The sequence below is a fragment of the Chrysoperla carnea genome, chromosome 1 (assembly GCF_905475395.1).
Source record: "Chrysoperla carnea chromosome 1, inChrCarn1.1, whole genome shotgun sequence".
NCBI classification, from domain to species: Eukaryota; Metazoa; Arthropoda; class Insecta; order Neuroptera; family Chrysopidae; genus Chrysoperla; species Chrysoperla carnea.
In genome coordinates, this window is record NC_058337.1 from 14,519,424 (window position 1) to 14,591,512 (window position 72,089).

At 29.9% G+C, this 72,089-nt stretch overlaps 6 protein-coding genes across 6 annotated transcripts in view; 3 read left to right on the forward strand and 3 right to left on the reverse strand.

Annotated features, from left to right (window-relative positions):
- Positions 1-3,980: 3,980 nt before the first annotated feature.
- LOC123305314 (folliculin-interacting protein 1-like) lies at positions 3,981-9,899 on the reverse strand. The gene is made up of 4 exons (XM_044887001.1): positions 8,883-9,899; positions 7,920-8,156; positions 6,840-7,008; positions 3,981-4,227 (listed from the first exon to the last, which is right to left on the reverse strand). Exons 1-4 carry the CDS (start codon positions 9,449-9,451, stop codon positions 4,021-4,023), a joined length of 1,182 nt encoding a protein of 393 aa, XP_044742936.1. The 5' UTR covers positions 9,452-9,899; the 3' UTR covers positions 3,981-4,020.
- A 15-nt stretch (positions 9,900-9,914) lies between these two features.
- Positions 9,915-26,437, reverse strand: LOC123290807 (folliculin-interacting protein 2-like). Its single transcript, XM_044871137.1, has 10 exons — positions 26,273-26,437; positions 22,974-23,343; positions 16,877-16,988; positions 16,389-16,556; positions 15,852-15,986; positions 14,360-14,660; positions 12,201-12,659; positions 11,320-11,556; positions 9,983-10,307; positions 9,915-9,920 (listed from the first exon to the last, which is right to left on the reverse strand). Exons 1-10 carry the CDS (start codon positions 26,335-26,337, stop codon positions 9,915-9,917), a joined length of 2,178 nt encoding a protein of 725 aa, XP_044727072.1. The 5' UTR covers positions 26,338-26,437.
- Positions 26,438-28,713: 2,276 nt separating this feature from the next.
- Positions 28,714-31,212, forward strand: LOC123290810 (zinc finger protein 98-like). Its single transcript, XM_044871140.1, has 3 exons — positions 28,714-28,933; positions 29,378-30,007; positions 31,205-31,212. The coding sequence occupies exons 1-3, from the start codon at positions 28,714-28,716 to the stop codon at positions 31,210-31,212; spliced, it is 858 nt and encodes a 285-aa protein (XP_044727075.1).
- A 3,135-nt stretch (positions 31,213-34,347) lies between these two features.
- Positions 34,348-38,237, forward strand: LOC123304916 (reticulon-4-interacting protein 1, mitochondrial). The gene is made up of 6 exons (XM_044886468.1): positions 34,348-34,798; positions 34,869-35,086; positions 35,332-35,529; positions 36,411-36,523; positions 37,504-37,771; positions 37,954-38,237. The coding sequence occupies exons 1-6, from the start codon at positions 34,543-34,545 to the stop codon at positions 38,125-38,127; spliced, it is 1,227 nt and encodes a 408-aa protein (XP_044742403.1). The 5' UTR covers positions 34,348-34,542; the 3' UTR covers positions 38,128-38,237.
- Positions 38,238-39,404: 1,167 nt separating this feature from the next.
- Positions 39,405-57,883, reverse strand: LOC123291073 (lysosomal alpha-glucosidase-like). The gene is made up of 17 exons (XM_044871517.1): positions 57,833-57,883; positions 57,283-57,774; positions 55,857-56,008; positions 55,607-55,787; positions 54,691-54,790; positions 52,572-52,740; positions 50,584-50,653; positions 48,716-48,958; positions 47,609-47,756; positions 45,613-45,784; positions 43,387-43,520; positions 43,163-43,314; positions 42,342-42,490; positions 42,190-42,274; positions 41,141-41,405; positions 40,147-40,343; positions 39,405-39,559 (listed from the first exon to the last, which is right to left on the reverse strand). The coding sequence occupies exons 2-17, from the start codon at positions 57,619-57,621 to the stop codon at positions 39,500-39,502; spliced, it is 2,616 nt and encodes an 871-aa protein (XP_044727452.1). The 5' UTR covers positions 57,622-57,774; positions 57,833-57,883; the 3' UTR covers positions 39,405-39,499.
- A 4,850-nt stretch (positions 57,884-62,733) lies between these two features.
- Positions 62,734-72,089, forward strand: part of LOC123290814 (nose resistant to fluoxetine protein 6-like) — a 14,694-nt gene continuing 5,338 nt past the window's right edge. The window contains exons 1-7 of the mRNA XM_044871146.1: positions 62,734-62,857; positions 64,389-64,579; positions 65,549-65,733; positions 67,551-67,627; positions 68,485-68,678; positions 69,720-69,880; positions 71,084-71,249. Coding sequence (XP_044727081.1) covers positions 62,734-62,857; positions 64,389-64,579; positions 65,549-65,733; positions 67,551-67,627; positions 68,485-68,678; positions 69,720-69,880; positions 71,084-71,249 — 1,098 coding nt within the window. The remainder of the gene's footprint in view (positions 62,858-64,388; positions 64,580-65,548; positions 65,734-67,550; positions 67,628-68,484; positions 68,679-69,719; positions 69,881-71,083; positions 71,250-72,089) is intronic.

The following is a 72,089-nucleotide window of genomic DNA, read 5'->3' on the forward strand; positions in this document are numbered from 1 at the left end:
ATGTTTTGAGTTAAAAATGTAAATTGGTTTTTTATGATTATCAACTTTCTAATTTAAAGTGTTATTCGACTTTTTAGGATCTAAATTGGCTATTAATGCAACTCGCTGCAACCCCATCAAACTCTGCAACTTAGTTTTAGTTATTTTTTGATTGTTTAACTATAAAACGAGCTATTAGCCATGATAGATTAAAATGGTCTACCATGTATAGGAAGCCCTGAGGCTGCTTTTTCACATAAATCTGCAAAATTTTCCTAAGCAAATTTTCAAATTGATAGATGCTGGATGTGAAACAAATTTTTACATTTGCGAATTAATAAATTGAAATTAGGCTAACATGATGTGAAAATTGTTTAAATATTTCCTAAAAACAATATTTTTATCAACAAAATGTACATGGATAAAGTTAACTTTTAACTAAATTCTAGGTTGTAAATATTTTTAAATTTGTTCCCCAAGTTTGTGTTCAAAAAGGTCTTCTAATATTTGAAATTATTCAAATTATTAAATTTTTTATTAAAATTTAAATGTTAGTGAAAAAAAGGAGAAGTAATTTTTAAAATAAAATGTCAGTGATAATAAACTTAACAAAATGTACTGTTCGTAGAAAATTGGAATGGGAAATGATTTGACGTGATGATAAAATAATTATGGTAATTATACAAAATATAGATTTTAACATGCTTTTTCTATATATATGATAAATATACGTTTGTTCCAAGATTTAAAAAAGAAGAAAAGTGATACTTTTTTGTTTTGAATATTTTTAGAACAAAATTGTCCTGGGTGAAGTTTTCTCACTAAACTAGGTATTATTTTTAATCACTGATATGTGATATATTTGTATACTGTATTTAATTCATATCTAATCAGTTAATATAATTGAATAAAAAATTCAAATTTTATTTTGTCGGACACTCGATAAAATGTGGCGTACACTCCAACATTTTAAAAACTATGATTTTCCATTTTATCGAGTGTCAGATAAAGTGATTTATTTACTTATTGAAATTAAAAAAACAAACGAGTATCCGTCTATATTAAGCTTTTCCCGTGAAAAAAATGCTCCATTTAAGACAATTTTCGTATAGGAAAAAGTTGTCAGATTAAACCACACATGTAATTACAATGGTTAATTATTTGGTATTCGATTTTATTTGATGGGCACTGAGACAAGTCGTGATTAGATTTATGGCTTCGTAAATTGAGGCAGAAATAGGACCAAGAACTAAATTCAATACCTCAAACATGCCCGGGAAAATCTCTTAAAATTGAAGCAAGAGTTTTCCTTTTTCGTGGATTATAATTGATTTTTGCTATTATGGCTAAAACTTCTTTTTTCGAAAAAAAAAAACTAAAATTAATATAAACATAAACGAATAAATTGCCATTTTTCTCATCAAAATAAAATCTCATTCCAAAGAGGCAGAGAAATTCAATAGTAGTGAATTCATGTATTTGTTGTATTTCGTTCTGCTCGAATATTGTATAACCTGTTAATATATTTTTTTAAATTACTATTTTAAATTATTTATTTTGCATAAAAATCCAAATAAAAAATATTCGTTCCACATTGTGTGATTTATAAAATTAAAAATTTATATACTATTTTAAAATTGTAAATTTTACTGTATATAATAAAAGTTACGCTGTAAATAATATAAGTATATATTTTAATATTGTTTAGAGCATCAACAAGAAACGTTAATATATATTATTGTAACAATACTATTATGAATTCAATTGTATGGTAATTAGAACTTGTAAAGTACCATGTTAATCCAATTAATGGTTTTTTCTTTTTCGATTTTACACTTGATATTTAGTGAAGCTATGAGTAATAAGTTTACAAAACTTTATGTTTGTTTTTTAGCAAAACATTTTGAAAATTTTTTCGAAAAAGGACACCTTTTGTAAAAATTTTCCTCTTGGTCGAGGGACTATGGTAGATCGGTTTTTCGGGGTTTAATCTCTTCGTCTAGACTTATTCAAGCATGATATTTTAACAGCAAGTGAAATTTTTTAATTTTTGATGCCGAAAGCGGGCCTTGAAAAAACTGCATTTTTTGAGATGCAGAAACACTCGATTTTAACGGGATCATAGTCGTCGTTACACGAGAGATAAAAATTACAAATATTTTTTTAAATGTCAGTCAAATCGAAAATCAAAATCAAAAATCAAAAATCAGAAAATGCGATATTTCGACAAATTTTCAAAATTTTTTGCTAAAAAAAACTGAAGATTTGTGAACCTATTACTCATAACTTAAATATCAACATTAAAATTGAACAAAAAAAAAGTTATTAATGTAAAAATGACTATTTTCGCTCACTTTTCAAGTTTTCTCGGGACTTATGCATCCAAATCGGACTTACCAGACCTCAATCGATAGATTTTTTTGAGATCTAGAACTTTCCCATTTAATTTTTGTGCATTAAACGTTAACTTTTTTTTTAATCGCAAGAAAACCGTTTTTTGATTTTTTCCAATTTTTTCGGTTAAGTTACCATTGAACCATTACCATTGAGTGATACTTAGCCGTAAACAAAAAACTTAGCCTTGAGAGGTACTTAGCCGGTTAACTTACCATTGAGTGGTACTTAGCCGTAAACAAAAAACGCTATGTTTCTTGGCTTGTTTTCTTCTATTATAACGTATATTTTGTTTTCTGATAACTATTTTGTCATCCGTTTCGTAGATTAATTGGATTATGTATAGACTACAATACCATGCTGAAATTTTTCGAGTGAAATGACCCATCATCAATCATGTAGAAAAAGATGCTCCTGTATGTAAAATTAAGTGTAAGCACCATGGCGACAGTTTTACGCGGTACAGGAGAGAATATGAACACCCATTGATATCTCACCCCTGCATCATTAAATATGTACGGCGTTGGAGGATACTAACACTGCATAAGTATTTGAAGCGAATTACTTAAATGCTACACAGAAATACTACTTCGGTACCGAAAGTTTAAAATATTTTTGAACTCCCGTCAATTTTCGAAGCCTTACGTGATTTATTTCTGTACGGCATTTATGTAATTCATATCAGAGCAGGCAACCTCACGAACAAATTTATTAAGACGGCTGAATTTGTGATATTTCTTTTATTATTGAAATTAGGTAGGGGTGAAGTTCGCTTGATCCCTGGAAGCGGGGATAAGACAATTGTTTTAAAATCATGTTCTTTTTACCCGATTGTGTGACGCAAAGAAGCGGTAATGTGTTTATTAGTCTATATGTGTGTTCCTTTCAGGCACACTAGAGACCAAAAACGTAGGCTGATTTTAATGATTCTAACGTCAATCGATTTGTTTAATCTTGCGAGTGTCGCTGAAGATATGGCAGTATTGAAAATTCAATATGGCGACCGCCAGACGCCATTGTGAAAAAGAAAAAAAGGAAATTCGACGAACCATGTTAAGTAAGTTTTGGCCTTTATCCGTCTTCACTTTTAGATTAACAACTATCAAACTACCATTTTCGTGTTTTCTTCTTTCCCTTATTTTGAAAGTCATTTTGCATAAGTTAAGAAAGAATATTTGAAAATAAATAATTATTTTCAAAAATTGTGTTTGCCCTTTTTAGAAATTTTAGTTAAATGGCTATTAAAATTTTTTTCTTATAATTCATATTATGTACCTTTCAGGTTGCCCCTCTGGCTAATATAGCTCAGTTGGTAGAGCTCTGAACCTGTAAACCAGAGGTTGTATATTCGATCCCCGTTATATATACCATGGATGCCAAAAAATGTTTTTGTTTAATTTCCCTGTTTTCATGGCTAATCGTGAAGTAAAAATAAAAACACAAAAATGCATATAAAAATAAGAAACTTGTATTCAAATATTTCTTGTTTCCACAAATAAAATACAAGGTCGTTATAAATTGTATATATTACTTTAACGTAACAAATATTATACATATTATATTATATTTACAAATATATTATTTATAAAAAAAAAAAGTTACTGCGTCATAATCACAAAATAAAAAACATAATTTAGTGAACACAATTTATTGAAATGTAACACCGTATTTTTGAGCAACTTGCGGTGTATGTGTAGATGCAACTGCTAATAATAATGGCACATCATTTGGATGTAAGTCTAAAGCACTTGTCAAAAATGCCATATCACAAAAATCAGTAGCCATTAATAATTCACTAAATGCAAATGATCTCAAATATATTTCACGTAATTTTTCTTCTATATGTTGTAAACACTAAAAAAAATAAATTCAATATTAGGAGGTTGCTGATTTTTTACTACAGTGTCTTCAAGAAATACATTATGAACTCCTGGGCACAAAACTTCATCTAGATATAATTATCAATTAAATTGACGTAATTACAGATACCTGTATCTCCGAGAAGAATGATCCAATGTTGACAATTTACAGCTGATTCTATAGCATATACTTTCAATTTTTTTATTTTGCTCAAAAATTATTATCTACCCGTATCGCTTGGCACCGAAAGTTGAAAAATGAGCAAAATTATTATGATATTAAAAAATGAATGCCAAGTGTAAACATTAATTTGCATAAAAACTGATTTACCATTGGTGAGCTAGTTTTTTTTGTTGGGCGAGTTCTTTAACTGCCAAAGTAAATGTAATTTCTGTGAAGCTCGTACAGAATTTGGACCCAAACATAAATAATTTGATAATTTGCCGACAATAAGTAACACTGTATCATAAGTAACAGTGTCAGATTAATCCAGCGCTGGACCTGTAGCAAATTCTATTAACGGGTGTGTTTTATCTTTTCTAGTCTTCGTAAATCAACCTCAAATAATAGCTCACAATAATCAACCAACATTTGGTTTTTCATATTTTTCTATAAGACAAACTTTCGAGAAATTGCAAAAATGACCTAATATGAGTTAACTAGTTCAATTAAACAATAGAAATTTAATTAAATTAATAAAAAGTAATGCTTTCGCAAATAACAGTTCGAAACTTTCCTAAAAGCTTTCATAAGCAAAATAAATGTTTTCATTTAAAATTTTTTTTATATTTAACATAACTTTAAATTCTTTAAATTGTCAATTGGGTCTTGGGTCCGTAGGACCCATCTTGTAAACCGTTAGAGATAGAACAAAAGTTTAAGCGTAAAAAATGTTCCTTATAAAAAAATAAACAACTTTTGTTTGAAACATTTTTTCGTAAACATCATCGCTTACCCGTGAGAACGCAAATTATGCGCAAATTGTTTAGTATGTATTATATGGAAATGTCATAATATATAGGTATATGTGTGACATGAATGTATGTGTAATGTGACAGAGAAATCAACACTGTCTATACATGGTATTTCAACAGTTAACTCAGTCAATTGTTTGTTTTCACTTGTTTGTTAATTTGAGTTCTGGTTCAGAACTTTGAATCAAGAAGGAATATCCCACTCAATTCAAAGTGGTTTTCAGTGCCCCCCCCCCGGTCAAGATACACCCCCCTCGTCTAAGATCACACTTTGCACCCCGTCCCTATACTCCTTTGTCCGTTGGTTTTATCCAAACACTGCTGATCTAAATTTATTTGGACTTAAGTTAATCTCTTGGTCAAAATCACTAATAACCAATTGTTGAATCAAAATTGATTTTGATTAAAACTGAATTTTGCAGTCAGAATCGATATTGGCTGTTTTTTCCAGTCAGAATCAATTCTGACTAGTTATGGGTAACATCTATATTGTTGGAATTTTCGTATGAAGATCATTAATTTGAAAAAAAAGTTTAGTCCAAAACTTTATGATCTACTACCCGCACCATATTGTTCTAAAATAACTTATTTTAAGTATCCCTAAAATACCTTCAATTTGATACTAAACAGATATATTATATTCAATTTTTTTTAAATTCCATAACTTTATGACAGGCATCATTTATTTTTTAAAATATAAAATGTTTTTTAAAATATAAAAATTTATCATTAGAATATACCCTTCAATAACTTTTATTTGATACCAAACACGATATATTTTGCTTAATTTTTGGTGAGTCCGCAGATTTATAAGCTTGGCAAGAACGCCATTTTTTTTTTTCTTAAAAAAAAAATTACATAGCTTTTAATATCTGTGAACGCTATTTTTTTTCTTAAAAAAAAAAAAAAAATACATAGCTTTTAATATCTGTGCTTTCGAAACTTATCCAACGGTACAATTTACATTGAAATCTTTTAACTTGTTTAGACACAGCAAGAGAACACACCCATAAACATAGATAGACTGCTAAACACAAAAAGTTTCTTTTTTTTTTTTTGGGTATAGTCGAGAAAAAAAAGGAAGAATCGGTTTTAAGATGTTCCATCACCCCAGAAAGTGACGATGTATTTCTTGAAGGAACTACTATGGCAAATATATATATAATATCTGGATGACCGAGCTTTGCTCGGTATTCTTAAAAAGACACAAATTTTATCACTAATAGAAGACCGTTTTAAATGTCTCCACACAAATACCAATTTGAATGTCCCGGTAATGTATTTTATTAACTACGATATACACCAATAGATGTCAGGAAGAGTTATAATTTGCATTGTATTTCATTAACTACGATATACACCAATAGATGTCAGCAAGAGTCCTATTTTGCACTTTGTTTCAGTTTTTCCTGAAAACATAGGTAAAACGAAATTTTCTAAAAATGAAACCTAGCTAGATCGATTTTTCGCCCCAAAAAACCCATGTAAACTCAATTTCATGAAAATCGTTGGAGCCATTTCCAAGATCGTAAATATATATATATATATATATATACAAGAATTGCTCGTTTAAATATATAAGATATATATATATATTTTTAAAAACTATATCAAGTTAATTGATATACTTACAAATTGAGGAGAAACTCGCAATTTCCAAAGTTCTTGAAAAGATTCTAGCATATCACCAACCAATTGTGAAGAAGATACCGGAGTGCCAACTAATGATGAATTTTGAACCTGAGGTAAACCAGTTAAACCACTTACGGTTGTTGACGAACTTGAAATTAATTGTACTTTCCTAAGAAAAATAATACTAACTAAGCGTCTTTATTTGCACAAAAATTGAAATTTAGGCTCTTTATAACAGTAAAATTTAAGTTCAGGTATATATACAGATTTATATTCTTATAAAGAGTAAGTTTTTTTTATTTAATTTCTGATAATGTAAAGGAGTAAAAGAAAACTTTAAATTGCAAAGTTTAAATTCTATATTACAAAGTTTATTATTACTCCAAGAAAATTGGAGGTTTATTTCGAGAAATTGGGGTTCTGAAAAAAGTATTTGTATAGATTAAAAAACAAAGCAAATCCTTTTTATGTGTAGATTAATAAAACAAGAAACTCACACTCTCTAAAAGTGGTGGAATCCTTCTGAAAAATGAAATCTTTTTTAAAAGTAAGTACCGTCCTTACTTTCTATACATGCTTTAAAGATGAGGTTTTTGTAATCAACGTCCTTTAAATTCGACATTCAGGAAGAAATCGATATAATATAATTTTCTAGTCGCTAGCCCCCATCCTCCATTTTATTGGGACGGGGGTATTTAAAATAATATTTTTCGATTAATGTTAAACTTAAAAAGCATTAAATTCAAAAACGATATCATTATAGCCTGCATAAAAGGGATATTTTTGGAGAGTTTTTTCCATTTTCAGAGGCTATTATTTTAAAAATCCCCGTCCCCCTAAAACGAAGGAGAGAGGCTAGATAGAAATTAGATTCTTTCGATTTCTCCCTGAATGTCGAAATTAAATGACGTTGATTACAAAAACCTCATCTTTAAAGCAAGCATAGAAAGTAAGAACGATACTTTCAAAAAAGGTTTCCATTTTTCAGAAGGGTTCCGCCATTTTTTGATAGCGTGAGTTTATTTTTTTAATCTACATATAAAAAGGGTTTGCTTTGTTTTTTACAAGCATAAAACTCACCAGTTATCCATATCAGCTAATATGCAAATAGCTTCCGAAATAGGTTGATCAATTGGACTATGACGCACAGTTAATGCTAAATCACGCTTTAAAGCACAACTCCATACCGAAATTGGTTCAGTGATACCTTGTAAAATTACTCCTGGCATGTATTGTTCATTTATCTTTTCAATTCGTAATAATGATGATTTGTAGCCAGCTGGTGGAAAGTTTTGAGATAATGGAATATCTAAAGATCTAAAAAAAAAAACATTTTTATCAGTATTTATGTTAAAATTGTTAGGGAAAAAATCATTGAATAATTTAAATCAAAAGTCAATAAGAAGTTTTTCGGACGAGGAATTTCAGGGCAATTTTTTTAAATTTTTGTCCCCACTACCGTATTCAAACATCCTTAATTAGTCGGGCACAACGCGTGTTTTTTGTTGTCAATAATTTATTAAGGTTTTAACTTTTAATATTTTCTTCTTTTTTTTTTTCAATTTCCACAGACTTGTTTTGGAGAAATCTATGAAAACATATCATCCATCTAACGTTTTACTATAAAACCAATGTTAAATATGCCTACTTTTGAAGTCATTTATTTATTTAAATAATCGAGGAACCCCCTAAAATTTTCAGAATTGATTTAAGCTTAGTCCAACTTCATATAAAAAAATCAAGCCTTTTACCCAAAATGGCCCCGGCGCTCGTACACCCATAAACATTTTTAATAACTTAAAATTTATTTTAAATACCAAACGATTTTAATTTTAAGTAAATTAATGAATCGATATTATATTTTGATTCATAACTTAAAGCCCCACTTCATGGTTCCACGTCAAATATTTAATATTTAATTAAATATTCTCAATATTTAATTAAAAAATAGTTAAAAACTAAAATAATTTTTTTAAGTGCTTGGTTTTTGTAGAACAGTTTAGTTATAATAAATGTATTACATTTAATAAATAAGAAACTTACCTAGATAAAGGTAATGACACCATTTTTAATTTCATCGTTTTAATTTGATTATAAATTTTAACTTCTTCATTATCTGAATCATTTTCTTCCAAAGGATGTGTTTTTACTTGGGTTATAGTTTTCTTTCCATTATCATTGTTGATCTTTGCACCATTTTCTGTTTCAGGCGCATGTAGTCTATATTTAAAATTTTTATTCCTTTTGTAATTATTTTTGGTAACAGGTAGAGAATCGACACCATTTTCATTAACAACAAACGTATTATTTAACGTTTTTCTTTGAAATGTATGCTGTGTTAAATTTGAATGAACTTTTTCTTCGGCATAAAAATATTTGGTACTAGCTTGAGGTAATAAATCACTTGTAGATTCTAATTCAGAAGCATTTGATGGTGTTTGTAAAACAATTTCTTCAGATTCACCTATACAATCTTTAAAACCACATTGACATTCGGAAGTTTCAGGGAAATTAATTTTTGAAATTTCAACATTGGTTGGTGATAATTCGTCATCACTAAATTTTTTATCCAAGAAAGAAATATTCCCAATTTCTAAATTTTTACTTTTCATGTAATTGGTTGCAATTTGTGGATATTGTTCGAAATTAAATTTTACCCCTGAATGTTTTTTAAACCTTTGATGGCATGGACTGTTTGGTGGACACTTTGATTGGAACGATTCAGAAGATGATGATGATGGAAAAGATGGAGGTGGAGCACTTTGGGATCGTTTAAGTGCATGCGATGTTTCACTTGATTTTTCTTCGATTATTTTTGGTTTGATATCAACTAATTTTTCGTTTTCACCCAAAACAAATACGACATTTTCATCGTCAGTCTTATTATTAAAATCATTTTTTGAAGTTTTTTCAACATTTTCATGAATTGATTCAAAATTATTGATAATTCTTTTTGATAAATTATGATAATTAAAAGAAGTTTCATCCGCACTACTAAAAGATGAATGAGTTTTCGTCCTTTTTAAATTACTACGCGATTTATTTGTTAAAGTTTCACAACTATCACAATTATTTTCAACACTTTTATTAAATAATTTATTTTTACAGTAATTACAAATAATTTCTAAATCAGTTTTTGTCACTTCACTAATTGATAATATTTTCATACACTCATCACAATAATAATTCTTGGTGGTAAATAATTGGTCTTTTTTAGAATATGAAGAACATAAATCTTTAGTACTTAAATTTTTCATTTCATATAAATTGTCTTCAGCGTTATCAACAACATTTGTTTTATTAATCACCTGTTTAGTCTTTAAATCGTCTACATTATTATTAACTATTTTAATATTTTTATTACTATTTCTATTAATATTGTTCAGTCTTTGTAATGTTTCATTAAAAATTTCTTCTTCCTTATCATTTTCTACACGTACTTCATTTTTTCTTAATATAGAACTAAACCTGTATCAAACAAATAAATAATATATGTAGTTGAAGAATAATAATAGAGCAGGCACTTGATACAGTTGAGTGTGCAAAATTCCAGGATCGCATTTTGTCAACTGATTCTTGTTCATAAACGCTTATAGATTAATATTCCGGAAGTTGCCAGAAATCCTATTCGTCCATTTTTTATATATTATACTTCCCCCTCTTCAGAAACAGATAAATGTCAATTTTTTAATCAAATAAAACTACCCGAGATTTTTTGGGTAATTTTACGTCAAAAAAGCTCCTTGTGATTTTTTCCTAAAGTTCACCGTTTTTGAGGGAAAGATGATTTTAAGATTTTAAAAAGCTCAAAAATTTAATTTATTTGCATTAATCTTCAGCTTTGAAAATAACCTTTCTGGAGTTTTTCCAAACATTAAACTGTTTGAAACTCAAAAACTATACAAAAAACTCGAGTAACTTGATTTGGTTCAAAAAATTGACATTTATCTGTTTCTGGGGAGGGGGAGGGATATACAAAACATCCGGAATATTAATATATAAGCTTTTCTGAACAAAAATCAATTGATAAAATGCAGCCTTCGGATTTTCCACTTTCAACTCTATCTAGCGCCTGCTCTATAAGACTCAAAAAATTAGCAAAAAACAAGCAGTTTGGTGTTGGTAATTGTTGTGTAGCCCTTCCAGTTTATTGTATATTAAAAATTTCTTAGATTAAATTAGATCTGAGTTAATCTTAGAAAATATCTCTTCTCACTTGAATGGAACTCAGTCAAACCTAAGTGATGGTTTGTTTTGAGAGAAAGATTTTCGCATTCACATAGAATACGTACTTCGGTTTACTTCTCTTTATAACATAATCTGCAGAGATCGTTCCCGGCGGTATTCATTTTGTGTATATCTTTTATTTTAGTTTTTATTGTATATAGTGTTTGTAGAGCTCGAAATAGTGTACATAGAGCACGAAAGAGTAAAGATATATGTATAGAATCAAATCAGCAAATAATAAATAAAATCTTACCTGGTAAAATATGACAAAATGTATAAAACATCGATCATGTATTTATCTGTTTTTCCAACAACAACCGTTTGTGCAAATTTTGATGGACATCCAATAGCACCACTCATTTCACTAAGCTGGGTCCACAAAGCACTACACGGTGGTAAAATTTCTTCATTTAAATCATTACGACTACTGAATGATAGAATCCAACCCAAGTGATGGGTAAGTACTGCAGTAATTAATGCGCTAAAGAAACTGAAATATAAACGAAATGTATAATTTTTGGTATTTTTTATAATTTCTAATTTTTAATTAACTTCTCTATTGACTATGTTGCTCATTTACGAACTCAAACTCACTTTTTACGTCCTGAGCACGCTATATAAATTTCGGCTTGATATATCGTTTCGTTTCGAGTTATCGTGTTGACGGACGGATAGACAGACGGACAAACGGAAATGGACTAATTAAGTGACTTTATGAACACCTATACCAAAATTTTGTTCGTATCATCAATATTTTTAGGTGTTACAAACTTGGGGCTAAAATTAGTATATTTTGATATATATTTCATCGATACAAGGAGAAAAAATTGGGAGGAACTAGGCCAAAAAAGGTTGGCCAAATCATAGGATTTAACACAGTTGGATTTTTTACTATATAGGATTTTATGAAATCTGAGGTTTTTATGCCAAGAAGCTCACCCACGCCCAGAGTGAGGAAATTAAGAGAAACACAACGAAATTCACACACATTTATGCAACCTGTGTTTTCTATCAAAATTATTTCTTACGTTAATTTTGAGACGCTCTTTACAAACAATATGGTGATAATTTTTTTAAATTAAAATTTATATTATGAATGAATGAATTATTTGGCTATATGAGAATAATACTTACAAGTTAGTATCCTTATTATCTAATAATTTTAACAAATCACAAAAAACTCGAACAAGTTTTTCAATTTCAGTTTCATTACGCGTTAAAATTGTTAAATCAGTCTTAAAAAACATTTTCCAAAATAGATCACTTTTATTGTTTGTTGGCGAAGTTGAATTCAATAAGTCATTTTTATTATTCATTTCATCATTACTAGATGTTGAACTACAGCTTAAGTCATTTGTAAATGATAGACCATCTTGGTACCAAAAAAATGGAAATGGTGGCATTGTTAATACACTTTTATTTATCGAATTCATTAGCAATTGTATTGATGTTGCAGCTTCTTTACTTCCATCCATCATTATTGGAATAAATGATGTTTTACGCCACCAATATGCTCTTTGAACACAATCTCGTAGCCTCCACATAATTGTATCCAAAATAGGCATGTGTTCCAACAAATATAATTCTAATTCTCTATAATTAAAAAAAACACAATAATTAATTAATGGTTAGTTATTGTAGTTCAATAAATAAAACAAAGGGGTCTACGAAAATCTATAGCTCTGGCCGAAATGTATATGAGGATATAAACCGTGGGACAGAAAAAGTGCTTTGTTAAATGATTAATAAAGGGTGATTGGGCGACTCGGTGATACATCGGTATGCAGGGAGAAGTACGCCACAAGATCGTGTACTTTCACCCCTTAAATGGAACATCGCGCTAAATGAGCTTCTCATAAAACTAAAAGGCACGGGATGCAAGACAACTGCGTATGCGGACAAGGTAGCGATTGATGCTTAAAGGAAATTTCCTGATACTTAAAAAAACATGATAGAATCTGCACTTAAAGTTCTAAAACGCTGGTGCTCCAGCTCTAGCCTTGGGATGAACCCGGACAATACAAAGTTGGAACCCGGATGGTGAGGGGGGTCAACTGTAAACTATCAGAGAAAGTCGAATATCTACGCATCATCCTGGGCCTAAGCTACCATGGAGACCCAACGTCTTGTAAAGGTCCCGAAAGGCAACTGTGGCACTGGACACCTGTAAAGGGCAATAGTAAAACAGTGGGGCTTACATTCCCAAATAATTCACTGGCTATACAGCACTAGAAAAGGGAATCCATCAAAAAGTACTGGGTAAATTCCAACGGTTAGTATCCATACTAATACAGTTTACGGGCAACACTATTGAATCACTTAAATTAATTCTGCATCTCCTTGGAAGGAAATGTCAACTGACCTCTTTGGAGAGAAATGCGCAGCAGGTGCGGCTTTTATGTTAAATCTGGCCCCACTCTGGACTGTGACGCATTACGGTCATGCTCGGTATCTTACGAAGGTACTCACTTCCAAGATGTAATTAAAATTTCCTCCCGCTACCCCACAACACATTATTGCTCATTTAGTAATTGAAGACGTAACTCTGAAGAGTATATGAGTCTCGTATGCAGCTGGAGTCATAATACACCAGAAATGAGCTAATTAAAAATTTTATGGCTACAGCTAGTTGCATCCATATGAGACGACCCAGATACTCTTCAGAGAGCTACGTCTTCAATCCCTAGGAGATCAATAAATTTCTTATGAGGTTTGTGGGAGCAATTCAAAAATTTTTAATTAATAAAACATTAAACTATGTAACGGGCACAGTTTTCTATTAATTATACAAATAATTAATCCTATGTATGGCCTGCCATTTTATGATATGTCATATATTAGTAAAGGCTGTGCCGTTGCATTTACCATAACAACGTAATTTGTATAAATTTTAATTCCTATTAATAATGATTACTTTGAAGTCGTATTTATTATTGGTTAAATTTAATAGTGTTCATAACTCCTTAACTATTGGGTTTTGGATAAAAGTATATAAGGCACTTTCGACTTAAAATTGTCCAAAGAATACGCCTTTAAGTTATGTTCATCGAGTTACTGGACACCCTGTACATACAGTTCAGTTCAGATCATACCCTCCGTTATACAAACGTCATTGTAGCCTCTTTATTTAATGATATTTTTTGGGCATTTCTTGAGTTTGACAAAACCTCAATTTGTACTAAAAATTTCAAGATCCCTTACATAACTTAGCAATGATTTTGAAATTGTGTTAGATCAAATCAAATTGAAATTTTTTTTAGAAAAAAAGATTATTTTCAATAAATAATACTTACTTTTCTTGTGCTAATGTTAATTCAATGATGACAGCTAAACCTAATTTGACCCTAGTCGAACAGCTATTACTTAAAGATTCTTCAGTACTTGAACTATTACGTCTATAAAAATCATTTATGGAATTTGTTGCATTCGCATTTTCATTATATGAACCGGAATGTTGTGTAGATGAGTATGAATTCCCACATACTGGTCCTGAATTCGTATTACTATGATATGAAGATGATGGCCAATAATCTAAGGATGTAGTTAAATTTCTAAATGTACGACGATTTATACTTATAGAATTAGAAAATTTATCTAGAAGAAACAAGAAATTAATTTATTAAAATTATATCGGGTACAATTTTTACAATCATAATATGCTTTCTATTCGTGACTCTTAGGATTCATAATTAGACAGCTCCAAGGCCCAAGCTAGGTTAAAGGACGTCTAATTGATCAAGAGATCAAGAAAAGTTTGAGCTTAGTGAGCAGGCTAAGCGGGCCTAAGCTTAGTACAGCTATTAATGAATTGGAGCTGCATGTGAAGGTCGTTTAATTGACCTGGCGTAAGGCCGTTTAATTGACGAAGATATGAAAGTAAAGTTTGTGTTGATCGGGCGCCCCTAAGCAGGGCCCAGCATAGTATAGCTATTAATTAATTGGAACATACAGGTCAATTAAGATTAATAATAGCTGATCAATAGCTATATTCAAATAAAATGTAGGTGAAACGAAGTTCACCAGGTCAGCTAGATTATAATAAATTTTAATCCAGTATCCCTAGTTTTTAATAGTGTCGGATTAATGAGATTCTACTTTATTTTTATTTGTTTTTTATTTTGAATTAAAAGTTTAAATTTTTTAGAATTTATAAATTTTGACTAATTATACTTGACTTTTTTAATGACCAACTATACGAAAAATTCGTAGTGTCTTTCTAGCGACAGAAGTTTAAAAAAAAAAACTAAGCACACATTTTTATTGATTTTTGGGCAAATTTTATTGATTTTTTTTAAAGCTCTAAAATATAATATAAATACTTATATTTTACAATCTTACAAGTGACCAATTTTTAACGTTTCACTCCCTTATTTAATGCCTCTATCAAAAATTTAGTTTAATCGGAAAAGGACATAAAACAGTTTGATTTATTTAATAACTCTCTAAAAATTCTTTATGTATTGCTTGGTATTAAAATTCACAAATATTTGTTTGTTAAAATAAAAACATTTGTGAAATATTCACTTGAAAATTTAAATAAAAATTTTCAATTTTTTTAAAAGCCTGTCCACATTGTCACGCGCAATGGCGTGTGCAAAAATAAATGATCATATTTTAAAACTGAAGGATAAAATTTTTAATTACGCGCAATTTCATTTGAGATTGAAACTCTTAAAAATGAGTTTGCCTGTAGCTGCTGTAACTTTCATTAAAAATAAATTTTATCCATTTCTTGATATAAATATCTGCTGGTACTTTCATAAAATAAACACAAAATTAACTTACCATTTAAATTAGCATCAAGCGACATAAATGATGGTGGACCCATACTAGAGGCACTACTACCTGCCGATTGTTCTATTCCAGAATCTGATTCCATTGTATCTATTCGAGGAACATCTAATGGCCAACTTTTTTGTCCTATTTACAAAAAAAAAGACAAACGTTGTATTTTATATCGTTTAAAATTCTTTCCAGTCTGAATGACTTTTCTCGAATCAAAATTGTATATAGTAAAATAACTTGTATTAGAAAAAAAGCTAGGTTGTTAATTGAACGGCTAATTAAGTTAGTTGGCTGCGACATATTTATCTATCTACCTTCAGTCAATACATATATATCACCAAACCCTGAATCGGCCAAAGCCCATTTTAATTACAAGTGAGTTTTATATTGAGTTAGATTAGTTTTAGGTCCTTGAAATTATAATCGTTAAAATGTACTAAAAAAAAGGGCCAAAAGGATTTTTTTTTGACTGGCTGAGAGTTTTGGCTGTATTTAAAAAAATATTACATTTGACGAAATTTATTAATTGTTTCTTACCGCATTTTAAAGAATCTGTAGTGGTTGTACATGTTGTAGATGACAAATCACTAGTCGTCGAACTTAGTAAACTAGATGGTTTGGTATTTCGGTTTGTAATACTAGGACGTTGATTAGTTCGAACAGGTGGACAAAAAATATGAGTACACATTATACTTTTTGTTGAATCTGAAATTTTAACAAAACGTTAATAATTTGAATAAAAATTATAGACTGGACTCTAATAATATTGCATGTATCGATACTTGTATTTAGTACTGATTTATATTGTATATAAATGGTATATTTTGTATATACCAAACATACATCAAAAAATTTGTATTAAGGAGGTCACAAACACCGCGACACGAGATTTTTATGTATTATAAGATAAATTTACAAAGTACTACTAAAAACTATCGATACTGGTAAAAATTATATCAATGATGATATAAATGGACTCTTAATTATAAGCATTATCAATTTAAAAAATAATAAAATATACAAACCAGTATTTGATCGAAGTGAATGAATTTTTAAACATGTACCACGGAATGTTAAAGCAGCACTGCCAAATATCATTTCGCCCAGCATGTTGATATCACCGTTAGGACGATTAATCTGCAAAATAAATTAAAAAATTTAATTTAACAAATACAAAAAGTAATCAACATTTTTATACTCTGCAGGTATTAAATTAGTAGTATATCAAATTTTCTATAAAGTTTGTAACCCTTAGAAATGTTGATGGTAGAATAATCAAAATTTTGATAAAGTTGTTCACAAAATCACATGTGTTCTAGACTTAAAAGATGGAAAGATTTTTTGAATTCATAAACCAGCAAAATCGGTCAGTTTTTACATGGGTTCATCAATCGGCTCGTCTTTTGAGCTCAAAAATCAGCCTTTTAAAAATGAAACAGCTTTTTTTTTTATAAACATTTTTTCATAAACTCTATAGATTCACGACAATTTCAGCTGGAGATTAGTACACATTAATTGAATTTTGTGTAATTTGAAAAATTTTATATTTTTAATAAAAGTTGATATTTTATAAAGAATAACTTTCTAATTTAAAAACTTCTTCTAGCTCGTATAAATAATGATCAAGAGCTGATTAAGTCAAATTCAAGATCACTGTGTCGAGAATCAGTTTAACTCCAATCCCTTTAATGTGATTTATTTTATTTCACCATAGAAATTAAAAATTATTTCTTAATGCTTTTTGAGTTTTTTTGTTTGTTATTTGACCCTGATGATCTTTAAATATCATTAAAAAAAGGCAAGTACCTATCTATCTAAACGTTAAATTTTCAAAAACAGAAGTTCCTATTTAAAAAATTCAACTTGCTCTTGAAATAACTCAAGGTTAAGTTCAAGATCAATTTTAAAGTTATCGTTAGATGGCACCGTCCTAGTTCAACAACTTTTGTTGAGTTATTTAGGTGGATACATTAAAATGGCCCACCGTGTAAATGAATTTTTTCATCACAGATATAAAACATAAAGGTGATTATAAATAAATAGTAGAATAATCAATAAACAGTAAATATTGAAATCTAGAAATTTCTTAGATAGAATATGCTTGTAGGGCATTAAAACAATAGAACAATAGCAGTGTAAGGCGTGTCCAACGTGGACCACTGTCTGCATCTGACAGTCCGAGGGAATTCGCGTCTTGAAGAATGTGACGAAAAAATCTATTCTGTGATGTTTGTGTTTCATTCTACTTTAACTGTCACTGTCAATTCATAGAAAAGTGAATGGATTGAATTATCAACTCTATTGTAATTCTAGCCTGCTTTGATAAATGTCGCCACTAATGCCGCAAAACAAGAATTTGGCAAGATTTGCGTTTAGTTAGTTTTTTTGTTTTGTTGATTTTTTTCCAATTTAAGTTTTATAATTCTCTACAATAACTCAAACAAAATTTTGTTCTTTTTAAACGATGTAAATATGAACCCAAGACGTTCAATAAAACATGTACATGAATCCGCGCTCATTTTTATTCAGTCCAGCAATATTTGCTAGTATTGTGTTATCGTCACGGGAAATTCCTGCCTGTCAAAATTGGAGATGCCCCATATCAGGCGAGAAATATGTTTAATTCGTCGCTCGTCCATCACTTTCTTTTGATTATCGATAATTTTTTTTAATGAAAATTCTAGTAATGCGCCAAATATGAAATTTAGCTCTTGCCCCACTACTGAAATAAAATTATAAATAAAAATACAGTCTGGAAAATTCTAAACGGGAGATATAAGAACAGGCTTAAAGTCGGTAAAATCAGTTCTGTGCAGTATAGTATATTGTGAAGCTTTCTGGTAATCGATAAAGAAAAGTGAAATTGTGAAATAAATGGTTCAGTTGTGAATTGTAAAATAAATTAAAAAATTTTTTTTAATTTCAAATTTCTAAAATTTGTTTCAATTAAGAGACAAACTTTTGAAAACTTACTAATTTTGTGGGTTTTTTTTTTTTGCAATATTTTAAGTTTGTTATGAGATAAGAAAACTCAGGTCTATTGAGCCAATAATATCTGCAGCAACTAAAAGATGCCTCTTTTAACTATAACAACCTTTTAAGGGTCTTTTTTCCAAAAACATTTCGCTAATAAATATTCAGCTGAGTTAATTATAGGGGATTGCTCCGTGTATATCTTAGAAAACAAATTATTATGGTTAGGTTATATTGGCTGTCCACGAAGGACACACTTAGGCTATAGAGCCCATTGTGATACCATATATGTGTTTTACCACCTTTCCGCTGATACTTTCATTTATCAGTTCCTCAATGTCAGAGGCTGAGTGCACCTCCTTCATGCATATACCATGCACTACACCAGCCCATCACAGCTATTCATTTAATTAATTTTTGTTGCGACGGCGGGAATCGAACCCGCTACTTTAAGCATACCGCGGACGGAATTTGTTACGCCTTAACTGAGCTAATAAGGCGACTACTTTGTTTAGTACAAATTCTTATAGTAAAAAAAGATTTAGACTTCAAATTTTACTACAATTTAGAATCTTATGATTCTTTCAATCTGATGATTAATTATTCTTAACAAGAAATTCTCATTGGTTTACGCAGCTCTTACGTAACGAATTTGTTTTGAATGACATTGTATACAACAAATTTTACTTTAGAGATTTGCGTCATTGAATCTAATTATTTCGCAAAACATCAAAATATTATTTGAAAAAGTACTTTGATCACACGCGAATTTGTAAACGTCTAATCACTCTAATAATACTCATACTCATAATGTTAAAATTTAATGGATATAAGCCAAAATTTGTAGACTTTCATTGACGTACATTTTATTTTTCATCAATTAAAATGTTATTAATTAATTAGACTTAATACTATAAACGTACTTTGAATCTTAGAGTAATTAATACGAAAGATTTACAAACGCACTCAGTATACAATTTACTATGCTATATTATTATGCAACATGAAAACAACTTTGACCCGGTTTTTAAAGTTTGTGAGAACATTTTTTGACTTTACATAATCAAAAATTAATACATTTCATCGAATTATGCAAAAAATCATTTTTGCAAAAACATCTATATAATCGTCAATTTCTGATCTACGATTTCAAATTGTTAAGAAATTTACTCAAAACATAAATTAACGAAAAAGCTGTTGATAGAGTTCCTCCCATTTTATTTTCAAAGAAAATCGAAACGATATTGTATATTGTATAATACGAATTTTAAACTTTAAGCATATTTTCCCTAAAATTGAATATTTTGTGTGACGGATAACATAGCCTAAAATATTTACTTATTCGTTTTCAAATTTGATTTATAATCACTTGCCTCATCGATAACCTGTTGAAACTTTGTAATAAAGCGGCAATCAAACTATTTTTTAAAAGTTAATAGATGATCATATCGCAAATAACGGAATCACGAAATTTATTCACATGTAAGTGGGTTGTCTAACTATTTCAACCGATTTGGCTTGCCCACCTATTATTTTCCTAAAAATCACTTTGAAGATTATACTTTCGCGTAAAAATCGTCCGGTTACTGATAAGCAAGCCCGGTATTCTAAAAAACAAAACAAAAAAAGAGTTGCCAAACTTTTCCGACGAAATTGGCCTGGCAAGCAATTTTTTTTTTTTTTTTTTGAAAACGTAGATTGGAAGCTATAATTTCACGTGAAAATTATCCGGTTACCTCATGAGCCAAGTGAGTATACCAATTTTGCATTGAAAATTTGTAACTATTCGTAAATTGGTGTCTTGAACAAATTCGAGTCATAAAATGGCAAGAAATAATATTAAACGAAAAGAACTGTGGGGACGGACAAATCAACACCTCCCCGTAAGTAGCTGCATAACGTAATGGCCTAGGAATAATCAAGAAATTCCAACAGCACATGTGGTAACGTACATTTTGTCACAGCAATTAACTACATTTTTTTCGATAAAATGTACGGTTTTCAAGTAATAAAAAACAAACTTTTTAATTTTTGACCGGAGTTGAGAAAAATACTAATCCTTAAAAATAGTGTACATCTTTCGCCGAAAACTTTCCTACTTAAAAATACAAAACAAAGTTAAATAAACGTATGAACTTACAAAATTAGTTTGTTATTTTAAAGAATATGAAATAAACGCAATTTGTTTGAAAAAAATGGAGAACAATATTTGTTAGATTCAGCTCGTTTTTCTCCATTGAATGGAACGACAAAAGATGTATCATATATGTAAAAAGTACAAATAATTTACGTTTCAATATCATTGAAAAACCACTTTTTTTAAATGAAGACAACATACTATGAAATTTTAAGTTTTTAAACTTGTCTTCTATTAAGCATGTTACTTTCCATTTTCACTTACTTACAAAATTTAGGATAGGTCAGTTGTACAGACATAAGTGTCCCAAATTAAAATAAAAACATGTATTTTAATGTTTTATATAATTCATTAGCAAAATTTTTTGTTGCCAAGAATTATTACGTGAACCTATTTTATATCCGTATGTATGGTATGCAATATACAAAATTTATGTTAAATATTATATATCTATGCGAGCCAACGAGGTTATATATAAACATAGAGGCTTAAAAGCATAGGAAATGCAATAAGCGAATTATTGACCGCTAAAAGAGACCGAAAACAGGGACCGTCTTCCCTCTTTGTCTCGCAGCCTGACAAAGCGCGAATATTAATATTTTGAATTATTGTATAAACACGTGCATACCTGTGTATTTCATAAAGGTAATATAAGACAGACGAAGGCAGCTATACGCGTACTTTTTTTAGGTCTCTCTCTATAACGATCAACCAATGGATGGCCACATTACGGTTCTATGTTATTAATTCTATGATACGAGCTAACATACATAGTTATTTTTTTCTATCGCTAGATAGTTTTTCTTAGCATTAAAGTCCTTAAGCGTCCAATTTATAATACAGCTATATTTATGTACTTAAAATATAAATGAAATGTTTCAAAAATTTTATTTATAATCTGTTCCTTAAACACACATATTCGCTTAAAAGATTTTGTTTGTGAGAGATTTTTTTTCGGAGTGATTGACAATATAATATCTTAACGATTTAGAAGAGCAATGTATTCACTTACATTATCAACTCAAGATGAGAGTATGCATCTACAAAATATATGCAATTGATTACCCTAAAGTAGACATTGCTCTCTGCATTTTTTCAAGCATCTCAACACAAATAGTTCGGGAGAAAGGACTTTTTCTTCTCTAAAAAGAGTATAAAGTTATTGATGTGCAAATAAGAGCCAAGGTTGGCTTAATGTCCGTACATTATTGTTTATTGAAGGTCATTTAGTGCAAGAAATTGATGGATTAATAGATGTGAAGAAATGTACATCATAAGTGGTAAAAGGGCGCCATGTCAGAAGGGGCTTAAGACACTGTTAATGAGTGAGTGATATTCCTTTTCCTTTTTCTTTAGAATGTACGTACGGATGTATGCAGTGAGTATACATATATACGGATGCATACCAGCCCCGTTTTTTAAGATAGTAATCAGAAATTTATTCTTTAACCCAAATGAATAAGCGTCAGTCTAGCAAAAACATAAAAAACTTGTATGACACGTCATTTGAAAAATGTTGAAAATAGTTCGACAATGGGGAATGTCTTTAAATAGTTTTGCTGTAGTATTTTCAATAAAACAAAATATTAAAATTTTCTTTAATTGTTATTTTAGACTAAATATGAACATTCTTTAAAATTCTTATCAGCAAATTTACGGATAGTATTTAAAACAAAAAATAAAATATTTTATTTTTGACTCAATTGTTAATTTAGACTAAAAATGAGATTCTTGAAAACTCTTATCGGCATCTTTACGAATAGTATTTACAGCAACAACAAAAATTTTATTGCTGCTTTATATGCCAAATTTATCGCGGCGCCACTAAGGAGTGGAACTTGACAATTACAAAAACTATTTTCAAACTATTTTCAACTAGGCATCATAAGGAACAAACAAAATTAAATCGGTTTTGTTTCACTCTAGTTTCTTCGATTTATGCATATATGCAAACTTGGTTATACCAAATGAATACAGATTTATTTAAAAGTAAAAAAAAAAAAAATTCGTACCTGATAAACACTACCATTTGATGTTTCAATAAGTGTCGTTTTCGTTTGAACATCTTCATTGGCAGATGTTTTTTTATTGGAATTTTGATTTTCTTCTATTTGACTTGTGGACAATTGTCTTTGTGACAATGTATTATCTGTTGATATTTTACGAGAATTTGTTGACTGTGAAAAACTATCAATATTATTTGAGGAATTTGAATTATTTGGATGTGCTCCAATTGATGAAGCTTTAGACGCTGTTGCTGTGCCATTTACAACTAATTTTCGAACAGCCGATGAGTCAAAGAGTAACTGACGATTTTGCCATTCACATTCACGAAATAATATAATGCGCACTTGTTGATCAGAAAATGTAAAACCAGCCCAACTGAAAAAAATAATTTTTTTTAAAATATAAAACAGTTTAGTCATTTAATAATTCTATATGCCCCCTCCCACTATATTACTAATTAAAACAAGCAGAACATTAAAAATTTTTTACTTTTTACTCACAAAAATATAATTTTTTATTTATTCGAAAACAAAACATCATTAAATATCCCATTTCAATACAAATGATGTCCACTAAATGGCAATATCTATCGAGAAACTACAGAAGATTTAAGCTACATATGACTTGGTACTACATCTTACCACATTATTACATCTTTCCATTAGTACTTATATAGTCTATACTTGATGCGTTTTATCGAGGCCAACTTTTTATACCACGCATATATGTAATATGCAAGGTATACTAAGTTTAGTTCCAAGTTTGTAACGCTTAATAACGGTGTTCATACAATCACCTAATTAATCCATTTCCGGTTGCCCGTCCGTCCGCCTGTGGACACGATAACTCAAAAACGAAAAAAGATATTGAGCTGAAATTTTTACAACGTACTCAGGACGTAAAAAGTAAGGTTGAGTTCGTAAATGAGCATCATAGGTCAATTGGGTCTTGGGTCCGTAGGACCCATCTTGTAAACCGTTAGAGATAGAACAAAAGTTTAAGCGTAAAAAATGTTCCTTATCAAAAAATAAACAACTTTTGTTTGAAACTTTTTTTCGTAAACATCACTGTTTACCCGTGAGGGCGCCAATTAGGCTGAAATTTTATAGTATGTAATAGGTTGGCTGATAAGTCCCCGGTCTGACACATAGATGGCGTCGCTAGTATTAAATGCATATTATTTTTATATAGTACCAACCTTCAAATGATTCGTGTCAAAATTTGACGTCTGTAAGTCAATTAGTTTGTGAGATAGAGCGTCTTTTGTGAAGCAACTTTTGTTATTGTGAAAAAAATGGAAAAAAAGGAATTTCGTGTTTTGATAAAATACTGTTTTCTGAAGGGAAAAAATACAGTGGAAGCAAAAACTTGGCTTGATAATGAGTTTCCGGACTCTGTATTTTTTCCCTTCAGAAAACAGTATTTTATCAAAACACGAAATTCCATTTTTTCCATTTTTTTCACAATAACAAAAGTTGCTTCACAAAAGACGCTCTATCTCACAAACTAATTGACTTACAGACGTCAAATTTTGACACGAATCATTTGAAGGTTGGTACTATATAAAAATAATATGCATTTAATACTAGCGACGCCATCTATGTGTCAGACCGGGGACTTATCAGTCAACCTGTTACTATACTTGAATATCAGATATGTATGTGTCACATGTATGTATTTGTTATGCGATAAAGAAATCAATACTGACTATGCATGGTATTTCAACAATTAACTCAGTCAATTGTTTGTTTTCACTTTTTTAACTTTAAAGTATGTTTTCGAGCCTAATAGTACAATTTAATAGATTCAAATTTATATTTTTGCTAATATAAATAATTTTAAATCAGAATTAAAAAATCAAACTATTTAAATTAAACTATGTGCTTTAAAAATATACTTTGTTTTTGGTGAAATATAGAATTAATAATGGTGGTAAAAATACGTGTGATAGCTCGTTGGATTTGGAATGATGTCAGGAAAAAGTGCCAGAAGCATTTTTCACCACTAATGAAAAATTAATTAAATTTCATTAAAAATGAAAAAAAGGGGTATTTCGTGCATAGGGTAGCGGGTTCGATTCCCGCCGTCGCAACAAAAATTAATATAATAAATAGTTGTGATGGGCTGGTATAGTGCTCTGAAATTGAGGAGCTGATGAAATTATCAGCGGAAAAGGTGGTAATACACATTTGGTATCACAATGGGCTCTATAGCCTAAGTGTGCCCTTCGTGGACAGCCAATATAACCTAACCTAACCTGTGCATTATGGACAAGAGTAACGAGCTTTTATATAACCTGTATTACTTACAAAACATAAAATCGGGTACCGAAAATTGAAGTATAAAACCTAATTTGATTCTTTTGAAGCAAAGAATCAGAATCTGCTACAAAAAATAAGTAGTTCCATTGAAAAAGTTGGATCATCGTTTAGCCTGAAAGGATCTTTCAGAATATAAAACTAGACATATTTGTCACAAAAAAGATTCGTATTTTACCGGTTTTTATAATTTTAAAAAAATTCTTATAGACAATATCACGGTAACTGATCAATTTAGCCGGTAAACAACTGGTTTTCGGACTTTTTTCCTATGTCCTTATCTTGAAAAGAGACTAGATCGGTGAAAAATTTCAAATAAAAAAACGATTTCATTTTGTCTATACTTTTCATAAACCAAAGTCCAGAGGTCAGACAGTAAGCAGCTGTGCAGTCAATTCATTCAGTGCCTCTGTTTAATTCAAATCGAATTTTGACTTTTAAGCGACAACTCGAAAATTGCTATTTTTAATTTTAGATTTATTTTGACGAGGACCGCGTCGTGCCTTAATATACTCGAACCCTACATTATATTTTTAAAATAATATTGTTTACTCCATCCGACCTATAACAAAATTTTATGTCTTGTGATCAGCTAAAAGCATATGACCACTTACACAATCTCGCGTGCTTAGTCATGAGATAAACAACAAAAACAGTAATTAATAAATTCTATAAAATGAATTTTTCTGTACGTCTTAGCCATTTATGTTTAGCACGATGCTATGTAACAATTAATTTTATACATGAAAATGAAAATATACTTAATCCTAATTTATTTTCAAATTATCTGTCTAGAATGCATTGTTTTCTTATTGTTATCCAATTTGTTGTTGCAATTGTTTCAAAACAATTAAATAAACCAAGAAATTCAAAATTTTTTTGTAATTTAGTTAATACGCGTAGTATACGCGATGCGTACATAATGTTATTTACTTGATAAATAAAATTTTAAGATAAATAACAATCATATAAATATATTCCCTTACCCATTATCATTGTTGTTTTTAGGATTCTTCTTTTTAATAGAAAAAAATTTGTTGATAAAAGCCATTACATGTATAACATATGAATTATTTATTGAAATCAAAACGATTACATTTAATAAACACAAATTTATAAAATAACCACAATCTGTTTGATATTAAATTACTGTGAACACGAACATTTTTTTTCTTTAATAAGAATAATATAATATTATCAATGGGATTATTATTGGTAAAGAACCCCCGTTATTATAAGTATACGTAAATAAAATCACATGCTTTGAAAGTCACATGATTTTATAGTCAGATTATTTTCAATTTTGTTTGGCATCAAAAGTAGTTGACTTTTAAAACGTCATTTATTTATCAACTTTTATCGTTTGACTGACATGTTCCGAATAACACGTTTTTATCTTATAATATTTAACATTGCTTAATTAACATTAAATTCAATTATGAGTATGACATATTAATATTTATTTACATTTTTCAGATAAAAATACTTTTAACTGTTATTAAATTTTATTTAAATGATAAATTTAATCCTAAATTTACATAAGTGTTTTATGCACTGAAACACATGCCACTAAATATGCATTTTAAATTTTATTATATTTACTAATTCGTAAGATTTTCAGCACCATATTTAGAAAACAAGAAATAATATTTATAATTTTAGGACTCTGTTAATATTTATTTTTATAAAAAATTCACTACAATATTTTATTTTGAAATGTGCTTCTTGCATATCAGACCGTCATGAAAATGTACTACATACTTACCTTAGTCAAAGACGTCAAAATGGTCAAAATAGGCTTATAATTTAGAAAAATATCAAGGGGGAATGAAAGCATAATTTAATTTGTTAAAAGTTTCTGAATTATTCGAATTTTACTCTCGTTAATTAAATATAAAAAGGGTTCCAAGTTTTAACGATATATCGAAATGAACCCAGATAAAATCTCTTAATCTAGTTAAGTGAACTTCGAACTGGCGAAAATTTCGATAAATAAATTCATTTGCAAATTATTTGTATATAATATGTGGGTGAGGATATTCGGACGTAAAGCTCAAAATTATCTTTATATTTAGATTTTTTTAATCTTTCATTCAATAAGGTGTTGTTTAGATACCATAAATCTGATTTTGCGTATTCGGGAAATTAACCCTTACGCCCCATCTTGTAAAATGACTTATTTTACGGTTTGGCCCATATCTTGTATTCTATTCATTCAAATCTGATGATTTTGATGTCGTTGGACTTGCCCTGATTTTATCTTATAACCCATTTATGTCAAAGTACACGCTACGATTGATAGAAAAAAAGCATGATAGTTTCTTTTCGTAACAGTTTTTTTCAAATAGTTTTTAAATAGAGCATCTTCTTCACGAAAACATTTTTGACTTTGAACAGGAATAACTTTTTTTTTATCCATCTTAGCGTGTACTATAAATAAATGGGTTTGAAGATAAAACCAGGACAAGTCCGACGAAGTCAGAATCATCATATTTGAATGAATAGAAGGCAAGATATGGGCCCAAACGTAAAAAAAGATTTTCCAATATGGCGGCGAAAGGGTTAATTTCCCGAATACGCAAAATCAGATTTAAGGTCTACAAACAACCCCCTATTGAATGAATTTAAAAAAAATCTATTCTCAAAACTTTTGGGTCAGCCCGTAAGTGCACCGGACTGTAGGCAATAACAAGGATTATAAAAAATATAATAGCCAGTTGTTAAGAACCCTGTTGAAAGTTTTCCTTATCCATATAATTTAATTTCGTAAGTCGTTGTATGACCTCTATCACCATCAAATGTTACACTAACTACATTCATACATTTTTCATGAAACTTAAAATTAGAATTAATCAAATAAAATGAGCTACTGGATCTTTGAACGTATCATTTATATTAACTAACATAATAAGTAAAGCTTTATAGTAGCAATTTCAGCTATATGCAACGACCAAAATTAGCACTCAAATGTTACGCCTAGGAAAAAACTATCAGGTTATTAAATCCAGACAAACCTTTCTTTTTTTGTCAATTGTTGGAAAATAGGTTGTTCTCCTAATGATAACGTACCTAAATTGCACCTAAAAAGCTCCTAATTTTAACCTAATCCAAATTCAATTTGGATTGCCTTTTTAAGTTGGGCTAACAAATTTTATAAAAAGTTATTTGAGAAGCTATTAAAAAATTTGCTCACTGTATAGTTTTGCCGGCTCACTTCACGATGAAAGAAAATAGCCCAGAGTCTTTCTTAGATGGATTGTTGAATAAACTGTAAACACGACAACAGAATTTTGACACATGCCATGCGTTTCAGTAGTTTCTCTGAACGCAGCCCAATGTTATTGATATTAAAAAATTATTACAAAAAGGCTTCAATTGTGAAATGTAGAAAAAAGGCAAATAATTAAACTTGAACAAGAGTGAATCAATGGAGCTTGTAAGAATTAAAGAAGAAATACAAGAGGAAATTTTTGAACATGTACTGTTTAAAGAAGAAATACAAGAAGAAACCATCGAAACTGTTACATTGGAATATGGAAGGGTAAGTGAAGAATTGATTGATAAAAAGGATAATGAAATAATTGGTGAAACTATCTTGGAAAATCGACGGATTAATAATAGAGAAGAACGTTTTTCTTGTGAAGCTTGTAATAAAACATTTACTCAGAAACATAATTTAATTAAACATAAACTAATTCATATTGGATTAAAACCATTTTCATGTGATGTTTGTGATAAGAAATTTAATTCGCAAAATAATTTAACTCGGCATAAACGAATTCACACCGGAGGAAACCCTTATTCGTGTAAACATTGTGACAAAACATTTTCCCAGATGCAACAATTAATTAAACATACAAGAACACATACTGGAGAAAAACCTTTTATATGCGAAATTTGTAATAAAACATTTACTTTTAACAGTAATTTAATTGTACATATACGAACTCATGCTGGAGAAAAGCCTTTTAAATGTGAAGTCTGTGATAGGAAGTTTACTTTTAAACACGATTTAATTCAACATAAACTTACTCATAATGGAGAAAAACCTTTTTCATGCGAAATTTGTAATAAAACATTTAATCACAAAGATAATTTAATTAAACATAAAAGAATCCATACTGGAAGTAAACCTTTTTCATGTGAATTTTGCGATAAAAAATTTAGTAATCCTAGCAATTTAGTAGTTCATAAACGAATTCATATTGGAGAAAAACCTCTATCATGTGATGTTTGTAATAAGACGTTTAATCAGCGACAGAGTTTAATTAGACATAAACGAATCCATACTGGAGAAAAACCTTTTTCTTGTGAAGTTTGTGATAAAAAATTTAATTCACAAAATACTTTAACAAGGCATAAACTAATTCACACCGGAGAAAAACCGTATTCATGTGAAATTTGTAATAAAAAATTTAGTCAAAAACATCATTTAAATGGACATAAACGAAATCATTTACGAGAAAAAGATTCGAATATGAAGTCTGAAACTGTTACGTTGAAACATGGAGGAATTAAAGAAGAAATACCAGAGGAAATTGTTAAAATTGAACATGTATTTATTAAAGAAGAAATATCCGACGAAAATTTTGAAAGGGGACCTGTACCAATCGATAACGAAGATAAACGTTTTTCTTATGAAGTTTGTGATAAAACGTACACTAATCAACGCAATTTAAATGTACCTAAAAGAACTTATAGTGAAGGAAAATCATTTTCATGTGATCTTTGTGATAAAACATTCACTCTAAAAAATAGTTTAATTAGACATAAACGAACTCATACCGGAGAGAAACCATTTACATGTGAAATTTGTGATAAGAGATTTATTCAGAAAAGTGATTTAACTATACATAAACGTACGCATTCTGGGGAAAAACCTTTTTCATGTGATATTTGCGACCAAAAATTTAATTCACAAGGTAATTTAACGCTGCATCAACGAATCCACACTGGAGAAAAACTTCTTTCATGTGAAATTTGTAATAAAATATTTACCCGACCAAGTAATTTAATTGCACATAAACAAACACATAATGGAGAAAAACTTTTTACATGTGAAGTCTGTGATAAGAAATTTATTTTTAAAAACCGTTTAACTCAGCATAAGCGAATACATACTGGTGAAAAACCTTTTTCATGTGAATTTTGTAATAAAATATTCACTTTTGGCAGTAATTTAATTAAACATAGACGAACGCATACTGGAGAAAAACCTTTTTCATGTGAAGTTTGTGATAAAAAATTTCGTTCATCCTGTAACTTAACTCGTCATAAGCGTAGTCATACTGGGGAAATTTTTTGAATGGGAAGTAAATAATTAAATTTTCCAAGGAATTTAAGAATACTAGTTTGTTGAATTTACATTCTGATGGGAAAATTACCGGAAATTCATAAAGTTCGTTCAAACAGACTCAGAGAAAATGTTGACATGTCAATACGTATTGATGATGATGATATAATTAATTTTATAAAGTGTAAGTGTTTAATGATAACTCGTATTAAAATAATAATTGATTCTTTATTCAATAATAATCTTGTAACAACATAAAAATATATATTAATCACATTCTACATTCGGCGCGTATATATATATTGAATGAATAATTACGTCTTGATTTAAATCACAATTGGCTGCATTCTATGCGCCTGACATAAAGTTTCAAGTGTCTATTTGCTACTCGCCAAAAATTTACAAACGAAAAATTTATCTTTTCTCCTCTCTGGGCGGAAAGTGTCAACTTTCGCCTCGCTGTGCTAAACGAAGTTATCGCTTTCCGCCTCCGTCGAGCAAAAAATAGTACACACACCACTGGTTCAAGTAAAGAATGTTTCAGATCTCATGTTTGTCACTCTCGGCTTCGCCTCAGACGACAATGCACATGAGATTTGAGACATTCTTTATTTTTGCCCTCTAGATGTGTAATATACTATTTACTCTAGATGTGTAATATACTTTGAAAATTGATATTTAACATCCGTGCTTATTAAAACCAGATATAAAAACATTATGCTACTGGAAATTAAAAAGTCTATAAGTAATAAAAACAGTTGCATTGTAGCGCTAAAACTATTTAACAAATTACCAACCAATTGAAAACAATCAGAAATAGTAAACAGGCAGTAAAAATAAAATTAAAAAACTGGATCGGGGCCATCCATAAATTACGTCACACAAATTTCAGGACTTTTTAACCCCTCCCCCAGTCCTTGTCACAAGTTGTCACACTTTGAACTCCCCCCTGAAGTGACGTCACACATTTTCCAATTTAAACGAAAAAAAAAATCAGTTATTTCCATTTATTCTTATATTTATTGAATAACCTTTAATAAAATCAACTTTTAGTTAAATATTCAAAGTATAGAGACAACGAATGACTAGTTAAGAAATAATAGACACTTAATTATGCTAATCAAAAATACAAAACTTAATCATCTTGTGTCCATGGACTTTGGACCCACTTCTTGTGATGTGATATCACAAAGCTTTTGACCCCCCTTGCCCCTTGTCACAAAATGTCACATTCGAATGATACCCTCCCCCCCTTCAAGTTGTGACGTAATTTATGGATGGCCCCATCAAAAAAAATTTGTAACAGATAGATTAATCTTCCTTTAAATATTGTATTATAATGTAATTATCCCTGTATATTATAAATGTGAAAGTTTGGATGTTTGTTTGTTTGTTACGCTTTCACGCAAAAACTACCGAATGGATTTGAATGAAAAAGTTCAAAAATATAGCTTACACATCAGAATAACACATGAGCTTTAATTTATAAAGGTTTATTATTACTTCCACAATACATTTGATTGGTGTTTGCTGTCACGTGGCCGGAAGCATAGTTTTACTAAAATTATTTTCTAAAAAATAAATCCTTAAAAATGAAGAGTGAAAATATCTATGTTATTTATTATGCATGAATATTGAAAAATAATTACAAAAAAAAGCTGTATTTGAAATTTAATTCTTAAATTTAAAAAAAAAAAATGTAGAAATTCAAATTATGATGACACATAGAATAATGCAAACAACCAAACTGAACTTTTGTACATGAAAGAAGAACATTGAAAAAAAATTTTAGTTCTATTTATATTATTTTATCAATAATTATTAACAAATATGTATTGTGAATATTTTAATTTGGAAAATAAATATATGTATAAACAATTTTTTATTGATTTTTCTATCATCATTTTAGTCGTTAGTTTTAAAATGGGAATAATTAATCCAAAAACTTTTTGATAAATCGTAAAAAAGCTGAAAGTGTCAGAGTTTTCATTAAATACCTACAACTTTTTACTAGAACTTTAGAACCTCATTTTAAAATATCATCCTAAATTATTTGCAGAATTAAAAAAAGTTGTTGGACTCATTCTGTTTTTTAACCTACATTATTTTAGCTGGGTAAAAATCACACATAACTTTCATATTGAAATATGAAAAACATTTTCATTTAGCGTACAAAAAAATATCAAAAATAGAAAAACTATGGCAAAAACAATTATAAACAAATGAAAACAAACAATTGACTTTCAAATTCTCTTAACTGGCTCGCAAAAGCCGAGTCCGTTTTTCGACGTTCATAGAATCTTATATGCCCCCTTTGCGAATATGGAAAGATGTCCCAGTCTGTCCGATGTATGTTCCTGAACATTCTTCACGCGTCATTTTGTATATCCTAGATTTTTTCATTGCATATATCCGTCTTTTGTTTGTTATTGTAGACCATACTCTCTAAAGATGCGGATCAAACGCGACTTGGATTTGATTTTCACATAGTATTTGAGCAATATTTTCTGAAATTTGGCTATAATAGGTAAGAATCTCATATTTATGTGGTGATTTCTCCGTAGGATAAACTGTCCCGAGTGCTATTTTTAAATTGGTTTTTTTTTTTTATGATTTTGTTGATTTTTGTATCAGAAAAACCATTCTGTGTAGCAATGTATTTAATTATGTTCAATTCTCTTTCCAATTTTTCTGATGACAGGGGAAAGGATAACGCACGAAGAATCATTGCATTTATATATGCAATGCAATTTATTATGATGCAGAGAATCGATTGGAATCTTCATGTCCGTAGTCAAAAGTTTTCGATAGATGACTAATACTAATTTTTCTTCTGATCTTGTTATTTTGGGATTTAGAAAATTTATTTCATTACGTTTTGCTAATGTAAATTGCACCTTGTTATTTTTAGTGTTACAGAACCGTAGAAAATTTTCCAACTGTCTATCTAAGCCTCCAAACATATAACAACATCATCAACAAATTTTTAAATTAAACGTAGTAGTTTTCAAGTTCAAGCGGCTCAAACCAATATTGCCCCGTTTGGAATCCTAGAGAAGGACAGCACACCACCAGGCATTGTCAGACAGATAACACCACATTCGTTAGCTGACTAGTAGAGAAACAATATTTTTTAACATAAACATATTAGTCCGGTATCCAATAATTTTATCCGCCAAAGTTAGAAAAATCTACTATCTCAACTATATGCAGAAACACACACATACCACACACGTACGGTAGTCATATACTATAATCATAATATATGTGTAGCTTTGAGCCCCCCTAGCTCGAAAACTACGCGTTAAAAAATTTTGTGAGCGAGAGAGCTTTTGAGCAGAACGATCTGAAGAACATTTTGGGGATGGTTTGAAAGAGTTTCAAAGAAAGCCATTTTCCTATCTTAACGCGCGGGGTCCTAAAAAAAAGATTGTTCTAGCTCTATTAGGAGCCGAGATACAAGGAATTCAAATTCAAAGTTTTACAGTTAAATACTTTATTATACTGTCTCTAGTAGCGGAGATATAAGCGAAAATTTGAAGATAAATGTAAACTCTTTTTATAAATTGTTAAAAAAAATGAATGATTGAAGCGAAATTTTTTTTCCGAATTCCTGAGGCAAATTCTGCAAAAAATAAATTTTTCCAGCTTTGTCCGAAAAATTTTAACTATACGAGCCTGGGATACCGGTCTTTATGTAGTAATATTATTATTATTAACCTAACCTAATACTTATTTATTTTATATTCTCGAAGACATTATATAGAAAATAAATTTAAAACTATAAAAATGTGAAGTAATAATACGACATAGAAAATTTAATGGACTAGAATAGCTCATTTGACGTTCGACATTCATTGTTCATCGAGAATACGATATAGTGGCATAGTACTGTTTAGAATTAGAAGTTAGAACAAAAAGTATTTGATTTGCCGTGCAGGAAGCACACGATATTAAGATAAAATGAAAATTCAAATAAAATTACCAATTTTACACAAGCAACTATTATATTTTGAACATGCATTAAGGAGAAATTATTCAACTGAACATGGTACAATACCCCACAAAATTCTGAAAAGAATGGATGCCTGGCAAATTCACGAATATTGTAGTGAAGTACAATTAACAAATACTAGAACTCCAATTATAAATTCACCAAATGATGTTTTAATAAAAGTAGAAGCTGCATCTGTAAATCCTCTTGATGTCGCTATGTCTAGTATGTTTAAATCATAATTTCCACTTCATTAAAAATCATGTTATAAACCAAATCATTCAAATTTTTTTAGATGGTTATGGATCTGAAATGATTGGTTTTCTTCGAAAAATAAGAACTGGGTCCGAATTGCCATTAACTTTAGGTAGAGATTTTTCTGGAAAGGTCATATCTAAAGGTTTTAGCCCATGTAAAAGCAAAGAACTACAAGTAGGACAACAAGTATGGGGAGTTGTACCTGTCCACTTACAGGGATCACATGCAGAGACAGTTCTCGTACCGAATGCTGTGGTATGCAATATTTTATATAAGTACTAAACCCTTGGTTAAAAAATTGGATTGAAAGGATTTGGAAATTTCCATTGGAATACTATTAGAATGAATCGGGATTTTCGGATTTATTTCAATCAAATAGTTTTTAGTAGAATCCTAGTTTCCTTCGGAATTATTATTTGCGTTTCATTCCGATTCATTTCATCAATTTCAAGTTCAGCAGGATTTTTTTAACCATGGGATCTGTTAAAATTATTTTTTAGGTTGCACCCCAGCCTTCGAATTTAAATCCAGTTGAAGCTACATCATTAATGTATGCTGGAGTAACTGCTTGGAGTGCTTTATATATATTTGGAGGCCTTTTGTTTCGATCAATTCAAGGTCGGCGAGCTCTTGTACTTGGTGCATCTGGAGGAGTAGGATCCATTGCTGTTCAATTGCTTAAAGCTGAAAATGCTGTGGTATTTTATTGAATTAATATATATTAAATTAGGGTTATGATGATTGGCGTTCCCTATAAGAATTTTTAATGGGATTTTATGTTCGTATGAATGTGCAGAACAAAGTCATATTGATTAGAAAGTGTGCTTTTACCATCCGCCCCCGCACGTGCTTAGAATTTCGCAATTTGCATTTTTTGTCTCGTGACATTTTTTCCTAAAACTCACTGTTTTTGAGATACAGATACAAAAATTCGCATTTTAAAGCGAAAATTTTGCCATCAACAAAGTTAACGATTATCGTATGATTGTAATCAAATATTTGATTTAAAAACGATTTAGATTAATATTTTGGACTATTCTAAGAACTTTGTGTGTCTTGTCATTTTTCATCTTACCTCACCATTTTCGAAACATAAACGTTAATACAAGCGTAAGTGCAGGCCATTCATTAATTACGTAAGGGTCCGATAGGGAGGGGGGTTAAACAATCTCTGCATGCTCTTCTTTGGAGGGGGGGAACCCATTCTTACGTAATATTTTGTAAGTCGAAATTTAATAATAGAAATCTAGTTCCATTTCGGATTCCAAATGGTTTTCTTCATTCTATAAAATACACTTCGAATAACATCTTAAATTTATTTATTATCTGTTAAAAAATACAAAATCTTTGATCTTCACCAAACTGTGAGTTTTAGTGTAAAGCTAACTTCTCTTCTAAAACTTTTAACTTCTCTTTAATCTAGAAAGATGGGGATTTTTGCATAATGTCTATAGCTTTCAACTTATGTAGTGACTTTTTCTGCGACGCGGAGTCAAGGCTTCGGGGGTCAAGGAAGGAACCCTTTAGAGCGAAGCGAGTCTTAATAATTGCATTTGATTAAATTTTGTAACATTTTTAGGTGTTTGCTTCATGTTCTACAGATGCAATTCCTTTTGTTCAAACATTAGGTGCAGATGTCGTTTATAATTACAATGATCCTGATTACGTGGAAATAGTTAAATCCAATGGACCGTAAGCTATTTTATATTTATTAGAGCTTTTTTTCATTTTTTAGAAATGTTAGTTTCAAGCTGCTAAATCTCAAAGTGTTTTTGGGATTTTAGAAATGTTAGTTTGACCTCATCATTTATAATAGTTGAATTTAACAGGATCAAGTTGCTAAATCTCAAAGTGTTTTTGGGATTTAAAAAAATCCCAAATCAATGGCACAAAAAAGCTACGAAATTACTAAACTTTCATTTATCGTAAAGAGTAGGCTATTAAAAGTATTCTTGTCCGAGAAATTCTTTGTAACTTTTGATACGCAATTGAGAATTTTTTTCACATAAATGAATTTTGGATATAATATCATGTCTCTTATATTAAAGTTGCTCTACTTTAATTCGCAGGCCAAGAACAATAATTTTACAAAAAGGCCTTTTTACGAAAAACTTAAATTTTTCAAAAAATATGAAAATTTCTTGTCAATAAAAAAGCAGGAGTTTTGTTGAGCCTTTACCTAACTGAATAATTCACTACATAACAACTTTGTAGCCATTAAAAAAAAAGTTATGAGCAAATTTTAAAAAAAACTCGATTTCTCGGTTTTTTCAGGATCAACAACTTTTCGATTTAGCTTTTTTGGATTGGAGGCCAACTTTTTTTTAAAAATAGAAAACCGATTTTTTGAAAAACTTTTAGAGCTTGGGAAACTTCAAGAACGCCAAGCCGAAAACAAAAAACGCTATCTTTTTTGTATAATATTTTTCTACATCAAAGTATTTTTTGTACTGGTAGCAGTTTTATCGAAAATACGATGGGGCTCCGTAGGTTAATTGGACTAACATGTAAATTATTGTAATGATTTAAGATATTGACTTTTTAGGACTAAAATTTAAATTATTTAAATTCGAAATGGTTAAAAATCTTTGTCCATCATCCTTATAGCCTCCAACCCAAAACTTCATAATGAATAACGGCAAGGGTAAAGAACAAAAATTATTAACTTTTAGATATGACATAATATTGGATGCGGCTGGTCTAGGACCTGAAGACTACCTAAAAAATAATTGGAATTGTAATGCTTATGTAACATTAACGATTCCGCTGTTAAAAAATGGCGATCAATATGGTATATTTGGTGGTCTTTTAAGTAGTGCAACACAATTTGTATTACCAAATTTGAAAGCCGTCAGTCAAGGAAGTACAATACGTTGGGCATTATTTCAACCATTACCTCAAGCTATTGAACATATTGGGAAATTGGTATCTAATGGAAAGGTAATTAAATTGCTAACATTGCTGAAAGAACTGCTCTTCTAAGTCAGTCAATCAGTTTTTCAGTTTAATCCAGTTAATTATTTCCATCAGTGATTTGTGAAGTAAAATTTAAAGACTGTAGGCTGAATATTAATGACTATGAATCTAAATTTTAATAAATTTTTTATTTCCCATTTATTTAGTTGATACCGACTGTGTCTGAAGTGTATGGATTTAATGATTTACAAAAGGCTTATGAGAGGGTTGGTAGTGGCCATTTACGTGGAAAAGTTGTAATTGATATGTTGAAACAAAGCGATGGATTGACTCCCGTCAAAGGAGAGCGCGAAGAGAATACTAAAGAAGAAGGCCAGTAGCACAAACAGGACGAAAAATGCAATTCAATAAAATAAAAATAAGTTTTTTTTGCTTATTAATGTTTAATAGATTGTTAAAATGTGATAAAAAAAGTGTTTGTTATTCCCGAGTCTAATTTATTAAAGAATTTATTGTGTTTCTTTGTACTTTAATTGCATTTTATATAAATTAAGAAGAAACAATTGGATCAACCAATTTCTAAATTTTCTAGGTGGATAATTTCAATATTGTTTGAATTGTATTGTTTTAAATAATATAAAATTTAAAAAATATATGTTTTCAATTTTGATTATGTTATAACTTGACAATATAAGGCGAAAAGTAAGAATACAATTTTTCGATATCTTGCATAATTTTTAAATTATTGAAAATTTTCATTATTTTGAAAGACAAGGCAGATATCGAAAAATTTTATTCTTATTTTTCGTCTACATTCATGAAGTTATAATAAAATTCATCATCAAAGTTGAAACTAAGATAAAAATAATTTCTACCCTAAATCTACCCTGCTCGTACATCCCTTATTTGATAGAGACACTTAGTTTTTTTCTTTTCTAAATCTTTGCTAATACGTTTAATTACGCTAATACTTTCTATTAAAGTTTTTTTGTTTTCCGTCGTTCCCAGTGAAAATTAACAAAAATTTCCAAAAATGTCGTTTTTTTGAGATTTCTCCATAAGAACAATGTATTTTGTAATACAACTAATAAGCCGAGATGCATAGGAAAAGTTGGGAAACAGCAACGATTTAAATGAAAGTTTTTGTAATGTGTTTATAAGACCCCAGGCAACATTCCTAACTAGTCAATAACTTAATTAACTTAAAGTCATAAGAGGGCATAAGCCCCCACCTGGGGCATAAGTAAGTAAGACAGCTAAGTATTTATCATGCAAACTGTTATCTTGGAGGTATGTTTGGTCGCTGATTAAGAATCTGATGTCAGATTAACGAATTCGGTCGCGTATTCCGAAAATCGCGCTATTTTTTTTTGCTTAATAATTAGCTATGAATTTTACAAATTAGGGACGCTTTGAGCCTAAGAAGGATGTAATTGACCATTTAGTTTACGAAAAAACAATAAACAAAGATTTATTTTTGACGAATATTTAGTCTAATCTAGAAGTGAATAACGCAAGCGTCGACGCGTTGTTCTATTTACCTGTTTGCTATTACCCTTGTGCTGCTACTATACTGTTACTCTTTCTAAGATACCTTAATTTGAAAATCAATTTTATTATTAAGAAATTTTCTAAAAATTGTTTATGATTATCCAAATTTCAATTTACTTTCCCAAAATATATAATAATGTATAAAGACTAAAATAGTTATATAATATAATTGACAAAAATTGATATTCAGTCTCCATAGGATTAATGATAACTAACTAGCAAGTTTGAAATATCAGCGTTCAAATCCACAATTTTCAACACCTATAAAAAGAAAAAAAATTAATGAAATTAATATATACAAAGGGTATACAAATGAAAAAATACAAGGCTATCATAGAAAATATTTCGTAATAAAATTGACCCCCAAAAAATTATGTGATTTGATCCCATAGAACAAGGACTGCTAATAGTGAATCCTCTACCCTGCAAAGGATTTTGCGAGATATATATTCATTTAAATTATTACAGCATATAGCGCAATATGTTCAGTGTTGTTTTTGAACTGTAGAAGCACAAATGCAGCTTATTTTACTCGCGATATCTTTAGATAACCGAAATGAAGAAAAATTTTAAAAATTAAAATTATTTAAAAATAAATAAAAATCTACTGAGCTAATATAATTATCTCAGAATTGTCGAAAATTAACTCTAATTCTAAGGTTATTATAAAAATAAAAGATGTTGCGCATACAATCAAATTCTTCATAATTCGAAGTTTGAACGAAATTGGATTGAGATCAAATTAGTACGAAGTATTTTCCAGTAAAGAATGTATTTTATTCCAAAAATTAAACCTGCTGTATTAATTCTGTAATTCATAATCGAGAAGTTATCTTCGTTTAACTTACTTTTAGTGTAGAATCATAATTAAAGGTGGTCACATTTTTTTCATTCACAATAACACTTGACACAGGTTCAGTTTTTCCCAGAATCACAATTTCATTAACTTTTGGAATGTTTTTATAATTATATTCCAAAATACTAACATTTAACACACCGTTTTTGATATCGATTGAAAATAATGAACCATTTCCAGAGAATGTTACTAGAAAATAAATTTGTTTCTAATTTAGTCAAAATGTTTCTAAGATAATAAGTAATTCTTAGGGGTCATTCGTTTCACAAACAGGGTTAAATTTATATTATTTATATGTAAGGAAGGGTATTTAGCAATTGTGACGTTATGTTTATTATAAGATAACAGTTTGTGCGACGTTCCTAATGAATGACGAACAAAAAAGCACAGAACATTTATTGCACAGGATGTAAAAATTAGTAGCAGTTTGTTTATAAGCTATTAAATGTGAAAATTTACAATGAAATCTAAAAAGTTTAAGCCTCTATAACACTCCCATTCCTATTCATTGCGATATTTTTTTGTGATTTTTGAAACGCTGTGGTGTGTGAAACGTAATTAATGGTAGTATCGAGAAGAAAATAAAGGCCTTTTCTTGTTTTAAAATATTGGAAACAAATTAATTTGGGCATCACGCTCGGTCTGTCCATAGATATAGAAAAAGTTTTTCTGGCTAATCAATGCTGGAGTTATTTTATGCCAAATTTTTTAGCTCAATTTGGTATTTTTTTATCTTCTTACGAAAACTCAATCCTCTTGAAATAACTTTCCGAATTTTGGCGAAAAAAATTTTTGCTGTACGATCTATATTGATTGAAAAAAGTCTAAAAAAAGACTTTTGCTACTGTTTCTAGGTTTTTGTTTCAATACATGTTAAAAGTCTTGCATGCTTAAAATTTTTTAAATATTCGTTTCAATCGACTTCCTTGCCCAAGTCTTCAAAATTTTGTAATAAACGACGTAATTATAATGATAATCATATATACCTCCATCATCAAAATAGACTTCTCCAATTGCAGTCTGAATTTCACTCAATCCAACCATAATTTTTATTGGATTTTTAATAGTTAAACTTGTGGTTAACTCTGGTTTTTGTGTTGTTATTATTCTACCACCACGTAGTAATAAAGGTATTTGAGAATCAAGTGCTGCATTAAATTCCAAAAATTCTCCTCCACTTTGTAATGAAACACCCGAATAAAAATCATACCAAATACCTTTTGGTAAGTAACCATTTACTTTAGATTTTCCCTAAAATTTAGAAAGTGTTATTTAATTAAAATCTATAAATATCTGTAATTTATTTTAAATATTTTCAAAATCAACAGCTTGGTTTGTTGCCCAAACCAGAGCACTAAGATTTAATGTGGTCAATACACGAACTAATAACCAAAATGGCAAAATGCATAACTAATAGCATTACAAAAAAAGTATTAGGTGTGTAAGCTACTTAAAGACAATGTCTATGGAGCTACTACAAGGTGTCTCTCAAGGTCAAATATAGTTTGATTACTCCTTTACATTGTGAGCTATGGTCTCGCTATCTTTAATTCATTCAGAGACTATAGCTCGCCATTGTGAGCTATAGTCTCTGAATGAATTAAACAAGTTATCAGAAATCTTAACCGGTAATATAGGTAAAAAGAAATAATTATGTATGTATAGCAACATTTATATGGATATATGGGTAAAAATAAATATGTATATGTGTAAATACTTTCTTTTTTGAGTGTTTTTGTCAAAATTATTTCATAAGACTATGTAAGAGTAACAAGGACACATCTATAATTCCCACATTCATTTGGAGGAAATCTAAACGCCAGAAGATATTTTCCTAGGAGAGGAGATATGTGTTTATTAAATAAAAATATATCATTTTTATAAATGTGAAAAATTGATACAATTTATTTCTAATGCAGTATACCTTAAGTATGGGAATTTTCTTCACCAATGTAAGGTGTATAAAATATCATTCTATGCATATTTTATCCTCTGTTTTGGGCTATGGGAATGCAAACACAGTTAGTTACTTTACCTCATCTAAAACTGGAATAATCATAAGACTAGGTCCCCATAAAAATTGTTCATCTAAACCATATGTAGATTTATCGTCATGAAATCTGAAAGTAAAAATTTAATATTGAACGTATTAAATAATGAATAATAAAATCTACAACAAATTCTTACTCCACAAATAATGGGCGAGCTACAGTTGAACCATTTTGATTTGCACGATAAAATAATGTGTATAAATATGATATCAATGAATATCGAGTTAATAAAGATTTTTTAGCAGCGTTTAAGACTTTGTCTCCTAATGCGGTTGGATCCTGTGCCTAAATGCATATAAAATTCTAATTAATTTCGAAGTTCAAAAATAAAAATAAAACTGTTTCATGTTTGCATGTTTTAGGCAAGATGTAGCATACATATTACATACATCATAAGATATAGTCCTGTTTATAAACTGGCTATAAAAAAATCAGATTCCCTTGAAATATTCAAATTTTTATTAAATTATTTTTCGAGACCTTGTAGTCTCCATTTTAACTCTTTTTACATTTATTCTGAAGTCGGCTCTATTGAATTAATTATAGACACATTCTTCAAACTTTTAGATCTAGATCATACTAGAAATCGCATGCAATATCTATCGCTGAAGGAAGACTGGTATATCGTTACTGTAATTCCAAAAGATTGTTTGTCAATTTTCAAATTTTTAATTTAATCTACTATGTCATTTTCCTTTCCCCGTTAGTTTTTGGAATCGATTATGAAATATAATAGACCACCACCAATTGACCTAAAATTGTTTTTCGGTATTCAAAGAATGAATAGAGCCTTAGTACCAATAAAAAAGTTTTAAATTTTGATTTATTACGACCTTTTGGAATTACAGTGTCGATATGCATAAACAGAACAATATTAAATGAAGTGTAGTACCTATGCTATCGTTATATTTTTGAAGAGTACATTGTCAACACTACTGCAATAGAAGAATTACTTACAATGGCATCATCAGTATTATGAGTCCTAGAAAATGGATAAAATGCACCCAATTGATACCATCGTGCACATAATTCAACAGTTGTATTCCAATTAAATCCACAAATGTCTGCACCCATTAACGGTATACCAAACAGACTGAACGATAACATTTCTATAGTAAAATACAAATTTTATAAAATAAGAAAATATGAAAAATATGCCTAATTCCTATTAATAATTTTACCTGAAACTGTGCGTTTTAAATCATGCCATGTTGAGAATACGTCACCACTCCAATGTCCAGCATAATGTCCAAGTCCAGAGAATGATGATCGTGATATAATAAATGGACGGTTTGGACCCAGTGAACGTAAAGCACTGAAATAATTTTTATTTTTGTTAAGGACATGAAAACAGTATATTATGGAACAAGACCACCCGTACGATTTGTTCATACTTTTTTGTGCACCTCATGTCATCAATGAATTTAAAATAACGAGGAACAAAATACGTTACAGTTTGTTGAGTTCAGTCAAAAAACGATTCTTTTGGAAAATAGTCTTCAAACCTTCTAAAACTACAGGTACTAGTAAAAACTAGTTATACATTTTTTAATTGAAATAAAAACAAAACGATATAAGATATCAAAATGATTTAAAAAAAATTTGGGTCATGTAATTTTAATTTAAAAATAATTTTTTGTAAATAATCGCCTCTTACAAATGAAAGAGTCAATTAAATTTGTATACCACAAACACACACCAAATTGTTAATATTTGTGCATGTTAAAGTAATTCATGAAAATACATATGGGTTTATCATAAAGCGATAGACAGGTTAGTCGTGGGTTTTTTAAACTTCAAATAATGCAATTTCTGTGTTTAAGCCGATTTATAATTTCGATGTAGAAGAATTTTAGAATTGCGAATACTGTTTATATTTATCATATTTACATCTACGAAAGTAACGATTTAGTGTGGTTTGTGATATGGAATGCACATATATATTATATTTTTTGTACAAGAAAATCGTCTTGTTGTTATTTCTAAAAGGCGTTCATTTACATGAAATCATTTTTAAATAAATTTCCATAATCCAATGTCTAAAATTAAAAAGAAACAAGTGAAAACAAACAATTGACTGAGTTAATTGTTGAAATACCATGTATAGGCAGTGTTGATAACTCTGTCACATTTCATATACATACATATCTGACATATTTAAGGATGTTCCAGCATGGTATTTGCAGTTTCTATGTTAAAGCAATGGTACAATTTTTTTTTCGACAGAATTTAACGAAAAATTAAATTTAAGAATTTAATAATGCTTACTATTAATTCCCAAAGTTTCAGAAATTTTGACCGTTTAAAATGGGAAATAATTATGCCAACGTCCCAATTTCGATCAATTTACGTCAAAATTAATATCTCGAAAGTGAAAATTAATTTCTAAATTTTTTTTTTAGAATTGTATTGTATAAACATTTTTTTCTACTTTTTCTTCAATATATAATAATATCATAAAAAATAGTTGGAGAGACCGGACATTTTACATGCTTTAAATGGGACATGACCCTCAAAATCGCGAACTTTGTCTTTAAATATCTCGCGATCTAAACGGTCAAAAATTATGAAATTTTAGGAATTCATAAATAAAGCTATTATAAACCCGAGAAAAAAAATTTGGCCAAATCTGTCGAAAAGTGATTTCATGCTGGTACTACCTTAACTGATATTCTCATATAATGCGCAAGTGTTGATGCGCAATCGTTTGTTTTTTTTGACGTCATGTAAATAACAAAAGATATTCACTTTGATATTCCTATGTTAATACATACTATAAAATTTGTACCTAATTAACGCCCTCGTGGATAAGCAGTGATGTTTACAAAAAAATGTTTCAAACAAAAGTTGTTTATTTTTTTGTAAGGAACATTTTTTAACATTTAAACTTTTATTCTATCTCTAACCATTTACAAGATAGGTACTACGGACCCATGACCCAATTGACCCATGTTGCTCATTTACGAACTTGACCTCACTTTTTACGTCCTAAGCACGCTGTAAAAATTTCAGCTTGATATCTCTTTTCGTTTTTGAGTAATCGTGACCACAGACGGACGGACGGCCGGACGGACGGACAATCGGAAATGGATTAATTAGGTGATTTTATGAACACCTATACCAATTTTTTTTTTGTAGCATCAATATTTTTAGGCGTTACAAACTTGGGACTAAACTTATAATACTATGTATATTTCATATATACATGGTATAATCATATTGATATGTCACACCGTTTCACACTTATTTCAAATTAAAAATGTATAAACCCAATTTGATCACCGTAGTGAAATCGTCAAAAGTCTCACAGAATTGGTCAATGAATTTAGATGAAATTTGGCATGCAAATAGTTTATAACCCAGATTAATTCAATATTTTTGAATACAAATCAAAATTTAAACTTTACCGATATGTGTTGTAAACTTCTAATGCACCGTAAACGTTATGCAAATTATAGTGATCACTATATTCATGTTTTGCAGTCATGCAAAATGTTTTATATCGTAACATGCCACCATTAACTCTTGGTAAATAAGGTGGATTTTCTAAATTCGTATCTGGACATCCATTTTCAGCACCTATTTAAAAATTATATAAATAATAAAATATAAAATATAGTATGTGTTATATTCATCTGTAAATTGTTAGAGAACGTGTGCACTGCTGCTCTATTTAATATACATACGCCCAGAGTAATAATAAAGCACACAAACAATTCGTTTAGTCCCGAAAGTATTATCATTGAATCTTTCTTTATATCAAGCCTAGGCTAGGTTAAAGTGGCTGTCCTGGAATGGAGCACACTTAAACCAAATGGTCCGTTGTGTTACCGAAAGAGAGTTTCCCCATTCCTGACCACTCCTCCATGAACCATTTGGAGCTCTTTAAGAGCTACAAGATAGCTTTGACCTCAACGAACTTAATGGTCGGAGAGGTTGTCGTAGAAAGGCTGGCTCGAGTGAGTTCATCTCCTCATGGCAAGACCTAAACAGTGGCAGAAGTGATGACAGATCGTTTCCTCCACCTCACCACTGTGAAAACTCATGTAATAATCCTGGTACACTGTCAGGCTCAGGCATTCAGCGTGCCTGCCGCCTAGCCAGTATCCTGTAATAGACGCAACAATTTTGTTTATAGAGGCCCTTTAAAGTGATATAAGATTTTCGGAACGCCTATTTCCAAAGCAAGTGGGTTTCTCCCCTATCTAAGATTGGCATTTTTTAAGATATCTTTATTCAGGAGCAGCTAGCAGCTCGCAAACGGGACACTCGGATGCCTATTAATGTTTGTGACATTCCCCAGAATGCTCTTGAAATGAAATTTTAATACCTACTTCTGTTTATAATTTAATTTCTCTTCTACGTACCTCTTTTAAATATAAAGTAAAGCTCTACTTGTTCTATATTCGAACAGACAAAAGTTTTCGTTTTATTTTTAATTATTCTATGGCTAATGATTAAAATAATCCAAAATTTCAACTTTCACGACTAAAGGTGTTTGAATTATTCGAGATATCAATTTTGAGAAATAAAATTTCAAAATTCTACGGCTAATGGTTTTTAAATTGTAGGACATATTCAAAATTTTTGAAATCGCTACGAACAAAATAGTACACATCTAGATGTTACAACAGTTTTAAATCCCAAATTTAAAAAACATTATTCTTCGAAAATTTTTTTTATCATTACATACAAATAATGATGTTTCGACGTTTCCAAATAGAAAATTTCAAAATTCTACTGACTATAATTTTAAATTCTTTGGACACAAGAAAAGCTACATAACTGGGTATTACAACAGTCCTTAATCAAAAATTTTAACATTTTACGACTACCGGATTTTTATTTAATTGGCTTACATCGCAATCAATTAAAATTCATTTGAAAACCTTTTCATTTTGTCATGTGGATGCTATCTTTCGAATTCAGCCGCTTCTCTTAATTTTTAAAAAGCAGCTATATTTGCAGATGATAATGCGATTATATCCATTAATGTACATCCAAATTCAGCTTCTCAAAAGCTACAGGCCAGTATCGATAAAATACAAAATTGAATGAATAAGTGGCGTATTCAAGTTAACGAGATTAAACTAAAATTCTGAGTTAGTATGAAACAATAAAGTGTTAGAGTATAATACAATATTTAAACCTGTGTGGACGTATGGCATTAAATTATGGGAAACTGCTAGCAATAGTAATATGGAAATTCTGCGAAGATTTCAATTAAAAGAGTTACGGACAATTAGTGAATCTTCATGGTATGGAAAACTCATTAAATGGTCATCATTTTTATTTTAACAAATTATCCATTTTTAAATCGTGACGTCGTAAATATCGTAATCACTTAAGTCTTTGCCACAATATCAAGATTGTACCAAAACCAAATAATTGTTCTATAATTACCATTATAAAAATTGGATGGTTCATTCATATCTAACCATATTCCATCAAACGACAGTTCATTGTGAAAATCTTGAAATAGTTTTTGCCAATAGACTAATACATTCTTATGTGAAAAGTCAGGCCAAACTGTAGATTTACCATTCCAAACCTTAAATAATAATTTTTATTTAGATTTATCCAAGTTAGAAGGAGACAGTTATTTTACGAAATAAAAGTACTTAATTAAGCATTGGCTTGAATTTTTTGGGTAAATGAAATCTTAGATGCAATGGAAAATAACATCTGCATACTTTTTTATACAATATTAAACGTAACCACGTCTGTACAATGTTTTTGAGTTTAGTTAGTTTATTTAATTTCAACTCGCAACGTATCTGCAAATGTCCCATTTTAAACTAGTATCGACAAGCTACGTACCTCGAGTAGTGTCTTGGAGTTAAATGAATTTTAAAAGAAACTAGCTACGACGCACGGCTGGAGTGTACTCCTTTAAACAATAGATTGTCTGTCAAATATTGTCTGTTATACGTACTATGTTGTTTAATTTATATATGGTAACCCGAAAAAATCTAAAGACGTACGATGCACGTTGGCTGAGTAGCTATGAAATCATTATGTATCGGTGGGTAACAACTACGCTGTGTGTTGTATCAGTCAAGTTATTGTCAATTTCAAACAATAGATGCTTTGTCAACAGCACACAAGCATACAAGTTATACACACGCATTACTGAAAAGTGAAAGGTGTGCACGATAGGTTGCGCACCAAACACGTAACGAGGTCATTCATTATATCAAAATCGATTTTTAAGGAATAAATTCCAAAAAAAACCAAATCCCAGATATTTCGTCGAAAAGGTGTAATAATTGCAAAATATTCAATGAAGGGAGTTAAAAAACTAAATAACTAAAATATTTGTCTTTTGTTCTAATTGGCTCCTGCTTTTTGTGGCATGGTGCTCTTTTTTTCCAGGCTACATATATGTATTTTGATTTTAAAATTAATACATTGAAACACTAACACTATCCATAAAAAATTTGTATTTTTATAGTTAAGTATAATAAAACTAAGCATGCTGAAACATTGTACAATTTTTGTTGGACTTACTTTTCCAATAAATATACCTCCAGTATAATTTTTAACAAATATGTCCATATTTACACCTAAATCATATGGTGGATATGTACCATTGGCCTCGCTGCCGCTAATACCAATATCAACTAATGGAACCCATTTTACACCCTGATCATGTAATTCGTGGATAAAATTCGCTAAGTCTTTAAATGAATTTTTATCATAAGTGAAATCATTATTTGCTTCCATATAATCCAAATCATTCCATTGAACGTCCTGAAAAAAATGTAATAGTAAACAGTTTGTCTTGAAATTTAAGCCGTATTTATTTAGAGAACGTTGAATTTTAAAGCAATCAATAAATTGTTAGTGAAATATCCAGTGAAAATCATAAGCATTAAACAAGCATAGATCCCTTCCAAAACCACTTAAGTTAGCATGCCCGTCAGCAAAAATAGTTCTTTTTTATCTTTGCATGTATTTCTTTATTTCGACACTTAAGGTATCGTTATGTTCGTCTTAAAAACTATGAAGTGTAGAAGTGCAATGACGAATAATCTCTTATGGCTGTTTAATTAAAAAAGTTTCCACAAAACAGCATTAAATAAAGTGGTGGCTAGAATGGCGCTTGTGTATCAAATAACTTGTTTAGTTCTCTATCCTACTCTTATTACTTTGAGCACTTCTTTTAAAATGTACACTTTTGCTACAGCAGCGCCATCTTAATTTCATGTTTTACGATGGAAACATTTAATAAAAAGAGATGATTCCCCTTTACACTTCTACACTCTATATTAATAAGCCAAATGTCCTTAGATAGATGTTCACTCCATATTCAAACCAAAATGGCATATTTTTGGCGCAAAATAGTAATACGTTAATAAACAAAAAATTGACCAAATCTATCGAGTAAGGTATCAAAATAAAGAAAATTAAAAGAGCATAACCAAATTACGTTTAAATTTAATTAGGAATAATAAATACTATGTTAAGTGCGGCATCACTGAATATGTATTTGAAAATCCTATAATACAATAAATAAGAAGGAAAAGTGTTGAAAATGAAAAAGTGGGCACCAATTTAAATGAAACTTTTTTTAAGGTGTTTATAGGACCCCAAGGAACATTCAGCCAACTTAGCCTAATCATAAGGAGACATAGAATCCAGCGGGGGGCATATGTAGTTCGATTTTTTTTTTGAAATGTTTATTTTGGCTTAAAATTGTCATTTAGGAGGTATTTTTGGTCGCTGAATACGAATCCGATGTCAGATTACACGATATCTGTCACGTATTCCAATCGTGCCATTTTTGACCCGAAATTTCACTTTTTGGCACTAAAAAGGAAAACTAAATACATATTGTTCAAAATGTTATCTAGAAGGTATTTTTGGTGGCTGATTACAAATCTGATGTCAGATTGACGAATTTTGTCACGTATTGTGAAAATTTTGGAACACCAATGCCAGAAAATGATTCAGATTAGCGCATTCAAATCTTTAATTTCGTTCATTCCACATTTTCTGGAGTCTCAAAATATAATAAATTAAGTCTTCCAGTAATTTTTCTCCTAAGACGATTTTGCCCGACGTAACTCTCAAAGACCTGTATTATTGCAATTATAAATTTTTTATGAAGTAGGACTTTTAATCTAGCACATTAAAAGCAACAGCAGTTATTTTGAGTCACAATTGATTTCAAAAGAAATTTTGAAATGCGTAAAACTAATCATTTTGGACAAAAATATAATGTACATTTGTTAGTCAATTAAGTATTTAAAAACAAAAAAGTTATTCTCTCAACTCAATAAACCAATTATTTCATTAAAATTTGCGCTTTCCTCAGTTAAAAGCTTATATTTAAAAGTTTTTAATTGTTCCGAAGCGCTTACAATAATACTTACAATTGGAATTCCAGCATTTTTATTTCTTAAAAATATTTCTTTCGTTTTATTTAAAGTTTTAGTACCATATCTACAAATGTTATTTATTAAGTATGTATAATAATTTATAAATTTACGTATAATTATGGTGTGGGAGATGTACAGGAAAAAACCATGCGAGATTTTAATAAGTCAAAGATATTCTGCTATCTGTCGTTTTGTACTGAGATTCAATTTCACAGCCCGTATTAGGGAGTGGATATAAACCCCCAAAATTGAAATAATTCCGAGTCAATCCCTTTTCGATATGGCTGTATCGCGAAACATGGGTAGATAAATCTCTTTCATCTCTCTACATAAAACTTGTTGTTTTTGGAAAAACTTTGGGGGATTTCTTCGAGATTTGGTACAAAGTTGCGGATAAGTCGATCGTTACTTATCTGTCCCATATTCGCGATGCACTTATGTCGAACAAGTGCGCTAAATTTGGAACCGCAATAGCTCATTTGAAAACCTGTACTAGCAGTTTAGTTTTGAAACTTATGGCTTAAAAATTTTTACAATCCCTTGCAGATATGAACGAAGGGTAAAAGGGTGAGGAATGTTATGCATAAATATTAATATAAAGTTGAAGCGCACAAAAATTTTAAAAGTTAGTTACAACAAATCTGCTTCTACAAAAACAACTTGAAAGTTTTTGTTCCTTGAGTTTATTTTTCTTGAAAATGAGCTTTAAAAAGTTCCTGTATGAACTTTTTGGACTAAGACATTCGCTTTCCAAGCAAAATTGACACTTCTGGATTTAAAATCTTATATCTTTTGAAATAATCATCGCACTGTTTGTTTCTTATGATTCCAAAACCTAAATTGCCTTCTTTTAAGCCCTTGCATATTGCTTTGTAAAAAATTTAACCACTCTCCCACTTTTCGTTTTTAAAACATGTCAAAAAAACAGCATTTTTATTTCCATATTTTAGGATTTTTTGCGCGGATAGTTTGCATTAGGTAGACATTTTGAAAAAAGGACGATATCTAAAATCTATAGTATCAATGTAAAATTTCAGTTAAGCATTATTTACATTTTGACTTACGTGATAAAGATTTGGGTAACGAACTTCGACGGATTTGGTATTCACTACCTCAGACGGATATTTTTCGGTATATATTTATATGCAAGAAAAGTTGAGAAAAGTTCATTAGAACTGAGGCGGATACATAGAATTCTGAAAAACGTCTTTTTATTGATTCATGATTCAATTAAAATCAATTAAAAAAGTTACTTTTCAATTAAATTGAGCTTTTAAAAGTTGTAACTTTCAAAAAAAAAAAGACGTAGAATCTTAGTTTTGTATTGCTTTTGGGGATATGAACTGCTAAGAAAATCTAATGAAATTTTAGATATTGCCTTTTTTTACAAAATACTGTTTTTTACATGTTTCAAAAACAAAAAGTGGGAGAGTGATTAAATTTTTTTACAAAAGTGTAGCAAGTACTTAAAGAAGACAGTTTAAGTTTTCGAATGATTTGAGACAAATTTTAGTGCGATGATTATTTCAGTAGATACAGAATTTTAAATCAAGAAGTGTCTATTTTGCTTAGAAATCAAATACCTTGATTCAAAAAGCTCATACGGGAACTTATTGTAGTTCATTTTCAACAAAAATAAACAATCTTTCAGGTGGTTTTAGCAGATTTGTTTAAAATAATTTTTGTGCGCTTCTAAACTTCATATAAAAATTTAGGGATAATATTCCTCACTCTTTCAATCCTCCGTACAAAGAGAGATACAGCTGCTTAAAATTTAGTGTTTTTGAAATTTTCTTTTTATACTTTTGATGAGTATATTTCAATTTCGAAGGTTTATATCTCTTCCTAGATTGGGGTCACGAGATTGAATCTTACTGCAAAATGACAGATAATAGGATATCTTTGATTGGTATTAAAATCTTAACGTACCTTGGGCGGATTTTTTCAGTACATCTTCCTCACCATTATACTTGTAGTAGTACCTGCATAAATGAAAACCTAATGCCCATAATGGTGGCATATGTGGCAAACCAATTAGTTTGTGATATTCTTGTAAAATGCTTTCAGGTGTGGGTCCGCTAAATATATAAAAATCAAGTATACCACCTAATGTTCGAATTGTAATAGCTGGATTGGGTTGTACAATTATTTCTATCGACATAAAAAAAAAAAAAAAATCCAAATTAAAAAAAATCTTTAGCGATATTTGTGATATTTTGGCGTTGGTATGGTTATCGATAACCCTACTTCCGAGATTATCGAAGTAGGGCGATAAAAATACTTACAATGCATACATGAAGTACATACCCAAAAAATCAAGTGACTTGCAAATTATGCTATTTATTTTGTTTAAAATCATGTGTTAAGGTTGTTGTCTCACTATGGGCATGGTGTAAGAAAATTCTAAATTTGGTTATACTTATTAAGGATATTATAATACAATGACCATACAATTTTTAAATAGATTGACGATCTCTAACTCGAGATAAACTTAATTAAAGTTCGGATAATTAACATGGAGATCATTCGAAAAGTAGTGTTATTAACAAGTTTTTTAATTCCGAATTCTAGAAAAAAACAAGCCTAGAAATAACTCTAATTCTTTTCGGATTATATTGCCGTTAATACGCTTCGATCAACACCTCAACAAAGTCAATATAATTTTTTGTTATTGTTCGCGCGGTATCGATTATTATATCATTTTTCTTCGGTTCAACTTTTAGGAATATCTTAATTTACATCATTCAACATTTTTGCTGCTGGTGGATAAAACTCTGTACCGACAATAGCTGATGTGATATCTTCCCTTATAATTGAAGCAGCAGTCTCTAAAATTCGAAGACTTTCTTCTTTAGGATTTATTTTTTGTTATCATAGCATGAAGAGCATAAAATATTAGCTTGATTACCACAAAAAAAAAAAAAAAAAAAAACTGTCATTGATCGCAATTTAGTAGTAATAATGATTTCCTGACCATAACACTCAATTAATTAATTTATTATAGTCCGATCAGCTATAACATGCCCTTTAGGTATACCTTTTAACTCTTCCAAAGAAAATCTTCATTATTTTCTATGTAGTTAAAATTAATTGCATTCGAACTGTTATTATTTATTGGATGACCTTTCTTTCGATTAGAGTTTGGAAAAAGAAAATGATCAAAACATGTGTTTTGATAGGTAGCATTCACAGCAACAAAGTCGTATACCGGGTTGATGCGATTTTTTACAATTTCTCCATAAGTATCATTACGTGCTTCTGCAGCATCGATAACAGTATCCTTGAATGATAAGGTAATCATATGGAGGATAATTCGCTGAATAATTCATCGCAGAATATGCATAATGCACCAAAATAGAAAGAAGTTGACATATGATTTCGCGGAGAGGATTGAGACGATGTAGGAATATTACTTACATGACGTTTCTTGTATGAATCAATTTTAAATTTGTTGCTTTTAACGACATGCGACATGAACAGTTACGGTATTTACATTTCGTAACAAATTGATATGCCCATCCTTCCTGTCTATACTTCACTACTGAATTTCTGAATCATACAATTTTCTTGAGCGTAAGAGCTTCTTATTAGAAATAAATACATAGTTCATTTGTTTTATATTCTATTCATTTGTCTTATAATATTCATAATACACAATACCTTATTTTTCGTGTAGTAGAGTAAGGGACTTACTCTAACTTTTCTCAGTGTAATACTTCGAAAACTATTACCGCTACGGAAATTTTTATTTTTACAGAACTTTTTTTTGTAATTAATTTTCGGATAAATTTTCTAATAGCTAAAACTGCCATAAACTTAATAGTTTACGAGATATTTGAAAAAAACCTATTTTCGCTACATTTTGACTTTTTACGTGTCATTTCTTTCATCCGAATAAAGATAATCCCGGTGAAAAATCCTTCATTTTCCCGAGCTATTATTGTTATGCGCAAGGCACGATTATATTATATGTAGTTTATATTCACAGTAGCGAAAGAAGTGCTAATTTATCTGCTAGACACAAAATGTTTGATTGCGACCGATTCTTATACTCACATTCTACCATACATATTTTTATTATTAAGTTGTAAATAATATTACCTATTGCATTACTGTTCAACATCCAAACTCCATAATAGTGTGGATTCTGAATGGACTCATCTTTCACTAAATAAAAAGGATGTGAACCATACAAATTCATCTAAAAATAATTATCAAGTAAGTTAAAATATTTAATAAAAATTAAATTTCATGGCGCTAATGGTTATACGTACAAATTTCGTATTTTTATTGCAAAGTATTTACCTCAACTAGATCTTGTATGTGACAAAAAGTTGGAGCTAAGGATGACACTCTTAAAAAAAGCTTTTCACGGCAAGGGTTGCAGTAATTTCCGAAAGTACAATTTCTTTGAGAGAGGCTGTGACAAGTCAGTCACCTTTCGGTGGTCAGAGAATCCAAAAACGTATTTGTATGCCCGCTGTGAGACAGTGTCGCAATAATAGATATGCTTATTTTAAAAACTAAGTTCCTTGCAGATCGAAATGAAATAGAAGTTTAACTTGCGTTAAAAAGTAATATTTTAATTACTTACATGTGTAATTTGTTTTTAAGATACGCTATTTTATCTCATGATTACCAAATAACAATATGTTATATTTTAAATAACTTTTTTTTTGTCAAATGGACACTCTATTGTATGAATGGCCTAAGCATCAGCCAACCAGTTCATTGAATGTTGTATCAGACGCTACGACTGAATATTATTCAGGTCGCTAGTTGAACGGCTCTGCTTATTAAAAAGGCAAGGCTGCTCATTGAACGACTAATTAAGTTAGTTCGCTGCGACATTCACATAAAATTTTTTGTTATGTTTATGTAAGGTATCTCGAAAAAATAATTTACTTGAAACTTTTGAAATGTGATATGCATTATTGAATCACTCTGTATACACTCATTAAATGCGGTATTAATACGTATAACATTAACTGTGAGCATGGTATATTAAAAAATATACATTTTCTGCTGGTGGTTGATCAGCATTAAATAATACAAAATTTTGCCACACTTTTGTATCAATTCGTAAATTTCCTCTCCTTTCACCAATACCATACAAAGTTGAATTTTTTGGCATGTTTGAAGATATTTGTAAAAATTGATCAGCGTAAATAAATCCAGAATTAGGTGCCATATCAAATCTAAAATAAAATTTCTTTAATTTTATTTGATTGTTTTATATTTAGCATATCTTAAATTGAATATCTTACATGATACTTCCATCTTTGTGAAATACTTTGAAACCGAATATGTCCTTGTTCATGCTGTACTTTAAATTACTTTGTTCACTATCAACAGTTTGTTCCATAATCATGGGAAAAGGAGATTCATATCGAACAGGTAACGGATAGTTTGGTGTAATCTAGAAACATTAATAACATGAGGCAGAATATAGTTTGCCATTTTGAATACTCAAAATAGAGATAGTACCTATACTAAAAAGAGATCAAGCAAAATCATTAGAAGGTTATTATTTACAAAAAACTTTAATTCAATACGCTTTTCAGTTTACTTAGTAAAGAACCCTGCACGATTGGATAGGAAAATGGCTTTCTGTGAAACTTTTTCAATTCGCCACAAAATGTTCTTCGGATCGTTCTGATCAAAAGCTCTTGCGGCCATAAAATTTTATAACGGTCAGTTTTCGAGCTACTATAGTAGGTATATATGACCACCGTGTTAATAATGATACAACGTACAACACATATACTGGAGTAAATCTAAGCAAAAAAAGGCTGTTATATACACAAGGCGTAATTTCACTCTACTAATACCAACTAACGAGACAATACAACGTAATACAACTATACACAAGCACACACATACCACACACGTACGGTAGTCATATACTATAATTATAATATATTCGTAGCTTTGATTAGAACGACCCGAAGAACATTTTTGGGGCGGTTAGAAATCTTGAAAATCGAATACTCTATCAAGAATAACATTGCAATGCAAATTTTCTTCTATTTCTTACTAGTAATGAACAAAAGAAATTATTTGCCCACTGCGTCATATAACATCTACGAACGCTTAAAATTTAGCATTCCGCAAGAATTTGTCTCTACTTTGAGTATTCAGAATGAAAACAACATGCAAACGACAAAGGTGGGATGCAATCGATACATCGATATTTTCAAAACATCAATATTAAAATATTGTAAAACATCGACCCCTTGTTTATTAAGCCGATAGTTTAACATTCATGTTCGTTTTCATCAAGTAAAATTGCTTTAGAATTTCTTATAATCGTATTAAATAATTATTTTTATATATGTATAAAATATTTGCCAATCGTAGTATTTTCAGTACTTAGTGGATAACCATTCTCAGAATTATTCAGGAAAATAATGTTTTTTTGGGCATCAGTGTCCGTTTATAGATATAGGCCAAAGGCATTCTTTGCCTTTAGCCCTAAGGCGCCATCATCATCAGATCCGCCATTGAACGTGAATGGAAATTTCAGAAAGTAAATGTAAATGATGAAATTAGGTCAGAATAGTTGTTGAAATAAAAAGTTATAAGAATGCTAATGAATAATTTTTAGAATCCCAACAATTTAGAAAATATAAGTTAATATAGTTCGATTAGATACTAATTCATTGTGAAAAGTTTGTTTCATAAAATTCTTACTCGAATATTCATACAGTTTGCAGTTCGATGAGCCACGGATAATTTTAATTCAGTGATATCATTTGGGTATGGACTTTTAAATGTTCGAACATAAGTACTTGTCGAAGCACTAAAATTATAGCCACCATAATTGACAGGGTAGTAACAATATGGTGTATCTAATGGAGTATTCTTAGTTTTGTTGTAAATTGTATTTTTTGGAGACCAACAACAACCACGACGTTCGCATTTTTCTTGATTAGGATCTTCTTCTGGATGACAATCAAATTTCTCGTTATCTTTTATAACTACACAGCGACCAGAATCCGGCTTAGGAGGATTTGGTAGATCTTTTTTCATTAACGTAGTTACCGGTTCATAATAAACCACGTAACATTGAACACTTATTAATATTAAAAGCACAGTTAATACACAATATATGGCTATTTTAGAATAATAGAAAGGAATTGAAGGTATATTCAGTAATTGATAACTAGTAGTTCCAGTGTCATCCTAAAAACGATCAAATATGTTAGATTTTACATAATTAATTTGCATTTCATAAACTTACATGTCGTGATTGTGTTAAATTTTGTAAATGTATTTTTGTAGTTTTCAATCGATTTTTAATTGAATTTTTAGAAAACATTTTAATCGATTAACTTTGATTTTATGATTTTCCTTTTGCTTGTAACTTTTAAAGAACAATTTTATTTACATAGTATATATTTAAACAAAGAATAAATGATAAACCATGACTAAGGAGCGATATTATTTTTATAACTGACTGACAATTTATTTATATCACAGTTTGAGTGAATGTCTTTCCTTGATGATATTTGATTGCGTAGATGAAGGAAAAATTATGCATTTTTTAATTATCAACTGTCATATCCTTTTGAATATTTGATAAAAAAAAAAAAAATAATAAAAAAAATATGGTAAACTAAAAGTTACTGAAATAAATAACATTAAAAATCAAAATAGTGTTTAATTATAAAAATTATTTTGTGCTTCTGTACATGTATATCATTATAACAAATGTTAAAAATCCATAATAATTGTCAATGTCAAATTTGACACCAGCGTTGCCAGACGCCCCTCTTTTTGTGGGCCGTGTTTAAAATTTAATGTGTCGCACAGGGTAGGCTGTGTCGCACAGGATAGACAGTCCGCTTTTTTAAAGAAATCCTTCAGATGTAATTTCATGATGACGCTTGACGCTGGCTTTGAGCGACAAATTAGGATTTGAACTAGCTGAAAAAAATAGAACTATGTGCAGCGTCAAATTTAAAAGATGTAACTTCATGATGACGCTTGACGCTGGCTTTGAGCGTCAAATTAGGAATTCACCTATCTGAAAAAAATAGAACTATGTCCAGCATCAAATTGTTGAAATTCGAATTTGAGTTTCGTGCCTATCAAACAAAAACCTGCAATCGAAAAACCTGCATGGGTTTGTTTTTTAAGGCCAAAATTTGAGTTGTTCAAAAGTTGTAAAGTACTCTACATTCATGGGTTATGGTTACTTATTTCGTATTTCTGTTTTAAATTCATTTAATATCGCATCTCAAACCAAAGGTTAATAGTTGCTCACTTAACGGTGGAATTGATTAGTTCTGAACCAAAGACCTTGTATGGTACCTAGAGAAGTTCAGGTTTCACCCCTTCACCCCTAGCCACTCCAACTTTGAAATTCCAAATGATAGCCCCTATCTTGTAATACCTCTTTTGAAAGGGCATAAAATTCTTTGTTCAACCACATTCAAAAAAGTAAAATAGTTCGATTGATTTTTAAGATACTACACAGAACATGGAAAGTATAAATTTCATTTTCTGAGCAGTCTATCTTAACAACAAATCGATCGATTTCATTTTTTTTAAATCATGCGGTTGAAGAGTCAATTGTATGCCTTTCAAATGACGCAAAACAAAAAGTATGTTTTGTACGTAAAACAATATACAGTATACGGGAGACCGGGTACAAAAGTAACGGCGGGTCGAAAGTAAGAAATGCTCTGTAGGTTTATCTAACAGTCGAAAATTCGCTTCACTGCCGTCAAATGATAGCCGGTGGCACCCTCTTTATTTGCAATCCATCGCCGCGCTGTCAGGTTTTGTGAGATGACAATACTTGATATTACAAATCAAAAATAGGATTACAAATCAAAAATAGTTGTGCACCGTTTATATAGTTACAATCAACAGTCTAGCAAATTCTAGAACTGTCACGTATGTTCTATTGCATATATATTATTTGTAATTGTTAATGTACCGTCTAGCAAATTCTAGAACTGTCACGTATGTTCTATTGCATATATTTAACTATAAAATGATATTGTTTGTTTCTTTTTAGAATTGTCTAGAGATTATTTATTTCTAAGATAGTATGTGTGTGAACAGATTGTTACCACCACAATATCATAGCATATTTATTTCAAATTCCTTTGTCCTTTAACTTTCGTGTTACTTTCGACTCGCTAACGTGGTCGAAGGTAACAACTTACAAATTTTTTTAAAGTCTATGTGATTCATACAAAATATACAATTATAAGGAAAGTGAAGATACTAATGTAAAGAGCATGTATGGAATTTATATATGGATATAATAGTTTCATTAAAATACTAACACCTAATCAGCAACCAAGGTGAAAGTACAAAATGTTACTTCTGTACCCGGTCTCCCCTATGTAAGTCAACAATGAATCATACAAAAGGCACAAATATATCTTTTTTTTCATATCCAAACTCATTATTTTACAATTATTTTGTGGAAAAAAGTATTTGAGGAAATTCTTCGAATATATCTTATATTATCTTTCATAGTGGCAGTGTAACGCAGATACATTGTTTAAACAAAGGCACATTATTGATCGCATAGACTGCATTTATTTTTTATCTATCCAAAAATTTTAACATAATAAATTAATGTTATTTTTTATCCGCGGATATTATATTTTCTTTAAATTCCAGGCATACTGTTTAAGTTAAAGTAATTACCTACTGTAAATAATTACCTTAATTAAAATATAATTTTTAATTAAAAAGCCCTTGTTGTGTTTTTCCTGGCATACTGTCTAAGTAATAGCAAATATCTATTGTAAATAATTATCTTAACTAAAATATAGTTTTTAATTAAAAAATCTTTGTTGGGTAAAATATCAAAAAAATTTCCCGGCTCACAGTTCAAAACAACAAAAAATATCAATTCATTAAGGAGAGGCCCAATTTAAATATTTGCCACTAGCGCTGTTTAAGCTTGGAAATGGGAAATATGTGTGAAAAACAAGGTGATTGTTCACATCCGAAATTATATTTTGATAATATCTATAACATGTCAATTTCACACGAAAAGAAAAAAATTTAAATCAAATATTTTGTAACCGCTTATTTTTGAAATAAAGACGCGTCGCGCCGGCTCAAAGGCTAGTAACAAATCTCGATAATGTAATTAGTACCAGTAGTCTAAGCAAAAAGACAATTAGACAATTGTTTATTAACAAAACTTTCTCGAATTTTCGTCTTCATTGTAAACTAAAAAAAACGTTTTTGACGCAATCTTGCTAAGTGTACATAGAAGAAGGATTTCTGGAAGCCAACAAATTTTATGCCCATTATTTAAACATTTTTAATTATTTAAACAAAATTTTCTTATAGGTGTTTTAAAATCACCTAATTAGTCCATTTTTGGTTGTTTGTCCGTCTGTCCGTCTGTCTGTCAACACGATAGCTCAAAAACGAAAAAATATATCAAGCTGATAAGCTCAATTTTTACAGCGTGCTCAGAACATAAAAGTGACATCGAGTTCTTAAATGAGCAACATAGGAGCATGGAAAAAATTTTGATATAGGTGTTCATAGAATCATCTAATTAGTCCATTTCCGGTTGTCCATCCGTCCGTCCGTCCGTCTGTGAATACGATAACTCAAAAACGAAATAAGATATCAAGCTGAAATTTTTACAGCGCACTCAGGACGTAAAAAATGAGATCGAGTTAGTAAATGAGCAACATAGGTCAATTGGGTCTTGGGTCCGTAGGACCCATCTTGTAAACCGTTAGAGATAGAACAAAAGTTTAAATATAAAAAATATTCCTTATAAAGGAATAACCAACTTTTGTTTGAAATATTTTTTCGTAAACATCACTGTTTACCCGTGAGAGTGCAAATTAGGCGTAAATTGTATAGTAGGTATTACATGGGAATATCAGTTATGTATGTGTGACATGTATGTATGTGCAATATGATAGAGTAATCAACACTGTCTATGCATGGTATTTCAATTACTTACTCAGTCAATTGTTTGTTTTCACTTTTTTACATTAAAACTTTTGTTCTATCTCTAACGGTTTCCAAGAGGGGTCCTACGGGCCCAAGACCCAATTGACCTATGTTGCTCATTTACGAACTCGACCTCACTTTTTACGTCCTGAGCACGATTGATATCTCTTTTCGTTTTTGAGTAATCGTGATGACAGACGACAGGCACACAGACAAGCGGAAATAGACTAATTAGGTGATTTGATGAACACCTATACCAGAATTTTGTTCATAGCATCAATATTTTGAAGCGTTACAAACTTGGGACTAAACTTAGTATACCTTGGTATATTTCATATAAATGGTATAAAAAAGACCGATTTTCAGCGTTAAATTTAGATTATAAATCATGGAGATAGACTTTCGGGAGTGGAAGTTTTTTATTGGAAATTTCCTCCTCTTTAAGAATCTTTTTTTAAATTTCTTAAATATGAATATTTTAGGAAATATTGGCGAAAAACGAAATAACTTTTTTTTTCATCTTTAATTATAACTTTTGCAATTTTTTATGTGCTGAAAAAGTGAAAAATGCTTCTGGCACATTTTTTTAGACATAATTCCGAATGCAACGAGCTATCATTCGTATTTTTACAGTTTTTCTATATTTCACCAATTCGAACTTCTCGACTAGACTATCTATAGTATAGAAAACAATTTCTAAATTCTAAAATTTAAATTCAGAAATCGTTTTCACTCTCGGGCGTAAAATAATATATCGATAGATAGACGTAAAAGCACATGCCCTTGATAACATTTGAAAATAATATCCTAAATTTTAAGATTCCACGAAAACAAAGAATTTATAAACAGATATAGAATTAGTTCGTTCGAAGTTTGAGTAGTGTCATTCAGTTATTGTATTGTATAAAATTTTGTAACGATTTATATCTATCGAGTTTATCAATAATAGATATTCATTAATTCATATTTGACTTGATAATAATTAAAATAACAATTCATTAGGTATTTCAGTTTGTTGTGAAATTTTGTGAACATTGATTTGATCTGTTTCAAATAAATGTCTAACTAGTTCAAAACTTAAAAATATTTAAAATGAATATTAAATTATTGATAATATTTTTCCTATTATTTTATTTTTTTAACGAATCGCTATGTAAATTTCCATTATTTCCATCTTTAACAAATTTGGCAATGATAAAACGGTTAATTAAATTTTATACTTTACAATCAAAATCAGATCGTAGTGAATTATGTGAAAACCAAACGAAATTACTATATGATGGTGTATACAATTCAGAATTATGGGCAGAACGAAGTAAGTTGGTTTTAACACATTTAAAGAAACACTCCAAAAAACACAAAATCAGGTCTGATCCATTCGTTTGTGACATCGTAGCTTCTAAACAGATGAACCGATTTTGATTTTTTTTAAATGTAACTTAATCGAGAGTATTCTTGGCTATGTTTAAGGTAACAACAAATTACTAAAACCGACTACTTTTAATTCAGCGAAAAGAAGTCATAGCTCTCGTATGAATTATTACTCGACCATGTGTTTCATTTTAAAAATAGTAAGTGGTTGGATAGTATCTGTGGAATATACTAAAGGGGATGAAATTCAAAAAATAAATAATTTGTTGTTATTCTACGTATATATCTTTGGTAAAATGTGAAACAATAAAAATCTCTTCGGGCTACCATTGAAAATATCGCCTTCATCTTGAAATATAAAAAATGTGTTAAGCTAAGCCAGGAAAATTGCTTACAACTTTATACAGGCGAAAAACGAAAAAATGTTAATGAGGTCATGGGAATGTGCCACATCCATAACCGATGGATCTCCATATCTGCACTTAGGTTTTATTTATGTATTTTTATGCGCCGAATTCAATTTTGGAAGGGGCCTAGTTCAAAAGGCCTGCCAAGACTAGTTACAAAAAATTGTTGCCTTTATTTCTTTTATTCTAATCCTGCCACTAATTAATAGTTTACTAGTATAACAAGACTAATAAACTCATCAAAAGTATTAAAGAAAAACTTAAAAAAAGCATAATTTTACCGAAATTTCAAACATCTTTATCTCTGCGAAAAATAATCGAATTAGAAACCGCAATAGCTCATTTGAAAACTGGTAGTTTTGGAATCTACTGCTCAAAAATTTTATCTCCTCTTCCCGATTTGTACGAAGGGAAGGGTGAGATATGTTATTCCTAAATTTTATACACAAAAAAGCGTACAAAAATACTAAAAATTATTTTACAACAAATCTGCTAAGACCATTCGAAAATTTGTTTATTCTTTTTTATCTTTTTAAATATAAATATTCGATATTCGCTTTCCAAGTAAAATTGACACTTCTGGATTTAAAGACTTGTATTTTTTGAAATAATCGTCGCACTGAAATTATTTTTCATGTCATTCGAAAACTTAAACTGCCTTCTTTTAAGCCCTGGAATATTGTTTTGTATTCATTATAATTCAAGTGGTCTTAACAGATTTCTTGTAAAATAATATTTTCTCACCTCCAACTTTCGTCCCGCTGTGAAAAAGGAAGTTGCCGCTTCTGCCTCCGCCGGGGAGAAAAATAGTATACACACCACGACAGCAAGTAAAAAATGTGTCAGATCTCATGTTTGTTATCCTGGGCTTCGCCTCGAGCGACAATAAACATGAGATCTGAGACATTCATTACTTTTGATCCTTAGATGTGTAATATACTATTAAAATTTTGATACGCTTCTATTAAGTTATTATAAAATTAACATTTCTCACCCTTTCAACGCTTCCAAAATTATAAAGTACAAATTTTGATTAGCATATTTCATTGCCTATTAAACATTTTATAGTTATTGATGCATCGGCTAAACTACCCACTGGAATCACAAAATTTCATGTATCTGATGTTGGATACTTTGATGAATGCATTAATGTCATCAATGAAAGTTTGTCCATTAAAGGGAAATATTGTTTAACGAGTGTTAAAATACCCGAAAAAAATTATGAAAATCAAACTTTGATTAAAAACGAAAAGTCACCAGTAAGTATTATTTAAATTTTTATTAGCCTCAAATGTTGATCTTTGTACAAACTTTGAAAACTGAGAAAATTATATTTCATCTTAACTTCACGAATCTTCGGAAAATATTAAAAGATTTAAACCCAATGAAGACTATCGTAGTTGTGAACCCAACTCATATAGATCTTTGCCCCTGGATTGTTAAGCCAATTAAGTGAAATAAAAATGAAAAAATTATAATAAGAGAAATTTTTACCCTTCCTACTTTGAAATAAAAAATATTTCCTACTTTCAAAGAATAATAAATTGTAAGCTTAGATCCTGTTATAAATACTATATTTCTGAAAACTTTCAACTTAATGTGTATTTTGAAATAGTGTTTAGAACACTTTCGGGATAATTGGCAGTGAGTCTCTTCGAAGCCGATAATACAAAGAAGACTTTAGGACGTTCCCAAAAAAATGAGTGTATCCAAATATTTGAGATTTACGTTTCAAATTTTTTAAGGGTGGATTCTGTTAGAACTTGGGAAAAATAGACGATAATTAAGAGTAAAATTTTTCGATACTACCATGCCTCTGTTTTTGAAATATGGAGGCCTAAAGATTTTCCAAATGCCATCCATGATGACATTCATTTCATCACTTTAAATGTGTTTTATGGAAAAACGAGTTTGAACTGCTTATTATATTTTTTTCTATGTTGAAAAATATGCTTTTAACTATTGAATATTAGTTTTCCAAATCAATCTTAAAAAAATTAGCCTTGTTACATAATAAAGCATATCTTTAAAAACACTTTAATGAAGGATTTATATGTTAAAAACGCAAAATTAAAAAAACCTGCTTATAAATCGCGCTAATGAGAATGAATATCCACCATTTAAAGATGATCTTAAGAAAACGTGACTTTTTGGGAAGGTTCTTAATTAATAAGAGATTGTTTTTGGCAGATTCACACTTTACTTTTAAAATCAATTTTTTTTTATAGTTTTCACTCGTTAATTTAGTAAACCTCGATTGGGCAATATGTGTACCAGATGGTTGTACTGCAAAAGATGTAGAAAATCATTTAAATACATTCGCAGGGATAGATATATATAATCTGGATGAATCAAGATGTCAAACAATAGACACATATAAATCAAAATTAAATGCTGGCGATTGGATAGTCATGTAAGTATAATACACTGATCTCTATATGTATAAATAAGTCAAGGCAAACATTCTATATTTTGGTTATTCCATAAAAAAAAAGTCTCATGAATTAAAAACAAAATATTACTTTTTGATAGTAAAAAAACTATTAGTACAGTAAAATATATTACAAAAATCGGCTAATAAAGAAAAGTGAGAGAAACTGCTCGTATTTTGCTAAAACCTCATGGAATGTGTTTCTTAAGTATGTAATATCATTAGAAATATCATCTATTTGTAAGTAAATAAACAATAAATTTTTAATTCAATGAAACGATCAATGTTATAGGTTCACTTAAAAAATTAGTAATTAGGCAACTTGTATGACGTAAATGTTAAGTGTTTGTCAAACAATCAAAAACTATTATACATGTATAACGAACACGTATTACAAGTTGCCTATTTATTCATTTTGTAAGTCAACTTTGACATTAACCGTTCCATTGAATTATCAATTTATTGTTTATTAACAAATAGAAACATTTGCGACACTATAACGCATGCGTTACTAATGATATTTGACACCTAAGAAACACATTCCATGAGTTTTTAGCAAAATGCGAGCGGTTATTTTCATTTTCCTATTTTTAACATCTTTAACTGTACTAATAGTAGTGCCACTCCCATATGAAACAATGCGTACAAAGCAAAGTTTTTCGTTACTTGTCCAATCACTGAGATGCGTCATATGCTTGCGATTCTTGCAGAGAGTTGAGTGAGTAAAAAATATCATTTCGTGAAGATATGTTATTTGGTGTTCGAAAAATAATGAAATATTCTAGACACCAAAACATTTTTCATAGCCACTGGCTTATTATCTTAATAGCTACTGTGCATCGGATCAAAAAATAGAAGACAACTTTTCGTCCAAAAAATTTTATTTTCTACCTATTGCAACAAAGGCGTCCGCTACTCTTCAGACACTCTGTATAGGCAAGATCTCCACCAATTAAATTGGTGGAGATATCACTTTTGATAATGTGAATAGTGATTAGTTTATACAATTTTGTTAAAGAGCAAATTCGCTTCGTTTACACAGCACCTACGGATTTTTAGAGCACCTTAAAAATTAGGATCAGTACATAAAGCACGTTAGAGAAACTCTGGTATATCCATGGATATCCAAATGTGAGGTAGCCTTAAAAAATTCATAGAATAAATGTTTCTGCAAATACATATATACAAATTAACGACAGGCAAAACATAATTTTCCTTTTATAAAGTTTTTCTTTATAGGGCATGATTTTTGCAGAAATTGAGCGTATTGATTTATCTTTATATATATATAGGAGACTTTCTATAGATATAGATAGTCACTCATCACGATATCTCTGGAACTATAAGACCTAGAGATTTGAAATTTGGCAGGAATATTCCTTTTGCCAAGTAGAGGTCAGCTAAGAACGGATTTTACGAAATTCCACCCACAAGGGGGGTTGCGGGGGTGTTCATGTATAAAAAATTCATATTTTTCAATTATGGCTTTTAATAGTTCAAAACTTGGTCAGAATGTTTTAAATTACATTTAGAAATTTTTTTAACCTTCGGAGGGTAGAAAGGTGTAGCGAGAAAGTGGGAAGGAAATATCGAATATTTACAAATATACCTAAGTGGGGTATCAAATAAAAGAGCAGGACGTGTACATTACAAAACTGTTATCCAACGCAAGGAAATGTGGAGGGAGGGGTGCAAGTGGGGATGTTGCCCAGCAAAGCGGGTAGTTCCCAGCTAGTATATTTATATAATTAATTGTATTATATTCACATAATAATTTATTTAATTATTTTATATTTTAGAGTGTTTTTAATAATTTTATGCATCATAATACTACTAAGCACCATCTATGATGTGATTTTGTACTACAAAAAAGAAGGTAAAAATTCCATTTATATTTTAATCGGTTTAAGGTATTTAAGGTTGTTACGAAACAAACAAAGATCAATAAAACAAGTTCGGAAAATTTTAATTTCGTGGAACGTTTGATTGTGTACCTATAAACAAAATTATTTTATGATCTAAATTAATGAAAAATTACAATTACATCATTATTTAATAAAATTATTTTTTTACAATACAATAACATATCTTCAACTTAAGTGCAACGTTGCCACGCAAAATGGATTATTAGCATAAAAATATGGGTCATGAGCATGACCCCAATCAGTTTTGAAGTTTTAAAAATTCATAAAGTCAAAAATATACTTATTTTCAAAGTTTTTTGGTGCATAAAAGATTAAAAAAGAATAATTCATAAAGAGAAAAACTGGTGCTGAAAAAAGTAAATCTGGCAACACTGCACATTGAGTTACTAAGTTAAGATTGTTGTCTCGCTATGGGCATATCGACAGAAAATTCTAGTTAAGTGTATACTCATTAAGAATATCATAATACATTTATTATAAATTTGAAGTCGATTGACCACCTCTAATTCGAGATAAATTCAACTGAAGTTCCGATAATTAACATGGAGAGCATAGGAAAGGCTGTATGTTATTGTGTTTTTAACAAGTTTTTAATTCTAGAAAAAAACTAGATTTAAGATATTTTCAAAATATGACTGAACATTCATGTATTTGTTCTGAGTCTACAATTATATTCAGATTATAAGTAGTATAAGAGAGATGTCTATTACATACAGAATCACATATGCCTATTATTATTATTTATCATACAGAATACATAATACAGCCTTAATTTGAATATAAATTAATTATTTTCATTAAATTATAGAAATACATCATCCAGTATTGATAGCATTTTCATGGTTTACAAATTTTAAAAAATTAACTAAAATAAGTAATAACGCAGATATGTTGCCTTGTTTAAATGGTATTAGATTTATAAGTATGTTATGGATAATATATGGACATGAGTACGAGCACATAGTATCTATCCTTGCCGTTAATATGATAGATTTATATAATGTAAGTTTAACATTTTTTCTTAATTATTTCAAAAGTTTTTATTTTTTAGAGAAATTTAGTTTAGCTTTTTGAATTTCTGAAAATGGTATAAAAATGTAAACTATTAGGTATTGATTTAAACGCGGCTCGAATTGGGGTAGGCCCCATTGTCCAAACAGATGTTATTGTTCTTATATAATGTTTAAAAAATTGCTGCACCGTTGAGATAGTTGTACGACGCTTGGAGAGTAGGAGTTTTTTAGTTGAATAGATGAACTACTACAACAGATAAACCACGATACAGGTCACTTTTGTAATTTCATATAACACCTGTAATACCTCTTACTTAGATGCATCACTTAACGCATGTACTCTGTCATACTCGTGATATATATATGCCTAGATGTAAATCGAACATTCTGTATACACATCTATTGGAAATTTTACGCACAATAACTTTGGAATGCACTATTTTTTCTTTAAAATGCATAATTTTCGAATGATGCTATATAGTTTTTTTTAAATGTTTTTTTCAAAATAATATAACCCAATTGAAATCAGTCCCTATCCCTTCTTTAGTTAAATTTTATTAAATGACATTTACTAATATCTACTGATTATCATTGGCTACTGGTTATCGAATGATAGTCAGTGAATTTACCAATTTATCAATTTTTGTCATACCCGTAGCGCCCAAATTAGGGCTCAGATCCAAAATTGGTAAATAACTTTTTCCTTCGTCTTTATGAGCTTATTCTGTAGGCCGACGATCTGCAGTCAATAACAGAACACCGTGTATATATAGTACTTTTTCTATCGCTAAATAGAGCCTTTCTTTAAGTTCCATAGATAGACTGCTGCTAAAATATCAATGACCAGCTAAATAAATTCCAAAGTAAATATTCTCACCATAACACGATAAATATTCCATTAGCTTGAATTAATGTATAGTCAAATATTAATGTATAACATATAGTACTATATATAATCCGTGCATTTTTTGTGACACTGAGTATATGTATTGAATATGTTATAATCTATACCTATCTAATTTGATTTTAGTGGCAAAGTAAATTTTCTTCAATGCTCATACTTGGTGCTTCAGTCTCCGTTGATTCATTCTTTCTATTAAGTGGATGTTTATTAATGTATGGTTTTTTAAAAATGAAAGCAAAAGGAATGCCATTTAATATACCGTTTTATTATTTACATCGATATATTAGGTAAGATCAGTGAAAAGAGAATATAAAATAAATTAATAATAAATCAATCCATCATAATAAGCAGATGACCGAATGAAATATGTTTTGCTGAGCCCTTTGTCAGCCAATAAGGAAAGTGATGCAAAAAAGGCTTAATACCCATGCCTATTAGCTCAGAAAAGATAGGAAGTTATGCAATATGCATTTTTAATTTTCCTTTTACTTTTCATTTTTCATATAATTTAGTTCTTTGTCAACCAACACAAAAAATGATCAATTTTTTTGATTTTTTGTATTAGTAACACTAATTTAGTAGCTTTTTTGTTTCAAAAGATCGTGTTTTGATGCGTTACAGCAAATATTTGGTGTTTTTGAAAACGCCTCTCTTTAAGAGGTTCTGAGGCGTTTTGGTATATCAATAACTGCTTATATATTCGCTTTAATTCTATATTACTCGTAGTTCTCTAATTATTGAGTTGTGTGAACAAGACTTAGATGCATTTTAGGGTTAAAACTGATGAAATGCACCCTTAAAGATTGATCGTTTTTTCGCAGTACACCTTACATATAAGAAAAACTTTTATTTGTCGTATTAAATCTAACATCCATGATTGATTATTAATATTTTTTTAACAGTATATTTGTTTATTTTAGCTACGTTTCGATCAAAATTTGATCTTCATCAGGCATCATAAAATTCCTCACAATAGATATTAGGTATGCTATAAAAAAATAAACAAATTAATGTACGATACTTTTAATGATGCCTGATGAAGATTAAATTTTTATCGAAACGTAGCTAAAACAAACGAAATATAGCTACCTACTAAAAAAATAAACTTTTTGTTTTCGTCCACATTTCGTTAAAATATTGTTATTATTATTATTAATTTATTTTCGGTCCAAAGCCGTCCTCTAAATAAATATAGGTAGCTGTAAAATTGATTCAAATGAATACTTAAAAATATTTTGAACGGCTTACAAAAGTGTCCACAACAAGATGTTACAATTTTTTCTGCGAATTTTTGAATTCTCAATCACGATGTTGTTGAAACAATTTACCAACATGATAATTTCTACATTTACTTGTAACACAGTAACTAAACCAAAAACTAATGAGAAAAAAAACTTAGCTCTGGGCAAAATATGTATTTTTATGGAAAATCGATTGCTGAAGTGGAGTAGTTAATTTTAAAACATTTTCATTTGGAATTATTTTTACAGATTAACGCCATCCTACGCTGCAGCCATTGTATTTTCGCTAACGTTATATCGATTTATGGGTTCTGGACCCTTATGGGATCCGGAAAATACTAACGAACAATGTAAAAAATACTGGTGGGCTGCTCTATTGTATATTCAAAATTATTTTCCTGGTGCCTTGGATCCGGTAAGCATTACATTTACATGGTTATAAATTAGTATTGGGTGACATGTTGTCTAGTCTAGCTTCGTACGTACTGCTTATAAAAATTATTAAGATTTTTATTAAATTTAACAAAATATACCCCTTTCTAAAATGCACCAGCTACTAACATATTCAGACAAAAATTATTTGATTTAAAAGACATTTTATTCTAACTAGGTCTTCAGGGTCAATTAACAGGTAACTGAAGTTCACAAACGATAAGATTTAAGAAATAAACAACACTAAACAGAACATAATTTTTTGAAAATGAGATACATTCAATGGAAACGCGACCTAAAAGTCAATCATGGCCAAATTTAAAAAACCGAAAATTGGCAAGTCGCTTGGCTTAAATGAGTCAAAATTAGGTTGAAATAAAATTAATGAGAAACTGGATAAAATTCCACTGAACATATGTCAAAAAAAACGTGAAACTTAGCTTGGTCCATTTTATTAAGGCTATATAGGATTGAGCATGCTGGTGTTAATCAAAAAATTTCTGCTCTGCTAAGCCTTAATAGTATGCGTTATGAAATTAGTGGCATTAAGGTAAAAAAAATTAAACATCGTGCGCACCTTTTACTTTTAAGTAATGCGTGTGTATAACTTGTATACTTGTGTGCTGTTGACAAGGCATCTTCTTTGAAACTGACAATAAACTGACAGACACAGCACACAGACTCACAGTGTATTTGTAACTCACCGATGCACAATGTCTACACAGCTACTCAGCCATGGTATAAATTACCGTGTATAAATTATACTACACTAGCGACCCGCCCCCGCTTCGCACGGGTGCAATGCTGATACTAAATACACTAC

Bases quoted from the DNA above. Each gene is read 5' to 3' on its own strand.
- LOC123305314 (XM_044887001.1), bottom strand. From the start codon at position 9,451: ATGAAAAGTAAAAATTTAGAAATTGGGAATATTTCTTTCTTGGATAAA. The intron at 8,157-8,882 runs GTAAGTTTCTTA...TTTTTTTTTTAG, and splicing joins GTGTCATTACCTTTATCTAG to ATCTTTAGATATTCCATTAT. The intron at 7,009-7,919 runs GTGAGTTTTATG...TATTTTTCTTAG, and splicing joins TTAGCTGATATGGATAACTG to GAAAGTACAATTAATTTCAA.
- LOC123304916 (XM_044886468.1), top strand. From the start codon at position 34,543: ATGAAAATTCAAATAAAATTACCAATTTTACACAAGCAACTATTATAT. The intron at 35,530-36,410 runs GTATTTTATTGA...TAACATTTTTAG, and splicing joins TTAAAGCTGAAAATGCTGTG to GTGTTTGCTTCATGTTCTAC. The intron at 36,524-37,503 runs GTAAGCTATTTT...ATTAACTTTTAG, and splicing joins ATAGTTAAATCCAATGGACC to ATATGACATAATATTGGATG.
- LOC123291073 (XM_044871517.1), bottom strand. From the start codon at position 57,621: ATGAAAAAAGATCTACCAAATCCTCCTAAGCCGGATTCTGGTCGCTGT. The intron at 54,791-55,606 runs GTATATTTTTTA...AATTATTTTTAG, and splicing joins ATCAACCACCAGCAGAAAAT to ATGAATTTGTATGGTTCACA. The intron at 50,654-52,571 runs GTACTACTACAA...TAACATTTGTAG, and splicing joins TTAGGTTTTCATTTATGCAG to ATATGGTACTAAAACTTTAA.
- LOC123290807 (XM_044871137.1), bottom strand. From the start codon at position 26,337: ATGGCTTTTATCAACAAATTTTTTTCTATTAAAAAGAAGAATCCTAAA. The intron at 16,989-22,973 runs GTACGAATTTTT...TTTATTTTGCAG, and splicing joins CAAATGGTAGTGTTTATCAG to ATTAATCGTCCTAACGGTGA. The intron at 11,557-12,200 runs GTAAGTATTATT...TTTATATTTCAG, and splicing joins GATAATAAGGATACTAACTT to TTTCTTTAGCGCATTAATTA.
- LOC123290810 (XM_044871140.1), top strand. From the start codon at position 28,714: ATGGAGCTTGTAAGAATTAAAGAAGAAATACAAGAGGAAATTTTTGAA. The intron at 28,934-29,377 runs GTAATAAAACAT...TTAATCACAAAG, and splicing joins ACGTTTTTCTTGTGAAGCTT to ATAATTTAATTAAACATAAA.